This window comes from Nelumbo lutea, chromosome 1 (assembly GCF_056320005.1).
Source record: "Nelumbo lutea isolate HS-2025 chromosome 1, American lotus-T2T, whole genome shotgun sequence".
Taxonomy (NCBI): domain Eukaryota; kingdom Viridiplantae; phylum Streptophyta; class Magnoliopsida; order Proteales; family Nelumbonaceae; genus Nelumbo; species Nelumbo lutea.
The window spans coordinates 180,430,451-180,481,785 of record NC_142684.1 but is presented as its reverse complement, the minus strand read 5'-3'; the positions used below and the strand labels follow the sequence as shown (position 1 = coordinate 180,481,785).

Here is a 51,335-nt window from a genome sequence, read left to right as displayed (position 1 = left end):
CCTTTGGCGTTTTCTTTTTGTTGCATAAAATGATTGCTCTGTCTCTTTTTTTTTTTTTTCCCTTTTTTTTGGTATTACACGTTACAGGGGGATTAAGGGGTGGTAAGAGAGAAGGGAGCACGCAAGGTGAAAGAGCCTGGAGTTTTACTGGTTCGATCCTGCGCCTTCATATTGGAAGGATGCCAAGTGGACATCTCAACTATCGGGCCATTGGCAAATGGCTGCTATCAGTCTTGAACCTGCTTTCTCACACTTGTAAGCCTGGGATTTTACCATTACACCCAGTAATTTCCCTTTCTTTATATATATATAAGGCAGTTCATCTGGGCAACAGCCCTACCACATACATCCACCAGTTGTGAAAATGGTGCCTGCACAGAAGCTGCCTACTAGTATTCCTCTATATCACAAAGAAGAATGCTAATGCTACAGTATTCAGCAAGGGGGGGGGGGTGTCTACTGTCCAATCATCCACAAGAAATATTGAATGCATCAGTTTTACAAATAGTCCTTGTGTTGTGATGCAGTCACATTGACAACTCTACTACAGGGCATATTTTATCTTTTGGCTTGAGAAATTTCCATTTTTTTCAATCTATCATGTTAGTCACTTTGAGTTTAAAAACCATTTGTACCACTTAAGGCTATACCATGAATATTACTGGTAATGGCATTGCTCATCTATGAGATGCCATATCCACTTAGGTCTCTTGTTTGGCTGGAATAAGATTTGGTTAACTGATGACAAATGGTTTTGTCAAGGTATTTCCAACTACATATTTTTTTAATAATAATTTCAAATAAGGGGGTTTTTTCGGGTCTCCAATCGATGAAGCATGATAAATTGATTGGACTTTATTGTGAATAGTCAGAGTTAAACATTCTTGATTGTTTTGAAATTTTATCATTTGGTTTTATTGCACTTAAGGAAATTCCAATTTACTAGCTTCTATGAGAAATTCACAATAATTTGACAGTAACACTACAAGTGAAGTGGAATTTAAAGCCAAGAGATTAGTGTCCCTACTAGGATCCTCCTGCATATTATGATTGAATTTCTGAAGCATAGAATAAGGCATATGGGAAAGAGATCTAAGGGAAAATATGAATCTATGAGGTGAAAGCCTTAAAATTTAATTCTTTATTTTATATTCTCTCATGGATCCAATAGTCTCCTTGTGAATAACTGGATCTAAAAATCTGACTTATGGACGCCATACTGCAAAAGACTGATGCTCTTGATGCTGATGGGCTGTATTTTCCAGACCATTTCACTAATATAATCTTTTCTGCAAAGCTGAAAAATTACTCCAAGAGATGTGTGTAATGATACCACTACCCATACATGATCACAGATTAGTGGCAGGTAGTTTCACCCAATAATAAAAAGCAAGCTCTGCCTTACTGCTGGTACTGAGCAAATCAATGAGCCAAATATACCAGTGAGCGCATAGGCGATGGCACAAAATGGGAGAGCTTCAGGTTCCTTTGCTGATAATGCTGCTGTTCCCAATCCATGAGCACTGAAGCAACAAGCAGAATAAACAACTTTTAACATATATAGATTTGCACTTTAAATTTCCTTTACCTTCTTTTTTTTTATTTAAAAAATGGACAAGCTGATAGAACCGCTCACTTTGGCAGTCAACTGATCTGGCAAAAAATCTGAACCTACCAGTTCCCTAAGTTTGAGTCGATAGAATTCAACCTGATTGCTCATTAGTAGAGCTTCACCTCATCTTTTACTGAAGAACCTAGCTGAACTGTCTACCCCTTCACCCTGGCTATTCCTAACTCAGACCTGACCTTACACATTCAAACCTCTATACCAGCAAGCACTTTACAGGTTTGCAGAACATCGATACAGTTGAACTACACACACAATTCCTATCAAGGCCATATTACTTGAAAAGAAAGCTCTCCTGTGGACTTACTTAAAACTTTATACAACATGGAATAAAACTTCTATGTAGCAGAAATGGGTCAGGAATGTACTTTTAAGGGTCCGAACTTATCCACATACAATAGATTCAATAGTTTATAAATTGGATGTTTCTACAAATTTAGAAATCTTAAAGTCAAACATAATGTACAAGAATTCAATTACAGGAAGTTGGTGATTATCAATAAATTTCCATTATGTTACTGCTTAATCCTATAAAGAGAAGATTAGGAACAGAAGGATGCAGTAAATAAATTGCAATATGCTGATGACTAAGCTATCTACTAGAAGTTTATGGTTCAAAAAGTTAAATGGATCTTAAATAGTGCAAAATAGTGCTGATTTGAAAGTACAATAATTTTCATTTTTTAACAGTGTATAATAATTAATGTTGGTGCTTGTTCAAATATATTGCTCCTGCATACTCAACCCATCAAAACTAAAGACCAAGGTTTTTAAAACCGGACCAGACAGGGAACCGTTCTGGGGTCCGGTTCCCGGGCCAAATGGTCTGACCACCTGGTCCAAACGGATGGCCCGCTCTGAAAGAAAAATAAAAATTAAAAAAATTAAAAAAAGTAAAAACGGCCAAAAACTGTTGTCTGGGTTGATGGTTCAACAGTTCGACCACCTGGGTCAGCGGTTTGCTGATCAAATCAACTGTTTTTGGCCCAAAAGCGGTTTTGGGGAAAAATGGAACCGGTCAGGTGACCCATTCCCGGTTTTTCGGTCTGACCATCCGGTCTGGTTCAGTTTTGAAAACCATGCTAAAGACCGAAAGGGGGTAGGTAATTAGTGAATCTGACACTTCCTATACTTATACCCATGTCATACCATGTTGGCATCAATACTTTAGCACAAAATGATGGGTCTAGATATGATGTCCTACAAAGTGCATGAAATATGTGGTTGTGGACCATGCTATTTACTGCTTACATCATAAAGCTTAAAATTCTGCACTTTGCAGGACCCATGGTTTTCTTGCTCCAATATTGGGTTGATGAATAGAAATGGATTTATCATTTGCAAAGAAGAGGTGCATACCTAGAGGCAGTTGCTATTCCACGAGCAATAGGATCACTCAAGCGAAGTTTATCAAGCATTGCTTGCACAAAATTTGCTCCTATCAGACCCGTTAATACAACTACAGCAGCTGTTAGAGATGCATTGACACCTACAACCAAAGAAAGCAAACTTGTTTTTAAGAAATAGTTACAGAAAAATAAAGTGGTAATACCTGTTTTCTGTCATTAGGCATTTTAATTTCTTATGTGGTTTATACGAGAAGCAACAAATCCACAAGACAATAGCACTGATGAGGATATTAAGAAGGATGAGTTGTTGGACTGACAAGGATTGAATTAGAAATGGGTGCGGTGCATTCATGGGAATCTATGATTAGCAGCAGTGGTGACAGGACGAGAAAAAGTCAATGTAGATGGGTTTGCCATCTGCCTATAAGAACCTATTGCAACAGTAAGAGACCAAGGGATGATCTGATGTAGGTTAAGGGTCCTAAAAGAGCTAAAAGGAGGATGAAAAGGATGTGAATTCAGTACCAAGAAAAGATCTGATAATTAAGTTAACAGACAGACAGTTTGACCCTTAATAGAGTGGAATAGGAAAGTAGGACTCATGTGGCTTACCTGTTGATTCAAGTATCTAGTTTGTAACAAGAAATATGATCACTACCAGGATAAATAAACTTAACACAAAGGTTTCCTGCAAAAAGGAAACCTGGGTGGCCAGGGTTCAAATCTTGAAAACAGCATCTCTACGTATGTGCAGGGGTGAGGCTGTGCACATTTGTCCCTCCCCAGACCCCGCATTGTTAGGAGCCTCAGGCATTGGGCTGCCCTTTTTTACAAAGGTTTCCTGCAAACTGCTAATGGAGAACACTATGGTCTATTTCATATGATGAACTTAAAATAATTATTTTTACTAGGAACCAATATATCTTCAGAAACAAGATTATTCCTAATGACAACCAAGTATCAAAAGGCTACTATACCTTCAAAAAAGGATACAATACTGAGAGCTAATGCCACGGTTATACATCTGGGTAAAATAGATACAGTCAGAGAAGGTTCCAACCCGACAAGACGCCCTATGAGAGCAGTTGAATACAATGAGAATATTGTTGATATGACCACAGATGAGAAAATCTCTGTCGCATGCCTCTTGACAAGCTGCAAAAGAGTATATTACAACATAAGTCTCTTCCAACAGGCAATTTAGGCAATAACTAAAGAGGGAGATTTGATAACATTCATCATCATCATCATCATCCATGCCCAACATCCCAACAGTCAGATAACAGTCATATATATATATATATATATCAGTGACTCCTCACGTGTTCTTTGTATACCCACAGCAAGCTGGTTCATATGCTGCATATACTGGTGGATTCACAAATAAATAATCCCATCTTGTATGTCTCTTACATTCCTAGGCTTCCCTTCATACCTTCCATATGGTGCCATTAGTTGCATTCTTATGATCAAATAACTTGATGGATTTTGGACAAAGGAATTTTCCAAAGAATGGTTGTGCCATCCATGCATGAATTCAACCTAATCGTTATGCTTTGGTCTACCAAATCATACCATAAAGTTCACTTGAAAATTAAAAGCTAGCTACAATATATACAAAATGAAACAGCCATGTCCTCCACAGATTTGAACTCCACAAAATGAAAATTGCTTGTTACCTTTCTTTGTTTGAACATTGAAAAAGCAAAAGAAATAATTACAGATCCCAAAAATCCCATTAGAATGTCACCAGCTCCAGGATTAGATGATACTTTTGTGAGGTAGTATCCTGCACAAACGATGATACTACTACTTTAGCTACAGGGGGAAGAAGGATAAAAATCTCAACTGATATGCATAGAACATAAGGAAGCAAACCACAATTCTTCTAAACAAATAAGAATTTTCCAATTTGGGAACTTCAGAAAATAATATTTGTGTCTCATTGAAAATCATCTATATGTTATTCTATTTGAACAGCATTTGAATGAGATACTGTAAGTTCTTATTACCCGAATCTCATGCATCACTAGCCATAGACCACTTATCATTAAGAAGATATTAGGAATATGCCTGGTAGACCTGACAATGACTCATAACTAGCATTCCTGTAGACTTGTTTATCAGGTAAATCTAAGATTCTAATCATTCTATGGCTAGAAGTAGGAAAGATATGATTCCTACATTTGGTGATCATAAATTTTACTAGAAACAACTTTGGCATTTCAGGAGCAGAGGACTTATCTATTTTAAAAAGAAGATACAGGGGGTTTTGGTAAAAAAAAAAACAGAATCATTATGGTATTTAGGATTCTAAAAAGGAAAAATACTTAGGCTAAAAAGAAACTTTTTATAAAATGGTTGTGAGACCAACAATGTTGTATGGAGCAGAGTATTGGTTAGTCAAGAAACAATATGTCTAAAAAATGAATGTGGGAGAAATGACAATGTTGAGATAGATGAGTGGGAAAACTAGAAAGGGCAGGATTAGATATTAATTTACTTGAAGGAACCTAGGAGTAACTCCAATAGGTAACAAAATAAGGAAAAGTAGAGTGAGATGGTTTGGTTACATGTTAAGAAGATCAAATACAGTACCCATAAGAAGCAGTGATATGTTACAAGTTGAAGGGGCCAGAAGAGATTGGGACAGACCAAAAAGGACATGGGTTGAAGTAGTAAAAAATGATTTAGGGGCTCATAAGTGGGGACAAGGCTTAGATGATGACGATGATGTGCACAGTAAGACGATTATTTGACGTTCAATATGGATGTACTTTAAAAATTAAGCCATATTCCAGTGCTATTAATTCCTAAGATAACTTTAAGTATCTTGTCTTCTTGTGACATAACCCTATTGTTAACCAGAACATTCTGAAACCCTTGGACTGTAGGCTAGGGGAAACATGTACATGGGGCCATGAGACTATTCTTGGAACAACTGGTTGCTATTTTGCACTTGTGGATTAATTCTCCATTAGCGCACATAGAATATCTTTCCTATCCTTGAACAAACAGATCAGTTGATAATGACTTCACTGTCACACCATTTTGACCGAAATAATATGGCAAGTTGTCCACAAAAAGAATCCGACAACCAGATTTATGGGACCATAAAATTAGGAAGAATATATTTGACTAGAAGATGTCCTGGTGAGAATCTCCAAATTATAGGTTTCAACCCTGTGCATATGGTGTGGGAATCCATTGGTAGGTACCTTGGCAAGATGTTGGAATTCTAAAAATTATTGTACATAGTTTAAATAAATCTAACCTCTCAAAAAACATAAGGATAAAGACTAACAAATAAACAAAAGGATGCTATGACATTAAGAAAGTTTTAAACCTAGAACAGCATCCAGTCCAGACTGGGACAAATACCCAAAAGCAAATGCAGCAAGATCTGCAGATAGTGCACAACATATAATTGGATGGAAGACCTTCTTGGCATCAGATGGCAACCTACAAAACCAAACAACATAGTGAGGCTGATGTGAAGAAAAATGACATTGCAAGAAGATTAAAATATATGCTGTTTTTTACATAATAAAAGGGAAGAAGCATTTTACCCAGAACCAACCATGTAACCTAGCACGGTAGCTGCAAGTAAGAAAGGAAGGCAAGTTCTTGCATTTGTTCCAAGTGCTGTTGGATATAGCAATGCTGTAGCAAATGATGAAACAAAAATCCCTGCCCATGCCAAAACTTCAATTCGTGAGAATGGAGAAGGTTTTGCCATAGGCTCTGCAGCTACCATTTCTGTCTTTACAATCTTCCTTACAGCTATAGCTGTGTAACCTGCAACAGAAAGTGAAGCCAGCCAACCTCCAACTGCAAAAGAACAAAGGGAAGAGCCCCTCTCATTTTGTAGAAAGAAAAAAAAAATTACCTACTCAAAATTCAACAAGAAATTGAGAATGAGGACAGTGATTCTATATCTTACATCATTAGATGTTCTAAAATCTAAATTAGCATGATCTAAATATTGGTTTTGATGAAATCCTTCAAGATCAGTTACTTTTTCTTTAGATATTTGTTTTCAAAGTTGAAAAATATAATTATTTTTCCAGTTTTACATGGCTAAAACAAATCTTCTGATAATAATAATAAGCATTCGTTACATACAATATGGACATTACCTAAGGCTATCAGACTGTAATATATTACTTACATGAGTATGTAGGTTACAGAAACAATGAAAGTCTAGCCTAGCATATCTCTCTGTTAACATCCAACAGGATGCAGACAATCAGGCATGAAAACCAAAAGACAGAAACTAGTTTGGTCAGGAAGCATACAAGTTTCAAGATACTCAAACTAGGACATCCTGATGGCTTCCCATGACAAAACATGTCATCAGAAGTAAATGAACCTTCAAATGATTCAGATAACCATTTGGAGATCTAATGGAAAGTTAGTAGCTAAGAGGTGAAATCAAAATCAAAGCTAGTCACCATGAGGAAAAGTGACTTAATTGATATAAAAATTTTGTTCAAAATCTGAAGTTTGAGGTGCCTAATTTTGAGCTTCTAGAGATTGTTAAATTCTCCCACTTTTGTGTGTGATATACTATTCTTTAATCAACCATGGAAGATACCTTAGAGTGCTAATGTTGTAGATAAGGTACCTAACATATTCTCTGTCCTAGGAGAAAGAATAATTTTCTGATGTCCCATACATATTAAACCAATCTCTTAGATCAAGAGTCTAGGCAAGAGAAAAAAACTCTAGGCATTAACTACTAGTTCAAAAGAATCAGGATTTGACAAATATACCATGATATCGCAAGGAATGTGGGCTTCTGATAGATTTGTCAATACAGAACTGGAAATCTTACTGGTGGTTGTTACTACTGGTTAGAGTTTATGCTTGGCTTTCGGATAGGTATTAGAAGGATTGAGCTTAACAGCTAACAGCTTCAATTTCTGGAAACCCCAGATGAACAGGAATGACAACAGGGTGGGGCGGGGCCAGGTTTTGGATGCCTTGTCCCCAACCCTGAATTCAAATACCCTGACCTGTGTCCAAACAGGGCTAGAAATTCCAACCCGATTCCGGTTCCCATGCCAAAATTTCCCCGCCCCATTTTTGAAATATAGTTGGGGTGGGGTGGACAAATACCATCCCCGCCCTGTCCCCAGTCACCAAAAGTCGGGGCGGGGTGGGGTGGAGCCCCACGGGGACGGGTCAAATTGTCATCTCTACGGATGAATCTGATAGTTCAATCTCCTCTCATGTGTCTTTTTTAAGAAGGGTCTTAGAGTGGAATCTCATAATATTATCTCAGAACTGATAGAGTTGTCTGTGCTCCTTTTAGGCTTGACCAGAGTCCATTAGGACCCTCTGGGCCAGTCTGGACAAAGGAAAACTGAAGTTAATTGTTTCACACTGACCTTACCAATCAGAGAAAACCCCATTTCTGATGCCAACTGGCATGGTTGTACATGGTATTTAATAAAGCTATAGTTTTTTCAAAATGTAACCACTTCATGTTCCAACACTGCAGTAAGGAATGGTTACTAAATAAGTTGTACATCTCATGTTCTTAAATCAAAGGACAATATCTGAGATAAGTTGGTAGTCTGATGAAGTAGAGAGCTAATCATCATCAGAATTGGTAAGATTCCAGAGTTGAGAATGATATGTCATCTCAGTTAAGTCATTTATGAGATATAATTGACACAGGAGAGTTGGTCTATTAATAAATTATACAATGTCAGTGAAAACGTTGTTGATCATGATAGCCTAAGAAGAAAATCCTTGTAGATTAATGATAATGCAAATCTCTCTAGTATGTTCTTTGAACTTAAGTTGTAGATCTAACAGATGTTTCTTTTTTATTACCTTTAACACAGAAATAAGAATGCAAAAGTTTTTTTTTTTGTGGCTTAAGAAACATTCTCGGACATGATTAACATTGGTGGGATTTAGTGGAGTAAATGATATTTATAAATGAAGCAGAAGAAATGGAAAATACCTAGGATAACGTACTATAAAACCTCACTAATCATATCTATCCTCTATAATATTATTTGACCATTAATCTATTCATTGCACAGAAAGTACATACTTTTTCCCCTCAATGGAGAGCTATTTGGCATTAAGATGTAGAAAGAGACAGTAGGTACCATTTAAAGAAAAAGGATTATATCAAAGTTTGTGGTTTATTGGAGGCGAACTTGTCTCATTGATGAAAAAATGAGCATGATATCAACGTGAAGTATTCTGCCTTGGGCAATTATTAGACAAGATGGAGATGTTCTAAGAAGATACATCATTGTTTACTACAACCAGTGTTTTAAAATAAAGAGGCGTGATGTGAGGCTTTCCACTACCCAGAGGTGTGAGGCCATAGTTAAGAACTCTAGAGACATAAGCCTGCTCAAGAGGAGGAGGAGGAACAAGAAGTTCTTGTTCTTTTCTTTCTTTCTGTATGAGGTGTGCATGAGGTGCATGAGGCGTGCATATGTTCTTCACATGCCTTCAAAAATATTGATTACAACAGATACGTAAATAACAGTTTAAACTAATTGTAGGAAGTTTAGAACACTTGATCTTATTTTATCATCTTGATAAAAAAACATTGATTACAACAGATACGTAAATAACAGTTCAAACTAATTGTAGGAAGTTTAGAACACTTGATCTTATTTTCTCAGCTTGGTTAGATGCAGAGGATATGAGGAAAACAGACTGACGTTCTAAACTGGCATCTGGTAGCTCTATTATTTATTTGATAGGTATTTGCCTTTTCAAGTACAGGGGCTGTGATGCTAGATAATAAAATACTTTTAAGTGAATTTCATGTTTCTTGTGGTCAAATGTCTTGATAATATGTGGAAATGTTTGATAGAAATATAGACAATGGCTCAGACTTTTGGAAGATAGCAACAACAAAGAGGACAAATTAGTTGTGCAACTTGCAGTTTTGCTAGTTGTTTACAGTTCGAAGAACTATTTTTGTGGAACTCCATTAATGTATACGAATGATCCATTGCTTTCCATAAAATAGATACTGATCTTTTGACTTCAGTCACAGTAAGCAAACTCACTGAATGACTCCAAAACCCATGTTTACTATAATTCCTAATAGACCAGTCAGAGAATCCAATTGCACGGTGAAAAAGATTCGTCCCATTCCGAGAAAACCGCAAGCCATAAGCATCCATACTACATTCTAATAAGTAGCATTTTGAATGAATTTCACAAGCTCAAATAGATTTAGATTGCAAAGAAACAGAAACAGGATAGAATTTATATACCCAGGATGAAAAAGATCTTAATCCCTGAAGCAGCAGGGATATCCTTCACAGCCAGAGGTAAAACCACCAAAGATGGAACGTAAAACAGCGGGAGCCACCTCTGAATAAACAGATTTGCCGGTTCGAAGAACTTCATCAAACCCATCGCAGCAGCAGGAGCAACAGAATCAAGAATCATCAGAATGGAGAACACACAAAACATCCCAAAAAGGGCACTTGGGAACTTAATGGCAGCGGCTACAAAGGCCCGTTTCAAGAATTTATCCATCGCTACGATGATCCCCAGTGAAATGGCGAGATGCAAAACCCCAAAAACCTGGAAGACATTTCTCCATTATATGTATATACCAACACAAAAGAAAACATGCATCAACCCAGTATCCTAAAAAGGCAGAGAAACCATCACTTACGCTTTGAAATCCAACAGAAAGAGTCTCGCCATTCGCACCCATGGGTTTCTTGAGCATTTGACGATGAGTTCTGAACTCGTTCTGGCTCATTTGCAAGAACCTAGAACCAGCGCCTATGGCTTTACTTGGGAGCAGGATTCTCCCTTTTTGGGGCCATTTACGTGAGGCTGGGTTGATACTGAAAGCAACTGATGATGTCTTCATCGCAGTCTTGTCAAGTTTGGCCACTGAGATTCTGGGTCGTCCATGGAACCCAGTTGAGTAACTGGGACACGAAAGAAGTAACAGCCGGGAATTGAAGGAAGCAGCCGCCATGGAAAGATACGGAGAGGCTGAACTACGCTTGCAATCGAAACATAAACCATTTCTGGGTTCGAAATATTTTGTGGATTAAAATGCCGTTTGAATAAAGATCAGGTTTCATCCCTTTCAACGGATAGATGGCGAGATGGCAATTTTCCTGGGAACTTCAAACTCTAGCCAGGTTTATTTTTAGTACTAAAATACCCTCGTTATTTCAGAGTAAAGACATACTCGGAAGCACTTGCAAAGTTGTTATTAATTCATTACAAAGAATAGATAGTGAGATACCAAGGGTTCTTTTGGTATTTTGCCTATACTTCCGCAAATTAATAACAGAAAAAATAATTTGAGAGAAATAAGGGGTGGTTGGTCGGTTAAATTGGAATTGGCGAACTCCACGTTCGGTTTTTCCTACTTAATAACAACAGCAATAATAATAATAAAATACAAAAACCTCCTTGAAGTCTTTTATAATCGTAAAAATCTTTTCTATAATTTTATTATTTTAGTAAAAACCTCCCTTCTATTTTTAAAAAATTTAATAAATACTTTTATTTTGTCAATGATAAAAAACAAAACGTTAAAAAATGATATTTTTTAAATTACCTATTTTACCCATTTTATGAATTAATGTGCATATGTTTTTATTAAAATAGTCCTATCTCAATAATTCCATAATATGTCTGAACATTGTTCATCTTCTTCCTCATGATGCTGCTCGAACACTGCTCATCATCTACTCGAATACTGTCCCACTCGACTAATTTGGTTCTACCTGGTTGACCGCTATTGAGTTTAGAAGATAATGGCACGTTGATTATACAAGGAGAAGAGTCCCGTCTCCGCCTCTTCTACGAATCTCTTCTGGCCCTGATTAATGGAACCATCGACATGTTCCACCTTGCTTCCCCTGCAATGTGGATAAAGTCAAAGACCCCGAGGTCCATTCTCGAAGGCTCTGAGTCAGAATAGGTGAAAATTAATTTTATTTAATTAATTGAAAGAGCTTTTAGATCTGGCAATCAAAGGGACGATTAATGTGCTGAAAGCAGCGCAGGAGTGCAGGGTGAGACGGGTGGTGGTAACATCATCGATATCATACCAAGTCTGTATTGGCCTACCGATGTCGTCAAAGGGGAGGACTGCTGGACGGATGTCGACTATTGCAAGCAGAACGGAGTGAGTTTTCTAATTAACTTTTTCACCGTTTCTAGTTGAGGTTTGAATATTCGATTAAAAATGAATTTCCCAGATTTTTTGGTGTAATACTGTTATTTGGGAATGTGCCTCTGAATTATCGAACCCATCCATCTCCTTTGATGGAAAAAGTAAAATTTCATTCACACGTTTGTAAATTAAAATTCACGCAATTAGTCCAAAAAGCAGTGCAGGATTATTAATACAAATCCTAATAAATCAAAGAGAGAGAAAAACTATGAGGAGCCTCTGTGAATCGGATGGAGGTTGAAGCCGGAGCACGTTGTTTGTCTGGTCAAGAGCGAAGAACTGAACCCTAGTCTCGAAGCACCCACATCCAAATGTACAAGCTTCTTCTCCAACTGAAGTGTCTCTGATAGTTCGATTCCTGGAACCACCGTATAAGGCTCATTGCCGAAGAAAATAACTCCGTCCAATGCGGTTGACGATGGTAAACAGGTAGCGAACTTCCGGTCGAAATTAAACGCTGCTGCAAGCTGCGACGGTAACCCAATTCAGTTGAGACCGAAGCCCACCATTCCCTTGACACCGCTCCCCAGATGGGCCAAGACGGGAGTTGGGGCACACGAGAAGAAGAAATGATGGGCGGTAGCAATTGGGCTAGGCTTTGATCCGTACGCAGAGGGAAGGGCTATCACGTCTACTGCAAGCTCGCCGCCAGTTATAGTGTCGGTGAGGTGTTCTCTGGGGACAACGACACCGATGTGGTTGTTACAGCCAGAGGCGAGGAGTAGAGAAGCAAAAGCTGCAGCATTGGGGAGAGTGGGAGAGAAAAAAAAGGGAAATTAAAGAAGAGGGAAGGTTGGGCAGGGCTATTTTAGTAAAAATAGATGCACATCAATTCGTAAAAGGGAAACATAGGCAATTTGATAAAAGTGATAATCTTTTTAATGTTTTTTGTCTTGATCATTGACGGAAGGGAGGGATTTGTTGAATTTTTAGAAAATAGAGGATAGATTTTTGCTAAAGTGAAACTATGGGGAGGTTTTTGTATTTTATCTTAATAATAATAATTACAGATTGGTGCATATACTTTGGATGTAGTGTTACTTTGGTTCCTAAACATTAAAACGTGTCAATCTAATACAATTTATCGCTTATCATTAGTAGTCATTAATTGTCTATATCATGTGTAGAGATGGCAATTTTCCCATCCTCAATGGGAACCCGATTTTTTCAATGTATCGGGTTGGGGATGGGGATTGCTTTGGCGGGGTGGGGATAGGAAATAGGATTAATAGGAATCTTTGGTCGGGGTTAGGGTCAGGGATGGGGATTGAGGTCCCTACCTTGTCCCGACCCCGATTATATATATTAAATATATATTATTATATATGATATTATTTATGCATATCAAAACATATTTAAAATATTATTTATATTTTAAAAATTTTACTTATTTTAACTAAATTATTTAAAAAAATACTTTTATTTAAAAAATTTTGAGGATTTCCGTCAGGGATCGAGGATGGGAATGGGGATTAATTTGAGAATCGGGGCCGAGGAGGGGGAATTGGATCCCTGCCCCAAACTCGCCCTCTTGTCATTTCTAATCAAGTGATGACGTACACAATTTAAAACTTTTGAAATATCAAAATTACCTTTTAAAATACTGTTCATCGTCTTCTACCTTTTGAGACTGAAGCAGTGCTTCGTGACCCAGATCAGATCTAAAAGAGAGAGACTGTTGGAGAGACAAGAAGGGGAGAGAGAGATATGAACAGAGTTTCATCTACCAAAGAACTCGGTCTTACCTCTGTAGTCTTAGCTTGGATGATTTCAACCTATTTTCTATGTAATATATGTAGTTCGTCTTTTCACTGCAACTTCACTCGTTCTACTGGTAGGTTTTTGTTCATGGGGGATAGTGATAACTGATAACACATCCTTGTTTAGTGTGTCCACCCGGGCCTTTTCACCTATGGGCAAAGAGTAGTTGGGTTGGATCCATAGATATCATAAGCTCAAGAGCTTGGCTCAATCTCATGGAGCTAACTAGCTCTTCAACTTCACTACTGTAAGTTTCCCTCTGCTGGGGTGCCAAAAGTGATCAAAATGTAGACCATTGGACGAGATCAGAGATATTTCTCTGGTATCTATGGTTCTGATTCTTACACTACTACTACGAGCGTGAAGCACTCCCTGAGTCCCTGTCCAAGCCTGTGAATCCTCTTGTAACCAATAGTCGTCTCCTTGGCCTCTAGCTTCGATCAGCATAAATCTCATGGGATTTGGTCCTCTGCCCCACCCCAATTGCTTGCTGAAGTCTCGCGACATTGAATCTCAAACCTGTCTCTGTTATGCCACCTGAAGAAAGAGGATACCTGTATGATCATGTAACAGAGAATTCCCCATTCTCTTGGAATTCTCTGGGTAGTGGAAAAGGATTATCATGGCTGAAGGCAAAGGATTATCAAGAGTGCCAGCTCGAACTTGATTCCATGGTGGAACTACAATTTTGTCTCCTGACAGCCGGATGACAATGCGGGATCCAGCTGATGTCTTGCCACTTTCTGGTTTAAGTTTCCAGTTACACCCATCTACCCCTTCCAGAGTTCAGTTCAGTTCAGTTGACCATTCCAAAACAAAGACCTTTTTCAGTGCTGCAAGGTTAATGCTCAGGTACAATCGGCAACGTTGATAAACAAACACCAACGATTTAAGAGATTTGCGCATTAGGATGGTTGATAAAGAAAATTGCTTTTTCTGGCGGTTCTAAGAGATTTTAGGCATTTGCATTGTTGATAAAAAAATTAGATGACACTGAAAGGACATTTGTATCTTTTCACATGTTACTTAATGGTGATTAATGATTTTCTACTAAATTGACACATTTTAAAATTTGGAGACCAAATTAGCATTAGGCCCAAAGTACAAAGTACTATTATTATTATTATTATTATTATAATTAATTGATAATTAATTTGTTAAATAGTCGAACAAGCTTTCTCATGTCCTGATACAGGTAGGGGTGATACTTTAGGTGCCCAATGCAGTGATTGATACAACTGAACTCTAATCTAGTGATTGTTACAACCGAACCGATTCCATTGGAATGACATGTGAAACAAATGTGAACCAGAAGATATAAAGTTGATGGGGTCTAATGGAATTAGACCTGTTCATGGGCCGGGTAGTTCGATGGCCCGGCCTGGTCCGCACCCTTGTTGGACTTGGTCATGTAATTAGGCCCGCGGGCCTAACACAGTAAGCCCGACTGTGTTACGGGCCGGGCTCGGGATTTGTCAAAAAAGCCTGGCCCGAGTTGACTCAACATTATATATTTTATAAATATGTATTATATAAAACATATAAATAATATAATATTTATTGAAATATATATATATTTATAATTTAATATACATTTTTCTTATTTTTTCTTTATAATTTCTCTCTCTCTCTCTCTCTCTCTTTATTCAGCCACTTTAGCAGTAATAACATGGGATAAATTTCGGGCTCGGGCCCAGGCTCGGGCTTCAGGCTTTTTATGAGGGCCAGGCTTGGGCCTTAGAAAAATCTATTAATATAGAGTGAAAGCCCAGCCCGAGCCTGGCCCGTCCCGTCCCATGAACAGGTCTAATTGGAATGACATGTGAAACAAATGTGAATTAGAAGATATAAGGTTGATGGGGTCCACCTAAGTATTATTATCTGGGCTGTCCTATTCTGCATTAAGAATAATTTAAAGTTATTTTCTTAAATCATTTAGGCTTCATTTGGATTTGGTGTAAAACGTCAAATACATTGATTTTATTGGTGTAAAACATTTTACACTGAACTATATAATAAGTGACCATTACATTTTGAAAATTGTGATAAAAAGTGTAAAGTTTTACATGGATAAAATCGATGTAGTATATACATCGATAATCGATGTAAAACTTTATGCTTGATGAGGTTTTACATCGATTCATGATGTAAAACTCCACTCCATCCAAATGCCAATAAATCTAAATCAGAGTGGAGTTTTACATCGATTTTCTTTTATACTCGTTCCAAATGCCAACAAAACCAAACTGATGTAAACTTTTACATCATTCTTGATTTACATCAATTCCAAATGCAACCTTAGAGTTGGGTTTGGTTGAGCCAAAGTTGGAAGGCCCATATTACTATTTATGAATTGAGTTCGAATTGGTTCTGGCATTGGCCCCAAACTTAGACCATGTAGGTTTGGTTTGGATTGACAACATCACTTTTAGAGACCGAGGCCAGGAAAGGGACTGGGTCATAAATAAAATGAACCGGCCCAATGGTCCACTCAGCCAAGAGGCAAAAGGGCTTCTCCTTCAAACACGTCACTAATTCAAATAAAAAATCCAACATATATGAAAGCTTTCAAGAAATTTCATTGATTGGTATGGGTGTCATTCTAGATAAAGCGTGTTATTTAAATACCTGAAAAAAAAAAGCATGTAGAATATTGATTGATAGGATGGTATGGGTGTCATTCTTCAATGTTGTCAAACAGCCTCTTATATTATAATTTGGGCAGCAAACAATAGGGAGGAAATAAAGAATAAAATATTCAAAAACATAAAAATATGTTATTAAGATTTTAGTATCTTCGATTAGCATTAAGTGAAGTGATTATCTTGAAAGAAAGACATGATGGTATATAGTGGGGGCTATATAACTATCATGCATCTAAACAAATCAATGTATGATATATCATATATATCATATATAACATATATTTATATACGACATGTACTATGGAGTTGGGTTCAGGTTGCCGAAGGGGTTAACTCTAACCTAACCTGAAGTAAAGTCGGGTTCAGGAATTTCAACCCTACCCTAACCCAAGCATCAACCCAACCCAAGTTGTAGCCTATTTTGTTATAGCCAATTGAGAGAGAATAAATATTAAATAATTTATTTTTTATTGATGTATATTTTTCCAATTAAATGAAAAATTTTCTTAATTAAAGAGGAAGTGTGGGACATTCTCACAATTCTATATATTGAGAATTTTGACAATTGATCGATAAGATGGTATTTTTTTTTTTTGTTTTATTTTCTAATGAAAAGTAGAAGATATAATTTTTTTGGTATTAAGGGGTGGGAATAGAGTAGGATGCATGTGAAATCCATTGGCCTTAATATGATAAAAGGTCTGGAGGGACATTGAGTGGGATTTGATGAGTGACCATCTCGGCTAACAGGTCATTAATATGATAAAATGAAGATTAATGCTACACAAATTGGGTGTTAGTACTTCTTCAGATAAATACTATATAATTGAGTTCCAATAATTCTCTAGAAAAAACTCGAAGCTGCATTTGGAAACGGTGTAAATAAGATCTAAACATGAGTTCAGTGGAAATATGTACTCTGGTTCAGTTTTGCTAACGTTTGGCAAAAAAACATTTATGTATTGGTAATGGAAAAAACACAATTTCCAAGGCATGTTTATGAAGGGATGGGAGATCCATCATATGGATGGCCAAACCCTACAGGAAGGTTGGGCAAAATTTAAAAAATTTCTTTACTCCCATCCGGGAATCCTATTCCCAATTTAAAAAACTGCATTTTCAAGGTTTGTTATTGTAACCAAACTAGGCCAAATCTGAATCCAAATTAAGGGAGGGGTATACCTGATACGGAATCCACGCAAGAATGCTCCTCCCAACGTAGGTGTTCATGCCCAAAGAGAGTACCAAATCCTCCATCCACTAAAGATGGCACAGCTTAGGGTGAGGCAGGATCAACAGGTAGTTCATCACCAAGAACTGGTGACTCTTTAGCAAGAATTGAATAAGACAATGAACATGAATTCTAGATTATTTATTCTCGCAAGAAACAATATAAAGATCCAATCTTGACCGAATTCAAGAACTGGAGATCGAATAGGGTGGGGTGGCAAGAGCAGGAAGAAAAAGAGTAGAAGGCAAGAGCAGTCTAACTGTGTTGTCTTCTCTTTGTATTCAACGAATGTGTCTTTAGAGGTTCGCCCTGCTCTCTTATTTATAGCCTTAAAGAGAAAATTTCCTAATCCTATTAGGAGTTTCTTAATCCAAATCTTTTATTTGGATCTGGACCTTTTAAGTGATAAGGATAATCCCTTATCTTATCTGTAGATAAAGATCAGCCTTCCTAATCAAATTAGGAGTTCATTTGATCTAAATCTTTATTTGGATCGGGACTCTTTAAGTGGATAAGGATAATCCCTTATCTTGTCTGTTGATCCAAATCCCAGATCCGCCCCTATTTAATTAATCTAATTAACACAGTTCGGAATGGGCTTTTAGGCCCATTAAGCTTTCAGGCTCACTTCCACTTTAATGTTGGCTAGCTTGGCTCTCTTTGTATGGCGTGAGACCCTATCATTAATCTACACATCAGCCACATGGGTTCAGCCTAGCCTATGTTACAAGGCATCGCCGAATTCACTACTGAATACAATAAACCCTTGAGTTCATCACCATGGGCTCTTAATGGGCCCAACATTTACACTAAATGGTCCTTGGGTCCAGCTATCTTATGAAGGCCCAAGGACTGTGGGTAGATGTAAGATTAGCCCATCAGGTATAATTCTCAATTGTCTTACACTTAACCTCTCGGCCCATAATGATCAAACACTGCCTGACAAGAGAGGACCTCTCCCTCGGCTGCAAGGTACAATGCTGCACTCTCTACTCACATGGATCCCAGGAATTAAAACCTTTTGCAAACATTTTGAAACTATAATATATATATATTGCAAAACAAATTTCAACGGTTGAAATCAACTGCCGTCAGTTTAGGTTTCCATCAAAGAGAGTGCATCCCTGATCGTTTACTTTGTCCGACAAAGTGGCTGATCTTGTCACTATGATCACCCACTCAGATGAATTCTCGGACTGTCCCAACATCCCAGGTTTTGACCCCCTCTAAGGATCTCACTGATTGACATATCAAAGATAGCCCAATCTGACACATAGTGCAGTATCATAATCGAGTTTAGGGGTCAGGTGTAACATTCCAGTTTTGCCCATCTATCTCTAAGGTCTAGGGCAATATTGGAATTTTGGTCCGGTTCAGGGTTTCAAGAAAACCCACACTGCATGTACTTCAGGTCTCACTCTGGCAGCTGAGACAAGCTGCCCCAACCAACTTGGCGGTATATCAGTGTCAGCCTTGGTAGGATAAGTCTCCCTAGATCAATCCAACGGCTATGAAGATTCTAAACTAACACGAGTTTCATACGTGTCCGGTTTAAGGGTATTGCACAAAAACACACCATAATAATATGAATCAAATATGTACTTTATTCATTTACAATAAATGTCATAATGTACATCATGCTGATTGGAGCTAAGGGCATACATTGTCTATCAGTTAAAATCTAAAATGAGATAAAATTTTACATCGAAAAGAGAAGTAAATTTGTGTTCAAAGTGGTTAATGTTAAAAAATGTATATTTCTACACTAGGATTCATGTTTACATCAATTACAACTAAAAGTCGTTTTGTAAGAAAGTAAAATTGTCAATGTAATACCAACCCAACTTTGCATTAGTATGGACCAGAATTCGCTCTGCATTTTTGCATTTACACACTATTTGCAATCTCTCCAAACTCAATCCAAGGATCAAAATATTGTATTGGGTGTATTATATCCATATCTATCTATATCGATCCATCCAAATATGCATGGATACACTAATACAAATATGTTTTAAAAGATATATTTTTTTTTTATATTTTATATTTTTTACTTTGGGATGATGAAAGGCATCCCTTTAATGTAAACACAAAAAGTAAAATAAAATAGAAAGGTTGAAAAAAATGACGAGTGTCGGTGATATCAATAAGCCAGATGTATTAGTATTTTGGTCTTTGGAGAAACCTACAAGGTTTCTACTTTGATGTCCTGGCCCCAGGGTTAGCAAACCAATCTGTCACCTAATTTGCTTATCTACACACATGTGAGTACTTAATTTAATTTCATCTATGTGGGCCTTTCTATTCAAAACAGTCAGGGATAAGATTGATGATGTTCCGTGAGCATTTGTAGTTTTCTTGGATAAACTTTTCATGACCATTTTACAATCCCTATTGAGCCAACTTCCAACTTCCAACACCCTTGCTCTCAACATGATCTTACATTGCACATCTCATACACAATTTATGGTGGGTGTGGGTCTCTGTTTCATGGTGAGATATGTGGTATCAAAATCATGCTAGAAGGGTGTTGGAATGTGTTTTATTAACAAGAGATCTCAATTCAATATATATACTATATTGAAAAGTACGAATAGCCTCAAACATATTTTTGGAATTTTGTGGTGACAAAATTTACCCCTCTATATTTATATTTATTGATAAAAAATGAGGGCAAATAGTGTAATTAGTTATTGATATTAAATGAGTTGACAAGAGTTAATTTTTAGATATTCAATGCATTCAATTATCTCTTATTAAATCCAACATTTAAGGTATTAATTTGCATTCACCTTCATTGAATCATATATTTAAGGTTTTTTTGTTTCTTCTCATTATTAAATTTTATAATTAAATACATACATAATAAATTAATAATTTCAATAACATAAAAACTTATACTTTTAAAATCGACCTAGAAAAAATAGTGTTTTCATCTAGGTGGTGGTAAGAAATTAAAACATTTGGGTCAAATGAGCCAATCCGTGTTGCCACAATTAAATAATAAAATTCAAAAATATATAAATGCAAAAAATATAAAAATTAAAAAAATGGGAACGTTTTTAACCTCATATATTTGACATATTAAGCAATAGTAAGTATGATAAACAATGTTTTAAAACTAGCTTGGAGGCCGACCTGCTTTTGCCTTTGGGTCATAGGTTACGAGTTCGACTATCAAGGTCAAACGAGTCAAACCGCTTTGTGTCAACACTATGTGTGTAAAAATACATATTTTATCAATAAATTATATAATTATGTTTTACATATATCATAGTTACATTTTACGTATATTACATATAATATATGTATTATGTTACATTTGTTTATGTTTTTTTATTTCGTTTTAAAATTATTATTTATAAAAATGATTAAAAATTACAATTTGGGGCCAAAAAAGGGTTTTTTTTTCTTGCAAAAATAGCAAGGCAAGCTGCATAGTGCCTTTGGGACATTAGAGTGCAAAGTTACTCAAAAATAAAAGAAAAAAAGATAACCCCAATTGGACATTAGAGTGCAAAGTTATGGCTTCCAAAAGTTTGCACATAATTAAGTGCATAACCTACGACTTGGTTACTGGGTCGAACAAGTCAATGGTTGAACCGCCTAAGTTAAATGATATTTAATCAAAAGGGGAGTTTCAACATAACCAAACTTAAAATCAAGGTCGAGTGATGGTTCAAACTGTTCAATCGACGGCCAAATCAACAACAAGTTGAAAACATTGATGATAAATAAGAAATGTTTTTATTAATGATGGAAATGAAATGTAAAAGTTAAAACCAATTGGAAGTAAAATTATTTTCCTATTATCTCTCATTAAATCTCATATCTAAGGCATATTCTCTTATTAAATCCTATAGCTAAGATATATTTTTCTCATCATTAAATTGTACTAATTAAATCCACAACATTAATTTTAACAATATAAAAATAAATATTTTGAAAAATAATTTGAAAACAAAACCATTTTCTTCCATCTCTGGGTAAGCAATTAAACCATTTAGGGTCAAATCCATTAATAAATAATGCCATAATTAAATAATAAAAACTAAAATAAATAAAATATATAATACAAAAAAATAAAAAGAATTGGACATGTCATTAATATTGTATATTCATTATATTGAACAAAAATAAGTATGAAATTTAAGAAGTATTTTTGCAAATGTTGAAAATGGAATGCCAAAATTAAAATCAACCTTAAAATGAAATGATATCATAGTCAAATAATAAAATTTTTAAAAATAGAAAATACAAAGTCACAAAAATAAATATTATATGTAAGATACAATATTATATTTATAAAAAATAAAATATTGGATACATATATAATGTTATACATTTATTGAACAAAAATAAATATTATAGATAAGATATAATTTTGTCAATAATGGAAACATAATACAATATTTAATGTCAACCTAGAAATCAAACTATTTTTCTTTTTGGGTCATGGGTTAGTGGTTTGGGTCCAATGGATTAATCAGTGATATAATAGTTATATAATAAATATTTAAAAAATAATAAAAAAGTACAACTAATCAAAATAATGTATAAAAAGTTATATATTAATTATGCAAACAAAAATTAAGTGTAATAAGTAAAAATTATGTATATAATGTAGATGAAATATATAATTTAAAATTGATCTAAAAGTAAAACTATTTTTTTATTTAAATGGTGGGTCAATGATCCAACTTTTCAAAGAAATTCATGATGTAATAATTGAATAATAAACATTGAAAAAAATAGAACACAAAAAATAAAAAAAGTATAAAGTTTTGTCAAAAATATTTTGGAACATTTCCAATGGTATATAATCATAATATTAAATAAAAATAATTGTTAAAATATAAATTATTTTTATTTAAGATAGAAATGGAATACAAAATTTAATAGTAGTAGTAATAGTAGTAGTAGTAGTAGTAGCAACAACAACAACAACAACAACAACAACAACAACAACAATAATAATAATAATAATAATAATAATAATAATAATAATAATAATAATAATAATAATAACTGTTATTGTAATTTAAAATTTCTGTTGGTGCACATTTAGTACAAGTATTTAAGTTTATTTTTAACCATATTATTGTTTTTATTAATTTCCAATTTCTATCCTAACTATGATATATTTAAAATTCAAGTAATTAATATGAAAAAATTCACATGTACAATGCACGTACTTAATTACTAGAATAATATATATATATATATATATATATATTATATTATATTATAATATGATATATTATTAGTAGAATAAATTGTTTTCGAGATACTTCTGGCCAAAAGTGTGATTTATCTCTTTTCTACCATTTTGTATCAAAAATTTCAATTTTTCTCATTTATCTCTTAACTATTTCATATTTGAATCTCTTTTTTTCATAATTTAGATTCTTAACTACACTTTGTCCACCAAATTCACCTTTATAGGACTTTCACCTTTCATCCTGCATCATAAGTATTAGTTTCCCTCAAAGTTTAAGTATCAGAATTCAAGGTAATACTTTATAGCAACTCCAAGGTAATACTTTATTATTATATATTTTTTATTAAAACTTAACAATTATAATATTATAACAATTTAAAATTATAGGTGTCGAATAATTGGTGAAATAACTGATCCAACAATTTCCATCCCAGTCGTTATATTTAGACATGAAGCTAAAAAATTGGTAAGCTGTACACCAAAACAACTTATGGACCTTACACAACAGGTACACTTACTAATTTTTTTTTTTAAATACTTTCTATTTTTGTTTAACTATATTTCTTTTACATTTTGTAGGGTCTTACACATCCAATCAATGAATAAATGGTTCAATACTTACATAAAGTCTATCTTTTTAATTTCAAGTTAACTATGATGCCCAACAATCAAAAGCAGCTCACTGTCAACAAAGTCAAAGATATTGACAAAGAAATTACAAACTAATGTTTCTAAAAATTTTCCTTTTTGATCCATTTTGTATAACCATGTAAATATGAGGTTTCCAATTCATACACATTATAACTAATTTCTGCAACATTTAAGATTTGGTTTGCTATCAAATCCAGAGAGAATATGTTTGCTTAAAAAATACTTTAAATTACTTTCCAAAAATTAAATATGAAGTTTATTTCTTACTTGCTCAAACAAAAAGACATATAAAATTAAATACTGAGTCAATTCCCAAAAATTAAATACGATTGCCATTAATCCTTGCGAAGCAGGGGCTTCCGCTAGTATATTTATTACTACAAAAGGGTGATTTGTGGATGCCCTGAGCGACTTTCACCTTCTTAATATCAGTTTTAATTCATTTTAATTAATGCATTATTATTGTTGGAAATACCTGGTTTCCTTTTTATGATTAAAGTTTTTTCTGAAATGGATTTTAACTTATAAGTTCTTGACCCTCTAGCGAATTTCTGATAGGTGAATGAAACCATCTTTTCTCTAAATGAAAAAGGAGATGAATTCTTTCATGAAATCAGCGGCGCCACCATTGTACACTTGGGCTCTCGAAAGCTTCAATGCTTTTTTCTTCATTTCTTTTCTTTTTTGTAGAATTGTTCTTACTGGGTATGGCTAAGCTAGATCCTGGGTGTATTTACTAGGTTTCCAATGCTTCGGTGTTTTTTTTTTCATTGTTGAGAGTTCCAATTTATTGGGATAGAGGATTTATTCATTTTCTCTTTCTCGTAGTTTTAATAGCTTATGGGCTTTTGTATTAGTTTCATTGTTCTATTTATTTTCTTCCTTTTTTCTTCTCAAATTTAACTAGTGGAATTAATCGCAGGTTTAATGGTTTCTGGGCTTTTGTTTTATCTTCATTGTTCTGTTTATTTTATTATGGGGAATTAAACGACAGAAGAGATTGAATTGATGTTGATTTTTATATTTATCTTTCTTTGTTGGTTTAGTTTGGTTTTGATATATGTTTATTACTAATCAAGACTTTGGTTTCAGTATAGTTTTCCTTTCTTGATCTAATTAGAGTGAAGTTTTGTTTTTATTTTTTATGTAGAAGACTTTCTATTTGCTTAAGATTAGCTTTGCAAATAAAATCCCAGAATGATGGACTATACAATCTTGCCCTTTAAATTGATATTGCAGATTGTTTTATTATATATGCAAGATTCCATGTTTTTGATATTCCTTTTATCAAATCCTTGTGATTAGACTAACTATGACTCACCCATCATGAATATAATCAATCTTTCTCACAATGCTATGCCTACCAGATTCTGGAGCTTACAAAATGTAGAAAACTAGTCTCATTGTCTTCGGTAAACAACAGTTTCATCAAAGAATTTTCGTATTCTCTAGATGAATTGCCAGTGTTGACCTATTTGGATCTGATGGAGTACCAATACGTAACCACCCGAACCAACCGGCGCCAGCTCCGCCTTAGAGAGGAGTACCCATGCTAGAGGATTTCTTACGCTACCTGGCGTCGGATGATGGGCATCAAACGGCGGACATCGAAGGCATGCTCGAGTTACCTAGTTGCTTTACAAGTTCAAGTTACCTAGTTGCTTTACAAGTTCGAGTTACCTAGTTGTTTTACTTTACATGTTTGAGTTACCTAGTTGTTTTACTTTACAAGTTTGCCAAGGTTTTGATACGTTATAAATACCTCTGTTTTAAGCTTTAATAAGACAAGAATTTCTTTCATCAATTCTCTCTACTGTTGAGGCTATACGCCTAGTATTTTACGTGAGTCTTATCGAGTCCAGAATCAAACTCGATCGAATGGGTGTTCGTAGAGTTATCTCTGTTGAACGCCTCACGTTGCGTCAGGTGGTATCAGAGCGGGAGTTCGCCTAGTCAGATGGCCAACCAAGACGGTAGCAGTCGCAACCAACCCCGTGACGGAGATCAGGGGCTACAAGATGTTTGGAGAGCAATCGAAGAGCAGCGAACAACCACTCGTAACATTGAGCAATAGTTGGCAGAGATTGCTGGACAACTATGGACATTGTTGCGAGAGGATGTTCCAAGGAATAGGGATAATGCATTGCATCAAGCCGGAGGAGACGACCACGGTAGGCCAATCATTGATCCTATACCTCATTTACCCAGGAACCCTATTATTGATGATGATAGCGACGATGAACTAGAGTTCGGCATTGCTCCAGTTAATCCCGGTGATGGTAGGACTGGTAGGAATTGGTGATGTCATGGCAATTTTAATCGCCATCGGAATGATGATGAGTTTAAACTAAAGGTGGATATCCCTACTTTTAGTGGAGATCTGGATATAGAGGGTCTTCTATATTGGATCATTGAGGTAGACCGTTTCTTTGAGTACATGGAGATCTCAGAAGAGAGAAGGGTGAAAATAGTAGCTTTTTGATTGAAGGGAGGAGCATCTGTTTGGTGGGAACAAATGAGTGAGACTCAGATCAGAGAAGGAAGAGGTACAGTTCGACATGGAGATGTATGAAATAATTAATAAGATGAAGGTTTTTGGCTCCTGATTATGAGCAATATATGTTTGAATCATATCAAAGACGCGCATAGGGAATGAGGAGTGTGAACGAGTACACCTCAGAATTTCTGAGATTGGCTGAGAGGAACCAATTGTCAGAAAGTGACAATCAACAAGCAGCCCATTATTTGAGTGGTTTGAAGCCTGATATTCGAGACACGATTGGAGTCCAGATGGTTATGAGTGTGTAGGAAGCGAGGAACCTAGCTTTGAAGGTTGAGTTGATGTTTCAAGAGAGGACTCGAGTTGATAATTATCGACGGTATAACAGGAATGGCAATAGGCCAGCAACAGTTGATAAGGGCAAGTCAACTCAAGGGGTGCAACCCTCCAACTCGCCTAATGCAGCTAATACCAATAAGGCTGCAACGGGAGGAAACACTCGAGGTAACACTTCAAACCCTCTTAAAAATATTAATCCGTATGCAAAACCTGCCCCTTTTAAGTGTAATGAGGTTGGGCATAGGTCTAGTGATTGTCCCAGGAGAGGCAGTTAACATAGTAGAAAGGGAGGAGGAAGAAGTTTGTGATGATGAAGTGTATTGTGGGCCCGATGGAGAGGACAGAGGAGGTAATTATGAGCATGAAGAGTACACGTGTGTTGTGAGGAAGCTCATGTTATCTCAGAAAAGTAAAGATGACACACGATGACATAGGCTATTTCGCACTAGGTGTACGGTATAGGGTCAATTATTTGAATTGATTATTGATAGTGGCAGCTAGGAGAGTATTATTGGCAGAGATGTGGTAAAAAAATTGCAACTAATTCATGAGAAACACCCGAACCCTTACACGATCGGTTGGATCAAGGAAGTTGGGGGCATGCATGTGGAGGAACGCTGCAATGTTCCATTCTCTATTGGAAAGTATACTGATGAGGTTTATTGTGATATTGTGGATATTGATGCTTGCCATATTTTTCTTGGTAGGCCTTGGCAGTTTAATGTAGATGCCAAACACTTGGGTAGGAAGAACACATACCAGCTTGAGAAAGAGGGTGTGCGCTATACATTGTTGCCTATGGCAGAAAAGAACCAAACCAAGGCTTCAAAGGTGGAAGAGAGGGATTTTCTTACCATAACACATCACCACTTTGAGTTTGTAAGGGAGTGTAAAGATACCCGCGAGGTCCACTTAATAGTAATAAAAGGGGAGAGTGTGAGTGAGCCACTAGGGGTGAACAAAATTCCAGTGGAAGTGCAGGGATTGCTCGCCGAGTTGCATGATGTAGTTCTTGACGATTTACCTAATCAGCTGCCACCCATGCGAGAGGTTCAGTACCACATTGATTTTGTTCCTGGTGCTAGCCTACCTAATCTGCCACACTACAGAGTGAGTCCTAAGGAGAATGAGATTTTACGGGAGAAGATAGAAGAGCTGTTGAAAAATGGGCACATCCAAGTTAGCATGAGTCCTTGTGTGGTGCCTGCATTATTGACACCGAAGAAAGATGGGAGTTGGAGGATGTGTGTTGACAACAGAGCAATCAACAAAATCACTATTGGATACAAGTTTCCCATTCCTAGGCTGGATGACATGCTTGATCAACTTGATGGGATTGTGGTCTTTACCAAGATTGATCTTAGAAGTGGTTATCATCAAATTATTGGATACAAGTTTCCCATTCCTAGGCTGGATGACATGCTTGATCAACTTGATGGGATTGTGGTCTTTACCAAGATTGATCTTAGAAGTGGTTATCATCAGATCAGAATCCGTCCCGAAGACGAATGGAAGACAACTTTCAAGACAAGGGATGGATGTTAGATAGTTTTGTATGACCTTAGCTTCAATCAAAATGATGTACTTTATGAGTTTATTGTAAATGAATAAAAGTGCATATTTGATTCATGTTCCCTTGGTATGTTTCTGTGTAATACCCTTAAACTGGACACTTAATGAGACTCGTGTTAGTTTAGAATGTTCATAGCCAGTGGGTCGGTTTGGGGAGACCTATCCTGACAAGGCTGACATTGTGGTGCCACCCAAGTCAGTTGGGGTGGCCTGTCTCAGTTGCTAGGGTGAGACCCAAGGCACATACAGTGTATGATTAATTGAATCTATGAACTGGACCAGATTTTTAGTATTGCCCTGGACCTTGGAGATTGATGGGCAAAACTGGAAAGTTACACCCGACCCCTAAACTCGATTATTATGCTGCACTAGGTGTCAGATTGGGCTGTCTTTGACATACCAATTAGTGAGAACCTTAGCGGGGGTCAAAACCTGGGTATGTTGGGACAGTCTGAGAATTCATCTGAGTGGGTGATCAAAGTGACAGGATCAGACCCTTTGTTGGACAAAGGTAATGATCGGGGATGCACTCTCACTAATGGAAACCAAGACTGCGGGCAGCCGATTTCAATCGTTGAGATTTGTTTTGCAAAATATATTTTATATGAGATATAAAAGTATATATATTATGGTTTCTAAAATGTTTGCAAGAAGGTTTTAATTCCCGGGATCCATATAAGCAGAGAGTGCAACATTGTTCCTTGCAGTCGAGGGAGATGTCCTCTCTTGTCGGGTAGTGTATGATCATTATGGGCTGAGATGTTAAGTGTAAAACCATTGAGGATAATACTTGATGGGCTAATCTTGCATCTGCCCACAGTCCTGGGTGTTACAAGGTGGCTTGGCTCAGGGACCACTTAGGGTAAGTGTTGGGCCCATAGAGCCCATTTGATGGGTTTTAGGGATGCACTGTCCATAACAGTGTATTCGACCAGGCCTTGTAATAAAGGCTGGGCTGAACCTATGTGGCTGATGTGTAGATCAATGCTTGGGTCCCACGCCATATAAGGAAGCCCAACTGGGTAGTAGTTAGGAAGGTTAAGTGAGCACATAAGCTTAATGGGCCTAAAGCCCATTTCAAACTGGGCTATTTAATTAGTTAATTATGGGGCAAATTCTGAGGTGGATTACCTGATAGGATAGGGTCTTGACCATATCCACTCAGAGAGTCCAGATCTGAATGTGACTCAGATCTAGAAACCTCCTAATGAGATTAGGAGAAAGCTGATACAATCTTCAGATAAGATAAGGGTTTATCCTTATCACCTAAAGAGAAGGCTGATCCAAATATGATTTGGATAAGCAACTCCTGATTGGATTAGGAGCTAATCTTTTAGGTTAACAAAAGAAGGAGGGGGTGGCAGCCTTGAGAATGATTCATTCAGATCTTCTTTAGTGCTGAAATCAAAAGAAAGAAGAATTAAGCATCCCTGTAGAATTCTTTCTTGACGCCTCCCTGTTCTTGCCGCCCTGTTTGCTAGTTCGATCTCCAGTTGTGGGAGAAGTCAAGATTCGATCTTGACATCGGTTCTTTGAGAAAGAATTGATAGGAAGCTGCGCTCACGTGCCATCCTGCTGATATTTGCAAAGGACAAAGTTCTTGGAGAAGAACACTGTTGATTCTGATCCATCATGCACTATGCCATCTTCAGTGGGAGCAGTCTTTGGATCATTCCTTTGGCGTGAACACCTTCGTTAGGGGATACTATTTCTCTGTATCAGGTATAATCCTCTTATACTCCTTTTTGGTTCAGATTTGGTTCAGTTTATGGTTCAAGAATGATTTATGAAAATATGATTTTCTAAATAGGGAATGCGATTCCCAGTTGAAGGAGAGAAAAATTTTTTGAAATTCGCCCCCTTATTCCACAATCTTTGGGCGTCCATACGATGGATCTCTCATCCCTTCAGTGGTATCAGAGCCAGGGTTCAAATCTTGAACCAATTTGTTTCAAATCTGAACCTGCGCAAATGGGTAGAAGGCATTCTACCCGATTTGCGCAGATATGGGTTTTGGGAAATTTGTTCCCAAAATTAATGGGCGAATAATATGAAATTAATTTTATATAAATCTGATTATTATTTAAAACTATTCTTTATGATTTTCTTGATTTATGGGTTGTTCGTACAAGAGGAGATCGAAATCTTGATTTGTGTAGGGAACTTGTGATTTTGCAGATTTTGGATTATTTTGTTACATTTGGTCTGTAAAATAATTTTTTTTTTATTTATTTTTAGACTGAATGTATAGGTATTCGATCTGATGTAATCATTAATAGAAATAAGATTTTTATTTATTTTTATTTTTGATTGAAGATGGCGGTGCAGAAAAGGAGATTTCGTAGAGAAGGAGATTTCGTAGATGGGAGAACTACAATATGCGATTTGCAGTTTATGAAACTGCAAACTGTGATCTAACCTCTGTTTTGTAGGATGGATTGTGCGAACAACCCTGTTTGACTGATTCTTGATTTTCTTTTATCAGTATTTAATTTCAAATTATTTTTTTGAATTAAAGATTTAATTGAAGATCAAACCCTAGACCCATTCGAACCAAGATTGGTCCAAACCGTTTGGACCAAATCTAGGGTTTAATCAAGGCTGAAAGTCAGCCCTATTTTTCCCACTAATGGGCCTGAGGATTGATATTTAATTAAATGGTTAATTCGGCCCAACCTGTAAAGGCTCAGTTTTAAATAGTTAAAACTGATAAAAGCCCACTTAACTCTTAAAGCTATATGGGCCGAACCAATCAACCCTATTTTGACCCATATACCTAGATAATATTAATGGTTAATATTATGGATTCAAAATGGGCTTCAAATGGGCCTTACAGATGATTAATTGATTGGATCAATTTATCCCTACATGAGATGCATGGATGTGTGATGTGCTACGTACATGGGCCATAAGTGCTTGGCCCATGTTCAATCGACAGTGGCTCTTGCGCACACCATGGCTGAATCCACATCATTGCCATGGTGTCCCTTTTGGTCATTGGATGACCTCCCTTAGTGGTGGGCCCCACACCTCATCAAGAGATTACGTGCGGAACCCTAGCCGATTAAGGCTCACCGAAATCTGACTTTATGAAAGTTAGTGGGAGCCACTTTGGTTTGACCTAAATCAAACTAGGGCGTAATTAACTGTTCCCTCCAACTAATATGAGTGCATGTGATAGGGAGATTCATATGATGAACTCTCTAAAGGCCTTCCATCATTAGCATGAGGATGGGTCCTTCAGTAATGAGGAAACACACCAGAAAATGGGTTATCCATTTGCTGTTGGGCTTGTCTATGTGTTTCATAAGATGATAGGGGCGTCATAGACCGATGTGGGAGGGGCTTCACCAGAAAATGGGAACTCTCTCACGGTACCTTGGCGTTCATGAATATGATGGGTAAGCACTCACTGGACATAAATGTTTACCTGAAAACGACTCTGAACCTTGTCTGACAGAGGCCAAAGGGAAAACTCATATGATGAGTGGATATGATCATTCACAGAAAGGTGGTGGGGTTATGCAGCTGAAACAGTTGGCTCCATGCACCCTATGTGATTTCCCACATTTCCAGAGACAACCCGTAGTCTCTGTCACTGAGAAAGGAGGGAAATCTTAGAGATGAATAAATGGAAATGGAACGTAGATTAAAATCCATATCTATGTAATGAACATGAATCAAATTAGGTTGTGGATTGATGTTTGCTCTTTTATCAGAAAATGACAAACAGATCATTTGCAAAGCTTCTTGATGACAACAAGCTTAAGGGCCCAAACTATGCCGACTGGTACATAAACCTTATGCTGGTCCTAGCTTCTGAAAAGATAAACAAAGTGGCAAAGAATCCTGCCCCGGAGCATCCGGGTGATAGGGCTTCTGAGGCTCGAAGGAGAGACTATCAGGAATGGGAGGAGAAAAACTCCCTTGCCCGGTGTTACATCATTGCCTCCTTGGACAATCCAATACAGAGGCAGTTCTATCAGATCGGACTTGCCAATGATATATTGGATAGTCTCAGGACAATGTAAGAAGAGCAGAATCGTTCCACTCGACAAAAGGTCTTAAAACAGTTCATGACCGCACAAATGACCAAGGGCCAACAAGTTCACGACCATTGTCTTCGGATGATGGGATACATCAACGAACTGGAGGCTCTTGGATCCGGGCTGCACCTTGTGACCCAGATAGATGTTATCCTTAATTCTTTGCCTCTTTCCTTTAATCCGTTCATTATGAACTATAACATGAACAAGCTGAATGTTAGCTTGCAAGAGCTCAGCAATATGTTGCAAAGAGCTAAAGAACTGATTAGAAAGGATGAGCCTGTAGCTATGCTTGTTGAAGCTAGCAAGATAGGCAAGAGAAAGAGGAAGGCAAAGAAAGCTCAGAAGAAAGCCACTAAGGGTAAGAAGCAGAAGAAAGACAAAGCATCGGATTCCTGTCACTTTTGCAAGCAGACCGGCCACTGGAAAAGGAACTGTCCTGCCTACCTGGAATCCAAGAAAGGTAATTTTGAAACTTGTGTTATAGAAACCAATTTATTGGTAGTTTCTGCGTCTTGGTGTATTGACTCCGGGGCTTCAACTCATGCGTGTAATTCACTGCGTCTTGGAGAAGCCTCCTATATACTGGGTCTTCGACTCTATAGAGATAGATCGAAGTGGATAATAGTCAAAAAATACAGCATGGAGAACTCCAAGAAAGGAAACGCTTCTTTCAAGCACGGAGTCACTCTCTCCAAGAAGATGTCTCCCAAGACTTCTAAGGAGATTGATGGCATGAAAGACGTTCCCTATGCCTCTGTCGTAGGAAGTATCATGTATGCCATGCTGTGCACTCGTCCTAACATTGCTCAGGCAGTGAATGCAGTAAGCAGATTTCAGGCCAACCCAAGGCAAGAGCATTGGACTATTGTGAAAAACATACTTAAGTACCTTCGAAGGACAAAAGAGTTTTGTCTAATATTCGATTGTAGCTCACTACAGATCCAAGGGTATACAGATGCCGATTTCCAGTCGGATCCAGATGATAGAAATTCTACATTTGGATATGTTTTCACGATTGGATCGTGTGCTGTTTGTTGGAAAAGCAACAAACAGGGGTCCACTGTAGATTCCACGACCGAGGCTGAGTACATTGCCGCAAGTGAGGCTGCCAAAGAAGCCGTGTGGATGAAGAAGTTCATTCACGAGTTGGGAGTAGTTCCGTCCAGCACATCACCCATCCCATTGTTGTGTGACAACAATGGAGCCATTGCTCAGGCTAAGGATCCACGAGCCCACTCGAAGTCGAAGCACATCGAGGGGAAGTACTACGTACTACGGGAGATTGTTGGTAGAGGGGACGTCCTGATTCAGAAGGAAGCGTCAGCGGAAAATGTAGCAGACCCATTGACGAAGTCACTATCACAAAAAGTGTTTGAGAAACATGTGGAAAAAATGGGACTCTGACTTGTACCTGATTGGACCTAAGTGCAAGTGGGAGCTGTTAGACAGTTTTGTATGCCCTTAGCTTCAATCAAAATGATGTACTTTCTGAGTTTATTGTAAATGAATAAAAGTGCATATTTGATTCATGTTCCCTTGGTATGTTTCTGTGTAATACCCTTAAACTGGACACTTAATGAGACTCGTGTTAGTTTAGAATGTTCATAGCCAGTGGGTCGGTCTGGGGAGACCTATCCTGACAAGGCTGACACTATGGTGCCACCAAGTCGGTTGAGGTGGCCTGTCTCAGTTGCCAGGGTGAGACCCTAGGCATATACAGTGTAAGATTAATTGAATCTATGAACTAGACCAGATTTCCAGTATTGCCCTGGACATTGGAGATTGATGGGCAAAACTGGAAAGTTACACCCGACCCCTAGACTCCATTATGATACTGCATTAGGTGTCGGATTGGGCTGTCTTTGATATACCAAGCGGTGAGATCCTTAGCGGGGGTTAAAACCTGGGTATGTTGGGATAGTCTGAGAATTCATTTGAGTGGGTGATCATAGTGACAGGATCAATCCCTTTGTCGGACAAGGGTAATGATCGGGGATGCACTCTCACTGATGAAAACCAAGACTGTCGGCAACCGATTTCAATCATTGAGATTTGTTTTGCAAAATATATTTTATATGAGATATAAAAGTATATATATTATGGTTTCTAAAATGTTTGCAAGAAGGTTTTAATTCCCGGGATCCATATAAGCAGAGAGTGTAACACTGTTCCTTGCAGCCGAGGGAGAGGTCCTCTCTTGTCGGGTAGTGTATGATCATTATGGGCTGAGAGGTTAAGTGTAAGACCATTGAGGATAATACTTGATGGGCTAATCTTGCATCTGCCCACAATCCTAGGTGTTACAAGGTGGCTTGGCCCAGGGACCACTTAGGGTAAGTGTTGGGCCCATAGAGCCCATTTGATGGGTTTTAGGGGGTGCACTGTCCATAACAGTGTATTCGACCAGGCCTTGTAACAAAGGCTGGGCCGAACCCATGTGGCTGATGTGTAGATCAATGCTTGGGTCCCACGCCATACAAGGAAGCCCAATTGGGCAGCAGTTAGGAAGGTTAAGTGAGCACATAAGCTTAATGGGCCTAAAGCCCATTTCGAACTGGGTTATTTAATTAGTTAATTATGGGGCAAATTTTGAGATGGATTAGCTGATAGGATAGGGTCTTGACCCTATCCACTCAGAGAGTCCAGATCTGAATGTGATTCAGATCTAGAAACCTCCTAATGAGATTAGGAGAAGCTGATATAATATTCAAATAAGATAAGGGTTTATCCTTATCACCTAAAGAGAAGGCTGATCCAAATATGATTTGGATAAGCAACTCCTGATTGGATTAGGAGCTGATCTTTTAGGTTAACAAAAGAAGGAGGGGGTGGCAGCCTTGAGATCGATTCATTCAGATCTTCTTTAGTGCTGAAATCAAAAGAATGAAGAACTAAGCATCCCTATAGAATTCTTTCTTGCCGCCTCCCTGTTCTTGCTGCCCTGTTTGCCAGTTCGATCTCCAGTTGTGTGAGAAGTCAAGATTTGATCTCGACATCATTTTTTGAGAAAGAATTGATAGGAAGCTGTGCTCACATGCCATCCTGATAATATTTGCGAAGGACAAAGTTCTTGGAGAAGAACACTGCTGATTCTGCTCCATCATGCACTATGCCATTTTCAGTGGGAGTAGTCTTTGGATCATTCCTTTGGCGTGAACCCTTCGTTAGGGGATACTATTTCTTTGTATCAGGTATAATCCTCTCCTACTCCTTTTTGGTTTAGATCTGGTTCAGTTTATGGTTCAAGAATGATTTTTGAAAATATGATTTTCTAAATAGGGAATGCGATTCCCAGTTGAAGGAGAGAAAACATTTTTGAAATTCGCCCCCCTTATTTCGCAATCTTTGGGCGTCCATACGATGGATCTCTCATCCCTTCAATGGATTGTTTGAGTGGTTAGTCATGCCTTTTGGACTAACTAATACACCGATCACTTTCATGAGACTGATGAATTAGGTACTACATCTTTTCATTGGTAAATCTATTGTGGTATATTTTGATTTATAGTAAATCTGTTGATGAGCATATAGGACATATTCGATGGGTGTTGAGTGTGTTAGAAAATAAACTATATGCTAATTTAAAAAAATGTACTTTTATGAGCAATAGTTTATTGTTCTTGGGTTTCGTTGTAATTATGGATGGGATAAAAGTGGATGAGGAGAAAGTGCGAGCTATTAGGGAGTGGCCAACCCCAATGAATATAACCGACGTAAGGCATTTTCAGTGGGGAGAGGAATAGGAGCAAAGTTTTGCTTTAATAAAAGAGAAGTTATGTACCGCTCCTGTCTTAGCTCTGCCAAGCTTTGACAAGTTATTTGAGGTTGAGTGTGATGCTAGTGGAGTGGGCATTGGGGCTGTGTTATCACAAGAAAAGAGGCCAATTGTTTTTTTTAGTGAGAAACTTTGTGAAGCTAGAAAGAAGTGGTCTATTTATGATAAAGAGTTTTATGCTATTGTGAGGGTGTTGAAGACATGAGAACACTATTTGATTGCTAAAGAGTTTGTTGTTTGCACCGATCATCAAGCCCTTAAGTATTTAAGTAAGCAAAAACAGTTGAGGAGTGATCTGCATGCTAGGTGGTCTGTTTTTGTTGATAAATTCCCATACAAAATTGTATATAAGGCTGGACAACAGAATACGGTGGCAGATGCTTTGAGCAGGCATGTGGCCCTGATTAAGACCCTTAGCATTGAGATCATGGGTTTTGAGTGTTTGAGAGATCTGTATGCCCAAGATGAAGATTTCAAGCAGGTTTGGGAGAAGTGCATGTTGAAGCAACCAACGGGTGACTTTTACATACATGATGAGTTTCTTATGAAGGGAGACCAATTGTGTATTCCTTGCACATCCCTTCGTGAGAAAGTCATTAGGGATTTGCATGGGGGCGGCTTAGCAGGACACCTTGGGAGGGACAAGACAATTGAGGCTGTCAAGGGTCATTAGTACTGGTCTAAGCTGAGGAGAGATGTGGCTACTATCTTAAGTATGTGTTATATATGTTAGATAGCCAAGGGGCAGGCCTAGAATATTGGTCTTTACATGCCTTTGCCAGCTCCTACTGCTATTTGGGAAGACTTGTCTATGGATTTCGTGCTAGGCTTACCAAAGAATCCATGAAACTTGGACTCTGTGTTTGTGGTTGTTGACTGGTTTTCTAAGATGGCGCATTTCCTCCCATGTAAGAAGACCGTGGATGCAACAACAACAACCAAACTATTCTTCAGGGAGATTGTCTATTTACACGGGGTGCCTAAGACCATTACATCAGACAGAGATACGAGGTTCCTAAGTCACTTCTGGATGACCTTGTGGAGGCTATTTGACTCGTCATTGAATTTCAGCAGTACAATTCACCAGCAGTATTTGCAGAGAGAGGCCAAAGCAGTGGGACTTTGTTGTAGCTCAAGCAAAGTTTGCCTACAACAGTGCAGTTCATAGCTCTACAGGTAGATCTCCATTTTCTATTGTTTATATGAAAGTACCTAACCATGCTTTGGATTTGATGAATCTACCCAAGGTACTAGGTCTTAGTACTACAGCGGAGTAGTTGGCAGGTCAGTACAAGAGGAAGTACAACGGAAACTTCACATGACCAATGAGAAGTATAAACTTGCAACTGACAAGCATCGAATGTACCAGGTGTTTGAAGTCGGTGATGAAGTCATGGTGTTCTTAAGGAAGGAGCGATTACCCGTTGGGAAGCATAGTAAGCTAAAGCCTCAGAAGTATGGTTCGTACAAGATTATCAAGAAGATCAATGACAGTGCTTGCGTAGTGGACTTGCCAAATCACATGGGTATTTCCAAAACGTTTAATGTTGCTGATTTTCATCATTATTTGCCTGAGGTGACACTTGCATACCCTGATCATGACTCGAGGTCGAGTTATTTCCAAGAGGGGGTGAATGATGGAGTACCAATACGTAACCACCCGAACCAACTTGCGCCAGCTCTGCCTTAGAGAGGAGTCCCCATGCTAGAGGATTCCTTACGCTACCTGGCATCGGATGATGGGCATCAAATGGCGAACATCGAAGGCATGCTCGAGTTACCTAGTTGCTTTACAAGTTGGAGTTACCTAGTTGTTTTACTTTACAAGTTTGTGAATGTTTTGATACTTTATAAATACCTCTGTTTTAAGCTTTAATAACACAAGAATTTCTTTCATCAATTCTCTCTACTGTTGAGGCTATACGCCTAGTATTTTATGTGAGTCTTATTGAGTCTAGAATCAAACTCGATCGAACGGGTGTTCATAGAGTTATCTCTGTCAAACGCCTCACGCTGCGTCAGGATCTCTCCGGTAATAATTTCACTAAACCAATTCCACAAGAGCTACAGAACCTAAAGCTTGCCCTTCTCAATGTTTCCTTCAATTATTTTCATTGGATTACTTAAGCACTTCTAAAGTTGTCAATATATTGGTAAAACTATGTTATTTTGCCACGGGCTATTTATTAATGCAATTCTGTTTTGATTCTAATTTATCTATCAAAGGAGCAAACCAAGATATTGCAGAATAGGCAAACAGAACTGGTTTACAAGTAACACAAAGGCAACTGTTTTACCAGATACTAAAAACTTTGAGCATAAACCGATTGGAGGGATGGTTGTGGGGATGTAATTAATGAATTGCATTCCTTTCCACGTGATTTAGCTTTGATGAGGCATGAGGATACCGTAAATAATTAGATTTCTCTTATTTAATTGTACTCTTTTTAGTGAATCTGTTTTGGCTAATGCAAATACTGATGTCTTTTTCTTCTTGGTTATACTCTTGTTAGTACTATTTTTGAATTTTTTTCTTGAAGATCCTACTGATGAATTCTGTAATCTATTGGATATGCGAGAATTTTTACAAATGGCAACAAGGCATGTCCGTCTCCAGTCCTGATGCTGAAATTAATCTCCATCCCCGATTCTTGACAGGGATGGATTTCCCGCAAGGACCCGAATACTCAATTTTTTTTAAATAACATTATTTTTTGAGAAATAAAATTATTTAAAATAAATAAAAATTATAAAGTATAAACTATATTTTAAATATATTTTAATATATATATATATATATAAATGATGTAAATAATTTCATATATATAATAATATATTTAATATATATAATAGGGGTTGGGGCAGGGTGGGGACCTCTCTCCCCATCCCTGACCCTAACCTCAATCGTGGATTCTTATTAATCATCGTCCCTGCCCCACCAAAGCAATCCCCATCCCTGACCCCATCGGGTACATTGAAGCCTTTTTTATGAAAAGATCCTGATCCTAGTATGTCATTGCAATAGTGAAGCCACTCTACCCTCTTTGGCCAAAATGATCTAGGATCCAACCAGAGAGAGATCTGTTGCAATAGAATGGATGTGGCATTTTCTTTTGAGGGTTCATCCCATTGTGTTGAGAGTGAAGGAAGTAATGCATCCATCGAGTAAATCGATATACATTTTCCTTGGGTTGTTACTGTTTTTTTAATTATTGTGCTTTTTTTCTTTTATTTATAATTTATAATTTTATTTGGTCTTTAATTTTACACTTCATTGCCCATGATTAGTACAGGTAATAGTTTTTTAATCATTTTGTATTATTTATTCTTTTTCTTCATTTTTTACTCTCAAGTACTTGATATTACTCGCCCGTATTGAGCATGGACACCCCTCGCTAGTTTTATTTATACTAGTACAAATGCATAGGAGTGTAAATGTAAAGAATGCAAATTCTGGTTTAATTTTGTTTTGAAATTTACTTCATTCTATTTCAGGTTTTATTTTATTTCATTTGTAATGCAATCAAATAATATAAGGCTCATTTTGGAAGTAGTACAAATGCAAATATGTACAACATAAATACATACAAAATATAAAATTTTATATTCTACATATTTGCATTTGTACTCCTTCCAAACTCAGCCTAAGATAAAATTTGAAATAAAAATAAATCAGAATTTACAAATTCACAGATATTTGGGCCAAACTTCTCTTATTAATTATCATAAACATAACCACAACTCCATGAATTCTCATCCATGTTGTCAATCATGCAACAGTGATTAGGTGTGGTCTGCGCATAGCCTTGCGCAATTAATATAGTCTCTTGGAGAATGGGAACTTACACCAGGGATGAGGAGCCCCACAAACCTTTCAAGTAAAGAGAGTAAATTCTCTTTGAAACTTTCACCTTGTTGAAAACCCACAAACAATGCCCTAAACAGGTCCATTCAAGCATTCCAGTGCATGGGAATGAAGTACAAGGGATTGAAGTAATTTTCATCTGGTTCTTTTTCCAAAACCTGTAATAAAGCAATTATGATTTATGAAAAGAGCTCAGCAGAGCAAATTACAATTCACTTCTCTAAAGATTGTCAAAGCTCTATCTATCTCTGTTGTTTTTTCCTTTTGCTATTGAATTTATCAGTGGGATGTTTCTTGGTTATTGATTAGTTTTTTCAAGTGGACAAGTAATAAGGGAGGAACTCCTTAATTTCTGGATGATTTTCTGTATATAACTATATTGTTCTCTCAAAGACAAACGATCATCATAACCAATTATTCAGTTCAACCAATTCAACAATCATCAAATGTCCTCCCAAAGGGCCGCTCCACAGTACATCTCGACCTTGTATTGAGAATATCTCTCAATGATAAATGCGGGAGATGATAAGGCATCATCGGGAGATGTTCTCAATACAAGATTGGGATGTGCTGTGGGGCATTGTGGGGCACTGATATGAACTCGATAGTTGAACTTGCTAATTTTATGCTGGCCATAATTTCATTGCTTTGGTGGGTTTTGAGTTTAACAACTATGCCTACTTTATTGTGCCAAATGCATGGTTGGAACTTGGAAGGAAAGTTTTCTATATTTCTCAAATGCACAAGCATCTGGACAAAACAAAAATTTCCAAATGAAGTTTCAAATCTACATCTACATTGTATCACAGTATGGCTATTAGGATTGTTAATTAGGCTCCGTTTGGAAGGAGTACAAATACATACGAAATATAAGGTTTTGCACTCCATATATTTGTATTTGTACTCCTTCCAAACTGAGCCTCGATTTTTAATGTCTACTTCTAGTAAATTAAACCATAGCCAGGGAATTCCTATTGAGTTCATCAAGAATGGAACTCACACAACTTGGCTAATTATGTGCATGTGTTCGTGTAGTTTGCAGAAAACAGAATATGTTGTAGCTAATGCTAATTACGTTCGGATAAACTTTTGGATTTCTATTTTTAAGGCTCAGTTTGGAAGTAGTATAAATACAAATATATACTGTGCAAATACATACAAAATACAAAGTTTTGCACTCTATAAATTTGTATTTGTACTCCTTCCAAAAGCCTTAGACTCAGTTTGGAAGGAGTACAAATACAAATGTGTAGAGTGCAAAACCTTATATTTTGTATTGTTTTATATGTATCTATACTGCACATTTGCATTTATCATTTTTCCAAACTGAGCATAAAGCTTAGTTTGGGAAGAGTACAAATATAAATATGTACAATGTAAATACATACAAAATAATACAAAATATAAGATTTTGTACTGTACATATGATATAAAATGTAAGCTTTTGTAGTCTACATATTAGGCTCAGTTTGGAAGGAGTTAAATATAAATATGTAGAGTGCAAAATCATGTATTTTATATTATTTTATATGTATTTGTACAGTACATATTTGCATTTATACTCCTTTCAAACTGAGCCTAAAGTACAAAAGCACAAAGCCCCGATTTTAGTACCTATTTGGGAAGGGTTAAACATTGGTTGAAGTGCTTTGAATAAGCCCCTAAGAGAAGTTTTAACTGAAAGTTGTTATTTTGCTGAAGGACAACAAATGTGGGCTTTCTGGGCTTTTAACCAAACATTGCATATAGACTGTCTTGGTGGTGCCCACCTTGCAAAGGCAAAAAGCCCCCATGGGAAAGCCCTTCCACACGAGCAACTAGTCGAACCCTAAAAGTGTTTATGGCTTTGGGTTGTTATGGTTTTAGGGTCAGATGGAGACAAAACATGAACGGGCCAGGTTTTAATGATTTTGGGACTACGCCCCAAAGCTCAAGTTCTTAGTGGCCCTATTAATACCATTTGGGCCCAGATAAAGGGTGCTATGGGGCCATGACCAAGAGAGGTGGGTGAAATAGCATTTGGGCCTGGTTAAAAGGTGTTTTGTGGGCCAAGAGAGGTGGGTGATTCGTTTTTGGAAATGGCTGGGTGTGAGAGTTTGAGCCCATTGAGGATGAGGAGACTGTGGTGGATCCTGACACCTTGCATTTGGAGGACTTAGTTAGGGTTCGGTCCGATCCAACAGACCCGAACCAATTGGGTCAGTTCTGGTTCCAGGATCTGGGATATTCTACCCAATCCCAAATTGATTCAGACCCGACCCAAGTGTGGCCTGTTTGGGAAGGCTTCTGCATTGATTAAACTGAGTTGAGTGAGCTGCTTATCTAATATAGTTTCACTAGAAAATCAATTTTTTGGCTCAAGTTAGTCTATTTTCTGCTTTTCGGGAGCCAAACATGCTTCACAAGTTCTTGGTTTTTCATCTCATGTAACACCAGAAGCCACTGTGCAAAATCCCTCCCAAATAGGTACTGTAATATTTTGGCTTTTGAAATTTATAAAACAAAAGGGAAATTGTCTTAAACTCATCACAACTTTTCAAAATGTCTAAAACTCATCATGTCACTAATTTGACGTTAAACAGACTAGCGGGCGGTAATATCTTACCATTTTAATCTTCATAGAAAATATAAAATATATACAAAATAAATTAATGGGTGTTAATATATTACCATTTTAATATTTAGATATGAAAAAAGGAAAAAGTTTAAAAAAATATTTTCAAATATAAAATACGTAAAAACATAGAAATTACAAAAAATATACAAAATTATAGAAATTGTAAACAAACTAAAAATTATTTTCAAATTATAGAAACTATAGAAGTTGAAAAACAAATTGTAGAAAAAACACAAAAAATTATAGAAAAACACAGAAATTGTAAACAAATAACAAAAATACAGGAAAATTTATAGATTGTAGAAAATAAAAAAATGTAAAAAAATAGAAATTATAAAAAATTTGAAAATTGTAACAAAACATTGAAAATGCTAAAAAAAACAAGAAAAGTTGAAAACTGAAAATACCATTTTTCCTCTAACTCACCATTCAAGAGTAATTTGGTCATAAAAATTGTTATTTATGCTGACATGGACCCCTTTGTTAAGAAGCATTAACGGTGCACTAGTGAAAGGTGAGTTTTGGAAAATAAAAACTTACTGACATGGTGAATTTTAGACATTTTAAAAAGTTGTGATGAGTTTAAGAAACACATTGAAAACTCATGATGACTTTTAGACAATTTCCCAAAAATAATTCTTGCAAAACACTGGAGTGGAAACCCTTGTCAGCTTACCTGTTTCTAATACCAATTGGTGTAGTAGATGCATTTTCCAAAGTGGGCAAATGGTGTAACGGGAGAACCAAAAGGCAACCGAGGAACAATATCATATCTATAAACCACTCTCACGTACTTCCCTTTCAACCTTCTAGCCATGGAGCTTCTGAATGTCTCATCTCCAACTCTGGGTTGCCCAAATGTATAAACACGTAACAATTTGTTCAATATGGCTTCTTCCTTTTCATGCACAAGTTTAGCAACAAACAGGGTTGCCAGTGCACCACCCAAGCTGTGTCCTGTTACTAGTATCTTCACAGCTTGGTTTCTTTTCAGCAATCTCTTCAGCTTTTCTCTTATGGTGTAGTATGCCAAGCTTTTGTTCCCAGCTTCTGCATGCTTCCTTGACCCAACTCCACTGGTTCCAGCTTGATGAAGGCCCAGGGCTTTCATGAATCCTTGGTGAACTTTTCCAATTCCAGGGATGGAGGCCCAAGAGATGTCGAGGTCGGTCAGCCAATCCGCGGCATTGAAGATTTCTGTGCCACGGAATGCTACAACTATTAATCGAATGCTACTTTTCCTGTCACAGAATATGAAAGCTTGGGTATCGTAGTTCATTGAGCATTCTGTGACAATCCATAAAATTAATTATTTCATATGAATTTTGATGTATACAATTGTTTATATATAAAATAATAAAATAAAGTCGAAAAGTTATAATAAAATAGGCTTAAACGCATATTTAGGTTAAACGGTTTTTTAGAATTCACATGCCTAAAGTAATTTTTTTTTTTAATTTTTTGCTTTCTGCTTTGGGGTTTTAAGATATACAAAGAGAGTGATCATCAAGGGCCTAACCATTATAGAATTCAAAGAACCCCACCAAATGCATCTGCATATAAAGTAAAGCCATAATTAGAACCATGGAATGCAATTTGCAGTTATTTTAATCCACTTTTCCAAGTTCCAACACTCAAACATCAACTGAATAATCACAAAAGATGCTGTAAAGGCTGCAGAAGCTCCTCCATTTTCCGATAACAGATTTGTTTTTTAATCTTTGGACCAAATTTTTATAGCCCGTTGAACTTGACAAAATTCCGTTTCTTTTTTAATGTTTAGAATACTTATTTTTCTCTCTTCTTGTTTATGTGCCAGGCATTGCACATACCTTCCACTTTATTGTTTAGAAGTTTTCATAGTGATGTAATGTTTTTCCTTTGTTTTTCATATTTGTGCAAATTAAGCTGAAGTAATCTCTTTTTCCTTCATTTATTTTTTACATTAATTTGATTATCTATTTAGGTTTCCAAAAACTTGATTCTAGAAATCTAAGTTTCAACATATGAAAATAACCAGGCTCAAAAAGGTATAAAAATAACAAGAAAAATATAAAAAAAACGACATACTTCTTTTAATTCTTAGTTAAATTTCTTACATAAAACAACAATAATAAGATTACTTTTGCTGACCACCTTGTGCACATATGCTTTGTTCTCATAAGCTACTTTTGCTGCCATGATGCAAAGATCTTGAGTATTGATTCTATTGATAGTCCTCTCGTCCAATTCCGCCCATGGAAAACTAAGAAGCCCTGAAACTGATCTATGGAGTTCAGTTCGTCCATCTACAAGGCTAACAAGTGATATGAAATCTTCAGAGCCTCGGTTGGGAATTATTAGTGTAGGGCTGTGAATGGATCGGATCAAATTGGATATGCCTAGATTCAAATTTGATTGTTAATATTTTGATTCAAATTCAATTATTTTCAAAATGAATTGAAAGGAACTTGTATGAATATTGAGCTATGAATATTTAATGAAAATACAACATTCAAACCAATTTTACTAATAAATGCAATATATAAAACTTAAGGGAAAATCTATGATGCCAGAAAGACATGATATACCTGAAAGGCTTTGAATCAGAACCCTCCGTGAATAAAAACCCACCTAATTGGCCACCTTTATGATCCCGGCCGGTTAATTGGTTGTAAGTTTTTCCGGTATCATAGTTGAACCCAAATTTTAAATATGTACATGCATAAATATAAATTGAATTGAATAATATCATATTAATTTTAGGGTATGGATATATATCCATATTCGATCCAATTTGCAGCCCTACACAAGTGAGAAATTATCAAGCACTTGATGCAGAAATACAGGTAAGTTACTAATTAAGTAAAATGCAAATGCAAGTCCACCGGATGAACTGCTCAAGAAAGATATACATGATTGAGTAAATATACCTGATATAGTCCTCAAAACCATATGTACAATGCCACCATTAAGATAAACCAAATTCAAAGTGAACTCCAGTTTGTCACCCATTCTTTTCAATCGTCCACTCAAAAGTAGCAAAATCTTCTGGATCTTGCAGACTAGAACAATAAACCAGCCAGCATTCGGATTCTCAAGAAGATTGATGGTCTCATTGCATGCAGCCATGGAATAAGAATAGAAGAAGAAGATCCAACTAATTAAGGGGTTGGTGAGTTCTTGTAATTCTGATACAGAGCATCTTATATGGCTTGAATCCCCGAAAGGGACACGATACCATCTTTGTCAGTTGCTTTGGCCGCCATGAGAATGAAAGACGACTGGATCCATCATCAATCAATCGAAGAGAATAAAATCCAGAAAAATAAGACGATGACATTGATTTGAATATCTCAGCGCAGGCTTTAACTGATGAACTTTTATTGACACCTAAAGTTGATCAATATATTTGGTTTTGAAGAGATGTGAATGAGTTGGTACGACGACTTTGTACTGAATTATTGAGCTTTTCTAAATAGTTCTGATATCGGAATTGGGTTGAGTTCTTATTTCTTTTTCCGGCAATGAGTTGTTCAGTTCTAATACTTTATTTTTAAATTCCTTCAATTTCTTTTGCTACACGAAGAGAATCAGCGAAATACCAACTCCAGTTAAATCTGTTTGTTTGTGAATTGTGATGCAAAAGTATATATAATCAAGAATAACATATTCTCGTCAAACTTTGCAAAGCGGGAATATATATATATATATATTATTACATGAACCTATGACTTGTAAAAATATAATATTTAAACCAATTTTATTGAAAGAAAAACATAAATTTAAGTATATATAAGCATATATTTTAAATCCAATTGAATTCGGTGGTCTTTGATAAAACTGAAATCTGAAAAGTAAAAACAAAAAGTTCTTTTTAACTGTCTAAAATTTAAAAGCAAAAATCTACTTTTTTACAAATGCGTGCAAGTAAGATTGAGATAGGGTACGGTGTTAGGCTAAATCAGGCTCTCCCCGACTCGTATATTGAATTTACTAAAATAACAATACTGTTTATAGTTACATTATTATTGTAAGACATATGAACTTATGTATTATATATTAAATTTAATAATGTTTTGAATATATATTCACATGTTTCAATTAAATAATTAGAAATTTTGATATATATTCATGTTATTTTGTTTTTTTTATTGTTTAAATATAACAACAAATTGGAATCAGGTTCGGACTTAAACCCGCTATACTACCCAGTTTGTAAAACCCTTTACAATTTAAACCCTTCTATGCAGAGGAAAAAAAATATGAAAACCCTTTAGAATCAATCAATCATCTTTTCCCTCTTCTTCTGCTTGGTCAATTGTTGTGCTCAGCCTTGCGCTATTGATGTAGTCCCTAGGAAAGTGGCTACTCACACCAGGAACCAGAATCCCCATAAGCCTTACAAACAAAGATAGGGAATTCTCCTCAAAGCTTTTCCCTTTCCTACCCACATAGAAGGCTCTAAACAGGTCCAAGCAAGCATTGAAATGCATGGGAATGAGGAAGAAAGGATTGATGTAGTTCTCATTTGGTTCTTCTCTCAACACCTGTGCCTTGTACCAGCTACTGTAGTAGATGCAATTTCCAAAGTGGGCAAACTGTGTAATGGGGTCACCAAAAGGCAACCTGGGAACAATGTCATATCTGTACACAACTCTGAAGTACTTCTGCTTCAACTTTACTTCCATCAATCTCCCGAAACTCTCATCCCCAACTCTGGGCTGCCCAAATGTGTAGACACCCAGCAAGCTGTTCAGCAAGGCAGCTTCCTGGTGATACACAAGTCCAGAAACAAACAGGATTGCAAGGGCACCACCTAAGCTATGTCCTGTCACTAAGATCTTGGCATCTGGGTTTTCTTCCAGCAATGCTCTCAGCTTCTGTCTTATGGTGTAGTATGCCAGATTGTTCTCCCCAGAATACTCCCTTGGCCGAATTCCATTCGTTTCATCTTCATGTAGGCCAAGTGCTTTCATGAATCCTAAATGAACTCTTCCAATTCCACCGAAAGAGATCCAAGAAAGGTCCAGGTCTGTCAACCAGTCATCGGCATTGAACATCTCTGTGCCACGGAATGAGACAATGATCAACCGAACCTTCTTTGGCTTGTCACAGCATATGAAAGCTTGGGTATCATTCTTTTTCGTATAATCTGCAGCACAGAAGTTGGAAAGAGAAGAATGTATATCAGCTTATTAGTGCAATTAATGTCAAGAGGGGAAAAGATCTCAGCTGACATAGCTGACCAATTAATCCAAGTCTATTAATTAACCTGGTCAGGCTTGGTAAACTTGGGCCAAGTCAACCCAACTGGGATCTTAAAATTCAGAGATAAGGTGAACGGGCTTACCATTATAGAACTGGAAGAATCCCCCAAGGTGCATCTGCATAAAATAAAACCACAATTATTATTAGACCAGAATATGGAATGAACTTAGTTTGTTATTTTTTCTACCCTTCATCAATAGTGAGGCTGAGATTGGTCTATCTCAATGAACCGTTCAACTTAAAAGTATAAGCTAGGCTTTTATTCTCTAACACACTCCATCACGCGAAAGCTTATTGGACTTGAAGTATAGACAAGCATAGACTTACCCGTACTTGTGCTAAAATTTTATTAATTATAATCGGGGTAATAAGGATTGAACACCAGACGACTTGATCGACAAGATCTGATGCCATCTCAAAGCACCAAGAATTAGCTACTTTGAGTTGAGAGAGAGAGAGAGAGAGAGAGAGAGAGAGAGGTTATAATATATTGCTTGAAAGAGAGTATTGGGAATGGGAATTACCTTCCAGTGTTTATTAACCACGACTGTGGCATATGCTTTGTTCTCGTAGGCTACTTTTGCTGCCATCATGCAGAGGTCTTGAACATTTTTATCCTTAATGGTGTTCCCGTCTATCTCCGCCGGTAGAGAGCTAAGAAGGCCGGAAGACGCTTCGTAGAGATCCTTCCGTCCATCTACATGGGCGAGAAATGACTGGAAATCTTTTGAGTTTTCTTTTATGGGTTTCGCAAGTGATCCTTCACAAAGAAAAACAATTGCACGAATCAATTAATTATGATGCACAGAGAGAGAGAGAGCTGTTGAATTGTTTAATGTCGGAGTGATTAATTGGAATTGATGAGAAATTATCAACTATTCAATGGATAAACAAGTGAATACCTGATATAGTCTTCAGAAACAACTCCACAATGCCTCCATTTCGAGAAACCAAATTCAAGATAGCTTCCACCAGATGACCCAGTGTTTTTAATGGTCCATGGAACCATATCAACATCTTCTGCAGCATCCAGACTAGAACAGTAAACCAACCAGCCTTATTCATGAAATTCTCATCAGAATCGTTAGGCTCATGACAGTGCTGTACAAACTGATAACTTTCTACGCTTCTCCACGACACTAAGAGCTTAAATATATCCCATACTGTCAGCTTGTGAACATGGTAGATTGTATGATAATTTGAACTCTTAGTGCTAGAGGATTCCATGGGAGAAAGAAATATTAAAGCCTGAAACAAGAATTCCTTTACTTTTGGGGAGGAGGGATGGTTGTTCTGAACTTCTAATGCAAGGTTGTGGCGATCTAGCTAGACAGCATCTTATAAAAGCCTGAATTCCTAATTAGCAATAAGAGAGACTGGGTCCCTTCCATCACTCAATACTTTTTATTAATTAATTTCATGCCAAAAATGACTGCGTCTTCCTCAGACCAAAATATGGAATATATGGAGAGGTTGAGAGAATAAATTCAACGCGCTCTACCATTCAAAATTGGACAACTAAGACCATCAATTAATGCTTTCAGAGGCGAAAATAGTCCGGCCTTGTGAAAAGCAAAAACAAAAACAAAAGAAAAAATTGGTGTTTTGTGTAGACCCATAATTAATAGTCAAAAAGTAATTTGCATAAAGAACAATTAATAATGGAGTATGTCCAAAATAATAACACCCAAAAGTAAATTAAAGCATCCGATGAAGTCTGTAATCTGTAGTTGATTGAGAAAGTTCAATGTTTGGAAATTGAAATCACCGGGAGGTTTCTGTTTAACTTTGAAACGACGAGGGTGCTTCAGTTTTGACTAGCTACCGCGCGGCTGCTGAAAAATTCAATGAGAGGCTAATGGGTATGTAACCAACCAGTTGACTGTTTCGTGGAAGTTAATTAGTTAGCTTTCTTTCCTGTGTTCTTCCGTCTTTGTTTTCTGCTATAAAAGTGTTTGAGAAAAACTAAGCACAGTTTTCTGTTAATTACCCACTGTCAATAAAATCTTGGAATAATTTTTATAATAATCAATCCAACCTCAACTTTATTCAATAAAAGACATAGCAATAAACAATTGAGTAGTTCAGCCACTTCATTTTCTATAAAACAAGACCACTAAAATACTAAGGTTACAACTTGTGCTGGGTTAGCTCAAATCCAACCTGTAGATGTAGGTATGCATTTTAAAAAAAATTATGTAGGTTGGATCTGGTTCAGGACATGGTAAACCCAATCCCTACATGATGAGAATGTCCAGAACTAATTTCAAACCAAAGCCCATAGTGATGGAGGGCCAGCCCATCATCTAGGCGACAGCTCATAGGATAAGAGGTACATGCAGGATAAGGATAATTCCAAGATTCAAGATAATTCCAAGATTTAAGATAATTCAAGATTCAAGATAATTCAAGGTAATTCCAAGAAGACCGGATAACTCATGCATGGATAGAACCAGGGAGATTGGACGGTGGAGATCAAGGCAACCTTAAAGAAGACTTCGATCCTAGCTAGAAGAGTAGATGTTTAGATCACTTACACCTTTTTCTTTCCTAGTTATTCTACAATTTTCCAGATGTATTATAAATACTGTTATTTCCAAGCTAATAGACACATTCGAGTTTTCGCCAACTTTCCTCTCTTTTCTAGAGATTCACGTATAGTTCTAACCGGCTTCACTATGAAGCCTTGTGTTCGCCCGGTGCTTGCATAGCCAGCCCGGTTTGTTGCTTCCACACTGCGTCAGGTGGTATCAGAGTTGGAGTTCGCCCAGTCAGATGGCCAACCAAGACGGTAGCAGTCGCAACCCACCCCGTCACGGAGATCAGGGGTTACAAGCTGTTTGGAGAGCAATCGAAGAGCAGCGCACAACAACACGTAACATCGAGCAACAGTTGGTAGAGATTGTTGGACAACTGCAGACCTTGTTATGGGAGGATGTTCCACGGAACTAGGAGAATCCATATCCAATCGAAGGAGACGACCACGGTAGACCACTTGTCAATCTTGTACCCCGACACCCTGTTCTTGATGATGATAGTGACAATGAGCTAGAATTCGACATTGCTCCAATTATTCCCGACGACGGCAGAAACGACAGGAATTGGCGCAACCCCGGTAATTTTAATCCCCGTCGGAATAATGACGAATTTAAACTCAAGGTACATATTCCTACTTTTAGTGGGGATCTAGATATAGAGGGCCTTCTAGATTGGATCACAGAGGTCGACCGTTTCTTCGAGTACATGGAGATCCCGGAAGAACGAAGGGTGAAATTAGTAGCTTTCTGACTGAAGGGAGGCGCATCTGTTTGGTGGGAACGGATGAGAGAGACCCAGATCAGAGAAGGAAGGGGTCCTATTCGAACCTGGAGGCGCATGAAGCAGTTAATAAGAGGTAGATTTTTACCCCCTGATTATGAGCAATATATGTTTGAATCATATCAACGGTGTGCACAAGGATCAAGAAGCGTCAATGAATATACATCTGAAATTTTGAGATTGGCTGAACAGAATCAGCTATCTGAAAGCGGTAACCAGTAGGCAGGCCGTTATCTGAGCGGTTTGAGACCGACTATCAGAGACAAAATTGGCGTCCAGATGCTTTTTAGTGTACAAGAAGCAAGGAACCTAGCTTTGAAGGCTGAATTAATGTTCCAAGAGAGAATCCCAGGTGATAATTAT

The 51,335-nt window shown here is 37.0% G+C and overlaps 3 protein-coding genes and 1 pseudogene across 4 annotated transcripts; 1 reads left to right on the top strand and 3 right to left on the bottom strand.

Moving 5' to 3' along the window:
* Window positions 1-888: 888 nt before the first annotated feature.
* Window positions 889-11,101, bottom strand: LOC148879580 (plastidal glycolate/glycerate translocator 1, chloroplastic). 2 transcript variants are annotated; one of them, XM_088961142.1, is made up of 8 exons: window positions 10,649-11,101; window positions 10,239-10,554; window positions 6,546-6,807; window positions 6,323-6,438; window positions 4,656-4,765; window positions 3,954-4,131; window positions 2,987-3,116; window positions 889-1,523 (listed from the first exon to the last, which is right to left on the bottom strand). In XM_088961142.1, exons 1-8 carry the CDS (start codon window positions 10,961-10,963, stop codon window positions 1,373-1,375), a joined length of 1,578 nt encoding a protein of 525 aa, XP_088817268.1. In that variant the 5' UTR covers window positions 10,964-11,101; the 3' UTR covers window positions 889-1,372. The 2 variants fall into 2 exon arrangements, with proteins under 2 accessions (XP_088817268.1, XP_088817269.1); XM_088961143.1 differs by having other exon boundaries at window positions 6,546-6,666; window positions 10,649-11,082.
* Window positions 11,102-27,126: 16,025 nt separating this feature from the next.
* On the top strand, window positions 27,127-28,071 carry LOC148879579 (uncharacterized). The gene has a single exon (XM_088974764.1). It carries the CDS (start codon window positions 27,127-27,129, stop codon window positions 28,069-28,071), a length of 945 nt encoding a protein of 314 aa, XP_088830890.1.
* Window positions 28,072-39,705: 11,634 nt separating this feature from the next.
* Window positions 39,706-45,515, bottom strand: LOC148879578 (triacylglycerol lipase OBL1-like; annotated as a pseudogene).
* Window positions 45,516-46,333: 818 nt separating this feature from the next.
* Window positions 46,334-48,943, bottom strand: LOC148879577 (triacylglycerol lipase OBL1-like). The gene is made up of 4 exons (XM_088966632.1): window positions 48,557-48,943; window positions 48,179-48,414; window positions 47,737-47,770; window positions 46,334-47,538 (listed from the first exon to the last, which is right to left on the bottom strand). The coding sequence occupies exons 1-4, from the start codon at window positions 48,879-48,881 to the stop codon at window positions 46,670-46,672; spliced, it is 1,464 nt and encodes a 487-aa protein (XP_088822758.1). The 5' UTR covers window positions 48,882-48,943; the 3' UTR covers window positions 46,334-46,669.
* Between the last annotated feature and the right edge of the window lie 2,392 nt (window positions 48,944-51,335).

What these genes read in the sequence shown, in the direction of transcription:
- LOC148879580 (XM_088961142.1), bottom strand. Translation starts at nt 10,963, where the DNA reads ATGGCGGCTGCTTCCTTCAATTCCCGGCTGTTACTTCTTTCGTGTCCC. An exon ending in TTTCTGTTGGATTTCAAAGC is followed by an intron (nt 10,555 to 10,648) that starts GTAAGTGATGGT and finishes AATGTCTTCCAG; the next exon opens with GTTTTTGGGGTTTTGCATCT. An exon ending in GGAATAGCAACTGCCTCTAG is followed by an intron (nt 1,524 to 2,986) that starts GTATGCACCTCT and finishes TTGTTGCTTCAG; the next exon opens with TGCTCATGGATTGGGAACAG.
- LOC148879579 (XM_088974764.1), top strand. Translation starts at nt 27,127, where the DNA reads ATGCATGTGGAGGAACGCTGCAATGTTCCATTCTCTATTGGAAAGTAT.
- LOC148879577 (XM_088966632.1), bottom strand. Translation starts at nt 48,881, where the DNA reads ATGGAATCCTCTAGCACTAAGAGTTCAAATTATCATACAATCTACCAT. An exon ending in TGGTTAATAAACACTGGAAG is followed by an intron (nt 47,771 to 48,178) that starts GTAATTCCCATT and finishes TATTTTATGCAG; the next exon opens with ATGCACCTTGGGGGATTCTT. An exon ending in ATTCTTCCAGTTCTATAATG is followed by an intron (nt 47,539 to 47,736) that starts GTAAGCCCGTTC and finishes TCTGTGCTGCAG; the next exon opens with ATTATACGAAAAAGAATGAT.